The sequence below is a fragment of the Argopecten irradians genome, unplaced genomic scaffold (genome assembly GCF_041381155.1).
Source record: "Argopecten irradians isolate NY unplaced genomic scaffold, Ai_NY scaffold_0290, whole genome shotgun sequence".
NCBI lineage: Eukaryota > Metazoa > Mollusca > Bivalvia > Pectinida > Pectinidae > Argopecten > Argopecten irradians.
Genome location: NW_027187757.1, coordinates 1 through 64,188, shown reverse-complemented (window position 1 = coordinate 64,188; position 64,188 = coordinate 1). Strand labels below are relative to the sequence as shown.

The window sequence follows — 64,188 nt, the reverse complement described above, 5'->3', positions numbered from 1 at the left end:
CTGAAATATATCGGTTAAATCAACATAACAAATTGAACAAATCTTTTTAAATCGTTAACCTGCATCTTATTTAAGGATTGATTGTCAATTTTGTGTTGCTTGCATTGACTGATGAAGAAAGTTAATCTCGTGCAAATGAAGTGAACTGCGAAGCAGTTCATGTAACATTTGCACGAGATTAACTTTCTTCATCAGTCAATGCAAGCAACAAAATTGATAATCAATCCTTATATTTATGTTAACCAATTTAAATATCCCGCTTTTGAAAAAAGTCAAATTATATGTATTCGGTATAAGATTATTATACAATTTGCAACATTGTATCAGTTATCGTACATGTATGTACAGCTACGGAACAGCCGCCAGTCAGTTCTTTTCGTCACCAAGGCAACATAAAATGTAGTTCCGAAAATAACTTCATTCTTTGCGCGTTGTTACAATTAAAAACGGCGATTTTGAAATATTGTTTTTATGTACAGGAATTAATGGCTTAAATTGTATCATAAAAACATGATCATGTAGCTTCAAATAAAAAAATACTGCGCAGTACTAGCAGTGCAGTCAACGTGTAATCCGGTTGCTCGATTTAGCAGGGGTCCGGTTTTGAAGAAAATGACGATTGTGGTGAAAATGCTGAATAGTTGGTATCTAAACATAATCAAATCTTTTAAAAATCAATTGCGATTGTTATGGAATGTACCTGAATGTTGTATTTCCGTCTGGTAATTGTTTGTAGCTGGCAGTTAAATGTTTATTAACTAAACCTGTTGTGAAATCCAACCCCTGTGTCTATGGTATGCGATCGATGCGGTCCAAGAACCATGCTTCAGGGGCTCAATAAAACGTGTTAAAATGTGGGATTTAGTCGCAGATCACTGGAAGACTTGTGTGTTATTCTTGAAATGTGATAACTTCTCTGTCAACTGGAGTTTTAGGATTAAAATTCTGTATAAAGTAAGTAGAGAAACATTTATTTGAAATGTTGGTGGTTTCCAACGACCCTCGAATGCCGTGGGTTTTGACACTCGCAGAATCGTTTCGTTAGGCTTATGTCACTGAAATCAGCCTGTTTGGTATTTGAGCGTATTTTTATGGAATCTATCGTTTCTAATCTTACATGTATGTCACCGTTTCACATATAGATCTATATATTGTACATATTATCCTAACTATTTGCGTTCGATTATGCCTACTTCGATGAGTGATGAACATCGCTGCGCTCAGTAGCCTATGTTCAGCATTTTCCGGGGCTTGAGCTTAAGTCATCGTTTCTTCAAAATACGTGTAAAATATCTGTAATATCATATTACCAACAATTTCTAATATCACTTTATCAAACATTTCTGTCTGTGTTTCTAAATGTACAGCGATAGGCCACATCCCAGAAAGTTCATTCAAAACTGAAGCGGCGTAAAACTAGGTTAAAATGTAAACAATGTCAAAATGTATTCTCACGCCGGTCAGAGGTCAGCGCGTGACCAAGCATCTTCATTGGGAAATGAAGTGATCGGAGTTTACTAGTTTCATTGAGGCGGAGCGAAGTGAAAATGTAAATATTAAAGCTTGAAATCACATGTACTTGTTAACAAACGTATAATCTTACATTTTGAAGCCAAAAAAAAAAAAAAAAAAAGAAAAGAAAAAATCTGCTCTTGTTGTGAAACACCTAGTTATTTCTGGACTCCAGCTTGACATATATGTATATAACAGGGATGAGTTTGACACAAATCAATAATGGTGTGATTTCAGTATAAATGGATGTCTGTGGCCTGTTTATCTATACCTCCCACTGTCTCCAGTAATGCCATGAGTTGCATTGATATATTTGGTGCAGAATATTAACACTGCTGACTGTGCATGCTGTGTACATATTCCATATGTATTACCATAGTCATTCCTTATAGAATGATTATGATTGTGCTAGAGCTATTACATTCATCTAGTTTCATAAGCCCTCTCACTTCAATGTTTGACTTGAACTTATACTGGTACTTTTTTCAGGGATATGCAATCTTTACCGGTACTTAACAATTAGGCTAGGAACTAGCTATAGCTTATATACTATATGGGTTAACATTGGTGTGTGGAGATCTAGAGAGGATGTGTCTTATGATTAGCTATTTGTATCTTGTTAACAGAACTTCATATTGCATGAATCAAGGTAAATAAATTTTGTTGTGTACCAAAATTAAGTCCCTTTTACAGCTGACATATATTGGTATGTTGAAACTGGCCTACAATGGCCATGGAGATAAGGTTGGCTTGGGAACAATCTTTGTCCTACTTTAGATTTCTTCCTTTAGCTTATGATTAATCTGTATGCTTTTTATATAGGATTTTAAGTTTGGGAATGTTAAATCGTGAATCTGGGTCCAGGCCTCCTTTATTTTTGCCCTTTATTAATTAAACATACAAACATTTGATTGTAATTTCACTACATATATATATATATATTATGTATACCGATTTAATATATGTAATATATATATAATTATATATATCTCAAATGCACACTTATTCAGATATCTTGAATTCTACAAAACAAGGAAACATAGATAAATAAAGTAGATATGTGCAACACAAAAACCTGAGGAGCCGTTATATTGCTACTATTTCCTATAGCTAGTATAACACATGTACAGTTATGTACATTACATGTTATTTAATATACATGTAATTGTACATATGAGATCTGTAGCTATAGAAGTATATCTGTCTTCTACTGTGATGGATTTTAAAGACTAAGCATATATGCAGTAAATGTACAAAACAAAGACTTACAGGTGATAGTGGCCATGGTACATTGATAGACATAAAAATGGTACAGTCGGTACTCACACTGTATCCAACCCATCACCACAAAATACATCTTAGCTGATTCTTTATTATAAGTGAATATAAAGGTTTGATTTGATTCAAGTGAACATACTTTTGATTTTCATTTCCTCACTTGTCTCTGATTTGTCTGTGTGTCTAACACTGTTGATGAGTGATCCGTGAACTTGTACCATCTCCAGTTTTATATAACATTCCCCCAGCTCATATATGAAAGTCATATAATTAGATAAATTTCATCCTTGAGTGTTGAATAAGACGACAACCTTGTTGTAACATACATTTCACACCTTTTGTCAGAATGTTGCAGTATTTTATGTTCATACTGACCTGTATTAATATCAGCTACAACTTATACAAACCTTGCCAAAGACAGACTGTTGATAAAACCCATTTGTACCCAAATCTGAGCATGTTGTTATAAAATGCATTGATATAAGAGGTTTGGGATAATGCATCACACCTATTAATTATCTCACTGGAGATCCTTTGTCTTCTTGTACTTTCTATTGCTTTAAATTCTTGATCATGTGACCATGTTAGTTTTATGTGTAGTGATCAAGGATCAGACTGCCTTGAATACAACAATCTATATATGTTGTCTAAGTCTACATGCGGATAATGATTTCCCCATAAATATTACACAAGTCATGCAAATGTTCCAAATTAATATTATTATATATATGTACGCGGTATACTTGTAACTTGGACTTATAATTGAGTCAGTTATATCTGGTACAAGTTTACACTTCTGTATATGTTATGTATAGGTATGTGTATAGATATGAGAGGTGGGAGAAGAACAGTTGCCAAGTTGTTCAGATGGTCAAACATTCTTCTACAAACCCTTCATCTCTAGGTTGTAAGGTGAAATTGGTCAATGGATATGGCCTTGTGTGGAAGTTGCCAGGTACTAGCTGACTGTAGCTTGATGGTTTTTCTCTGGGTAGACATACTTATTTAATTTCCCTCCACCTTCAAAACATAGCAAGTCCATATGTTACTCAAATTACTTTTGCTGTTAATTGAAGTTTAACCAAAATGAATCAAACTGAACAAATGCTTTTAGTAGGTTTTTAGATTCTGTCTTTTTTTGTAGGTCGATCTGACACGAACTTTCACCTTCAGGAACTCTGGTCAGAATTACCATGGCATCCCTGTCATGGTGGCCAACATGGACACGACAGGCACGTTTGAGATGGCCAAGGCTATGGGCAAGGTATCAGGACACTACAATGTATCAGTGTATCTATCATCTCCTAAAATAACCACTACATTTGTGGAGGAATGCTGATTTACATTACATATATCATTTCTATATATGAATTCAAAATATCTTAAGATTATGTTTAATTTATGTTGCAATTAATAAAAATCTGATAAACTATTGTCAATTATAATAATTATTGATAATGTATGATAACAAAATGAGATTTATGATGTTGAATGGTTTATTTGGTATGCAGCACGCCATGTTCACGTGTATACACAAGCATTACTCTGTGGAGGCCTGGAAACAATTTGCTGAGGAAGCCAAAGACATCATTCAGGTATGTATGTGTAGGTGTTTGTATATACCTGTATTGTTACCAGTGTAGGTGTTGGTGTAAACATATAATTACATAGTACACATGTACCTATATTATTACCTGCATGTTAATTACAAAGTACATCAAACTTTATCAATACATACAGCTGTTAGTGTAAACCTATGTTTCCTATAATGATACCTGTATATGTGTTAGGGTAAATTAATACTAACATAATTACATGTTTAATTACCTGTTTTATGTTTTTGTGTACTTCATATTTACCAGTATAATATCTGTGTAATTCATATTTACCAGTATAATATCTGTGTAATTCATATTTACCAGTATAATATCTGTATAATTCATATTTACCAGTATAGTATCTGTGTAATTCATATTTACCAGTATAATATCTGTGTAATTCATATTTACCAGTATAATATCTGTGTAATTCATATTTACCAGTATAATATCTGTAATTCATATTTACCAGTATAATATCTGTGTAATTCATATTTACCAGTATAATATCTGTGTAATTCATATTTACCAGTATAATATATGTATAATTCATATTTACCAGTATAATATCTGTATAATTCATATTTACCAGTATAATATCTGTATAATTCATATTTACCAGTATAATATCTGTGTGATTCATATTTACCAGTATAATATCTGTGTGATTCATATTTACCAGTATAATATCTGTATAATTCATATTTACCAGTATAATATCTGTATAATTCATATTTACCAGTATAATATCTGTATAATACATATTTACCAGTATAATATCTGTGTAATTCATATTTACCAGTATAATATCTGTAATTCATATTTACCAGTATAATATCTGTGTAATTCATATTTACCAGTATAATATCTGTGTAAATTGTAAATATGAATTATACAGATATTATACTGGTAAATATGAATTACACTATGATTCATATTTACCAGTATAATATCTGTTTAATTCATATTTACCAGTATAATATCTGTATAATACATATTTACCAGTATAATATCTGTGTAATTCATATTTACCAGTATAATATCTGTAATTCATATTTACCAGTATAATATCTGTGTAATTCATATTTACCAGTATAATATCTGTGTAAATTGTAAATATGAATTATACAGATATTATACTGGTAAATATGAATTACACTATGATTCATATTTACCAGTATAATATCTGTTTAATTCATATTTACCAGTATAATATCTGTATAATTCATATTTACCGGTATAATATCTGTAATTCATATTTACCAGTATAATATCTGTGTAATTCATATTTACCAGTATAATATCTGTATAATTCATATTTACCAGTATAATATCTGTGTAAATTGTAAATATGAATTATACAGATATTATACTGGTAAATATGAATTACACTATGATTCATATTTACCAGTATAATATCTGTATAATTCATATTTACCAGTATAATATCTGTATAATTCATATTTACCGGTATAATATCTGTAATTCATATTTACCAGTATAATATCTGTATAATTCATATTTACCAGTATAATATCTGTATAATTCATATTTACCAGTATAATATCTGTGTAATTCATATTTACCAGTATAATATCTGTATAATTCATATTTACCAGTATAATATCTGTATAATTCATATTTACCAGTATAATATCTGTATAATTCATATTTACCAGTATAATATCTGTATTAATTCATATTTACCAGTATAATATCTGTAATTCATATTTACCAGTATAATATCTGTGTAATTCATATTTACCAGTATTACTAGACATGTAGGTTTTAGTGTAATTCCTATTTTAATACCTGTGTAATTTACACTTATTATGTTACTACCTGTGTCAGTGTAAGTAAAATTCAGATTTACCTGTGTTACTAAATATCCATTGTGTTACTACCTGTGTCAGTGTAAGTAAAATTCAGATTTACCTGTGTTACTAAATAAACATTATGTTATTTCCTGTGTCAGTGTAAGTAAAATTCAGATTTACCTGTGTTACTAAATATCCATTGTGTTACTACCTGTGTCAGTGTAAGTAAAATTCAGATTTACCTGTGTTACTAAATAAACATTATGTTATTACCTGTGTCAGTGTAAGTAAAATTCAGATTTACCTGTGTTACTAAATATCCATTGTGTTACTACCTCTGTCAGTGTAAAGTAAAATTCAGATTTACCTGTGTTACTAAATAAACATTATGTTATTACTTGTGTCAGTGTAAGTAAAATTCAGATTTACCTGTGTTACTAAATACACATTATGTTACTACCTGTGTCAGTGTAAGTAAAATTCAGATTTACCTGTGTTACTAAATATCCATTATGTTACTACCTGTGTCAGTGTAAGTAAAATTCAGATTTACCTGTGTTACTAAATATGTAGGTGTCAGTTTAATTGATTGTTAACTCTCTTAGCTGAAGAAATCAAAACCTGGTGTTAAAAAGATAGGTTTAAATTATCTGTTGAATATCTTCTCAATTGATTTACCAGTGATTACCTATCTAAATATGTAAAGAAGGGTAAACTGGATTTTTAGTATGTGGTTCAATAGATTTTATTAAATACTCCCAATGGCCAAACGGTCTTTACTTAATATTTGGCCAGGAAGTTCGGTACATGTCATAATATCTAATCCAGCGACTTCTCCATTGATCACATGAAAAATTCTAGAATTTACGTATGAAAGGGGGATCTTCCCCTAAATAACCAACAACAAACATGTAACAATTTAAAAACTTTGGCCAGGAAAGGCAGTTGAAATCTTTGGTGACCTCGCCCGTATCTTCATCAATTTTACGTCTAAATTTAATTTCAGCAATATCAAATACATTTTACAATGTGAAATTAGTCAAACATGTTTTTTCAGAATAATCATTATTAATGTCCTTGTTAGATTCAATTTGACATTTGCTGTAATATAGTTTAAAATGCTATAAAGAAAAACGTGATTTTTTTCAAATACAAATTCATATGGGCTATACTTTTTAATAGTCTGGAAATTCAACATTTACATGATTGAAATTTAATCGTACAATTTCATTCCAAACACTTATTTTAATAGAATTGAAAACTGGCCTTGAAAATATCGTAAACTGCTTGACTGAAAAAAACACTGTTAAAAGTATGCCTTTGTTAATATAGACCATAGATTCTGTTCTTAAATAGATGAAAGCTTTAGGGTGCGAAAACCCATGTCATTGGCAATTTTCTTTAAATCTTGATCTATGAATCCTGAGGCGACAATAGGTTGTTTTTAACAATTAACTATCGCCAATTTAATTGATAGAAAACGTGACGGTGACATTTTAGGCATATATTATAATGCTTCATCAAGCAATTTGATGTTGTATCACCGGAGGTGTTAGGCTTTCATAATTTTAAATCTTAGCTATTTGTTTATACTCATCGTTTATTTCACAATACTGAAATTTTACATGTGATATCACTAGTCCCAACCTTTCTTTCCAATACCCGAATTATTTTTTATTTCATATTAACCAAATGCTGACACATCGGGTGGTAATCAGTTGACTTGTCGAAAGATTGTATACAACTGATTTCATCGTAACTACAAAATTGTCCAATTGATGTATACATGGTTTCAAGAATCAAAATATTCCCAGTCTGAGATCTCTGGTACTCTATGTGAAAAATGTCAAATTTTAAGAATACCTGTCGCTACTTCAGTTTATTGCATATAGTGCTTTGGTGTGTGTGCGGCTATGGTGCGACAAGTGTGTGCGACAAACTTATTTGCATACGAAAAGTATGTATTGCCGCAACTATGTTCAGCTTTATTGCAGCAAGTGTGTGCAGCTTTGGTGCGACAAGTATGTGCAGCTATGGTGCAGCAAGTGTGTGCGGCAAACTCATTTGAATAAGAAAAGTATGTATTGCAGCAATATTGCTGCAACTGTGAGTCCATGGGCCTTATATTCCTGTAAGGGATTTGCACTGAATTTCCCTGATAGCTATACACAGAAGTCAATGGAGAGCACTTAACAACAGAATTTGATATTATTCACCCACAGAAACAGAGTCTTTGATCAGTCTTTGATCAGTTGTAAGGACATTCTAAAAATTATGACGCCTTTTTTGATAATAATTTTAAAACACCATTATGCGTTTTTCTTTTCAATAATTACAGGGGTAACTTAAACTTTTGATTACAGGTAACTGGACTCAAATGGGTAACTGTTAAAAATGCTGGGTGCCCAACCTGTTGAATTCAACAATTTAATCGCTGAAAAAAGGTTTGAAAATTTGATATATTTGGGGACAAAAAGGTTATATTATACTTTATGTGTTTCTATTTCAAAATCCTTCATTTGAGTAACTTATTCATTCCTCAAATGCAGGAGTGTTACTCAAATGCAGGACTCTTCCCAGTGCCAACCCGATTAAACCTACCGCGTAGAAATTCCAACAATCTCATAAAAGGTTGCCGGCTGACGTCTGGATATTTCTCGATAGCTTCCACTCCACATGTTAGAAAACTTTCTATAATAGGTATATTTAAAATGTCCTTCATGAAAACGAGTTTACTCTCTGGACATCCGCTGTGATAGTCTGTTGCATTTGCCTCCTGAATTTCATAGCTAATCTGAAGAGAGACGTATGCATCGCTGAATGATGTTCCATCGGAAGCATTACTTCTATGTATAACAAGATTGATGAATGCAGGAGAAACATTTTCAGCTGTTATAAATTTCAAAATACGTTTGGCGGTTTTCTCCTCTGCAGATCCCCTGAAGTCACTTAGGTCTTTATCAGATCCAGCTCCAGCTTGTGGGACGTCTGCAGCCAATATTTGCATGAGCGCTAATCCCCCATACTAATACGAGACTACATGAGCGCTGTACATGTCTAGCCTAGCGGAGAGAAATGGCACTAACGTTAGCAAGGCAGGTAATCCAGGTGGTGGTGATTTCGTGTACGCTGTACCCGGGCCCGGACTGGATTCCCGTAATCGGAGCATAATGAATCAAGGACTTAAAAATCCTTGAATGAATATGTTAGACATTTTTTAGAAGTGACCTATTCTAATCGCCTTTTGTCCGTCGCCGTGCGTCGTCCGTCCGTAAACAATTTACATCTTCTCGTGGTGGGTTCTCCATTTGCCCACTTTTTGGAGAACAAAGAAATATGTTGATATAGTAAAACAATGGCAAACCAATTATAGTCAGTTTCATATTAATTTTTACCTGTGATCATTTACCCCAGCTACTTGTAGAAAGTGGGGAAACCGAGTATACAAGTGTGGACTGGGGAAAGTGAGGAAACTGATATACTATATCTCCTTGTTTTATGAAATGAAAAATATAATACAAAATTTTATTATCTTTATATTGTTAAAATTGTGCTTTCATGTTTTTTATTTAACACTTGGTGACAGGCATATAGATTCTATCTGGTATAATTTGCAAGTTAATTTTGATACCGCGGACGTCTTTATTAGTTCTTTCAATGTCAACACACAGGATGTAGGACAAAATTTGGTTGAAATGTTGAGGAAAGAGAAAACAATGTGCCTTGGACTACAAATATAAATTTGCATCATTGTATAATTTTTAAGAAAATATATAGAACTTTGTAAAAAACAAAAAACCTGCCCTTATACAAAATTGAATGCCTTCTCGGAATCGATTTGTAGTTGAATATACCTGTCAGAACGATGTCATTTTGTATTGGCCCATATTTTTCTTGCATCTACATTATATGTACCTGACATTTTGGATATTCATGCATCAATTTTTCAAGTGAAAACTTCATTTTATGCATAATGATAAATTTTGTAAGAAAGCCTCCGTGAGTGAGAGGAGTCTCCTGTTGTTAGGGAAATGTCCGTGGCACTATAAATTCCAGATTTACCTTGTATTGGGTCCAACAAGCAGAAGCGTTGTTGATAACACTTATATTTCGTATGATCTTTTTACATGCAGATGTTGCTATTTTAGGGTATCTATTAAATACCATAAAATATCAACATCTGCATGTAAGGAGATTGAGTCCGTCCGTAAACAATTTACATCTTCTTGTGGTGTGTTCTCCATTTGCCCACTCTTTGGAGAACAAAGAAATATGTTGATAATTTTAATGAAATTAAAAAACTTTAAAAATTTATTTATTTATTTACACGGTATTTAACTTGCATATCTTGTACCTATACCTAATGAAAGGTACTACATATACCTGAGATTTCTTAAGCAGCACAGGTAAAAATACAGGCAAAACACAGGTCAGTTTTTTTCTCCTGAACTGCCTTCGATTTTGCTATGAGATTGTCCAGGGGTATAGGGATCGTAAGTGACCGTAACCACTGGATATCGAGGATGCCCAATCAGAGACGTTAACTAATTTCACAGTCTCTGTCCCAATGTATATTGATTCTTGTTAAGTTAAATGGTTAAATGTTCTTAAAGAGTGATCATCATCATCAACTCTGTAACCATCGTTTTCTTTGCACATTACCTTGACTCCTGTAATAATCAATATGATAGTAGGCATTTGGAGTTGTTCAGATAATTAAGATGACTGTCTGTGTGTAAGTACATAAGTTAATAGAGATAGTATTTGACTTTTGGTATTTACGTTTGCGGACCTAAATGTTGCTACATGTACATTGTAGCCGTAGATGGGTTAAATGTGGAGTTTGTTATATAATTAAAAGTTTTACATAAAACTTAAAGGAACCTTGGCAGGGCACGACAAATACTATATATGCTATGGCCATCACGGAATTATTGCATGTTTTAAGCGTCTCATTATAACCAGTTTCACTGTACCGACTATATTCATTGATAATTTGACACAACTTACTTTCGGGTTATCTTTTTAGATAAAACTACAACTTTTCACTCATTTAATTGACAGGGGACATCAGTAACACTTGACCTGTATTCTGTAGACAGGGGACATCAGTAACACTTGACCTGTATTCTGTAGACAGGGGACATCAGTAACACTTGACCTGTATTCTGTTGACAGGGGACATCAGTAACACTTGACCTGTATTCTGTAGACAGGGACATCAGTAACATTTGACCTGTATTCTGTAGACAGGGGACATCAGTAACACTTGACCTGTATACTGTAGACAAGGGACTTCAGTAACACTTGACCTGTATACTGTAGACATGGGACATCAGTAACACTTGACCTGTATACTGTAGATAGGGGACATCAGTAACCACTGGGGTTTTGGGTTCTGTCAGTATGTGTGGGTTTTACCGCATCTATCAGGAATTGAAAAACAATTTTCGATATCGGAAATTGTATTTCTGATATGGGAAATTCTAATTCGGTTAACGGAAATTCTAATTCCGATATCGGGAATTCAATTTCCCATATCGGAAATTATTAGTGATTTCTAATATCAGAAATTCCCTTTTGTACGCTACTATGGCAAGCCAAGTTTCTTTTCTTTCATATTATTTCCGATATCGGAATTAGAATTTCCGTTATCAGAATTAGAATTTCCGATATCGGAATTCATGCTTCAATTTCCGATATCGGGATTTGAATTCCTAATATGGGAAACTTCTAATTCCGATATCGGAAATTCTAATATCAGAAATACAATTTCCCATATCAGGAATTCAAATTCCGATATCGGAAATTCTGAATAAAAAGTAACCAATGCTTGCCATATATATATAGTTAATAGGCTAGCAGACGATAACACTGTAACTGCATGAATCGACTCAAAATAAGATACTATACAAATATATAGCATTTTGATGAGGTCGATACATGGTTATATCGACCAAAGAAAAAATATTGATCGAGGACGTAGTCCGAGGTCGATAATTTTTCTGTGGTCGATATAACCATGTAATGACCGAAATCAAAATGCTATAATTGTTTTTTATTTCTGGATTTTTTACATTTTGAAATTAGTGTGAAACTAAATGAGCATTGCATTGTAAATTCTGCTTCGTGATGACAGTTACAATCCTATGATTTTGTAACAAGTATAATTTTAAAAACAACATATGAAAACAGTATCAATTGATGCACTTCAAGCTTTATTACATGAACCCAGTGCATGCGTGTTTGTAAATTGCATACATGTACATCTACTCCATTTGTACATGTAGCTCCATGTCTTAAGGACACAGTCAAATATTTACATTTTCACTTCGCTCCGCCTCAATGTAACGTAGTAAACTCCGATCACACTTCATTTCCCAATGAAGATGCTTGGTCACGCGCTGACCTCCTGACCGGCGTGAGAATACATTTTGACATTGTTTACATTTTGACCTACATTGTAGTTTTACGCCGCCGCTTCAGTTTTGAACTTTTCTGCGATGTGGCCTATCGTTGTACATTTAGAAACACAGACAGGAATGTTTTGATAAAGTGATATTAGAAATTGTCAGTAATATAATATTATAGCCGCCTAGAGATATTTTACACGTATTTTGATGAAACACTGAATTAGGCTCAAGCCCAGTAAAAAAAAAATGCTGAGCATAGCCTGAACCGGGGATGCTTCAAAGCTCTCTATTTATTAGGCCTAAATATATGCACTGCTGACAAGTAAACAAAGCATGAAATTAAAAACTAAAAGCATCTATTTGTTTAATGTTTAGAGGAATATCTTAATTCAAGCACACGTAAGAAAATTTTAACAATGTTATCTTCAAAAAGTGTAATTTGGGTTAGCGTCACGTTAGGACCGAACGCAGTGAGGTTCACCACTCATCGCATAGCCTAGTAGGCATAATCGAACGCAAATAGTTTAATGTGTACAATATATGTGAAACGGTGTCATACACGAAAGCTTAGAAACGATAGATTCCATGAAAATACGCTCAAACAGCAAACAGGCTAATTTCAGTGACATTAAGCCTAACGAAACGATTCTGTGAGTGTCAAAATCCACGGCATTGGAGGGTCGTTGGAAACCGCCAACATTTCAAATCGATGTTTCTCTACTTACTTTATACCGAATTTTAATCCCCAAACTCCAGTAGACAGAGAAGTTATCACATTTCAAGAATAACACAGAAGTCTTCCAGTGATCTGCGACTAAGTCCCACATTTTAACACGTTTTATTCAGCCCCGGAAGCATGGTTATTGGACTGCATCACATACCATAGACACAGGGGTTGGATTTCACAACAGATATAGTTAATACATATTTAAATGTCAGCTACAAATAATTATCAGACGGGAATACAGCATTCTGTTAATTCCATAACAATTATAATTGAGTTTTAAAAGGTTTGATTATGTTTAGATACCAACTATTCAGCATTTTCACCACAATCGTCATTTTCTTCGAAACCGGACCCCTGCTCAATCGAGCGACCGGATTACACATTGACTGCACTGCTAGTATTGCGCAGCAATTTTTGTATTTGAAGCTACATAATAATGTTTTATGATAAAATTTAAGCCATTAATTCTTGAATATAAAAACAATATTTCAAAAATCGCCGTTTTTTATCGTAACAACGCACAAAGAATGAAGTTATTTTCGAACTACATTTTGTGTTGCCTTGGTGACGAGAAGAAATGACTGGCGGCTGTTCCGTAGCTGTACATACATGTACGATAACTGGTACAAATGTTGCAAAATTGTATAATAATCTTATACCTAACACATATAATTTGATTTTTTTCAACAGCGGAAATTTTAAATTGGTTAATGTAAATATAAGGATTGATTATCAATTTTGTTGCTTGCATTGACTGATGAAGAAAGTTAATCTCGTGCAAATGTTACATGAACTGCTTCGCAGTTCACTTCATTTGCACGAGATTAACTTTCTTCATCAGTCAATGCAAGCAACAAAATTGACAATCAATCCTTAATTAAATGTATAGTTTGTTCTCCGTTGAAATAATACACTTCGACGTCAAACATATATTAACAGATTCAGATTGACATTAAGATACATTATGTTTTGCTTATAGTACTCCATTTCGTAAAATAAAAATCGCTTACACACAGTAGGATTAGCCTAAGCTTAGGCCTAAATGTTGTAAGTAGCCTAGGTGGAATTTAAAAAGAAATATCAAACGTATTCACTATTCAATGGCTCCAGACGCTTAATGAATGTTATTCGATTATTTCCTACTCTCCTAACCGTGTTTATATTGAAACTTTAAAAGCTTAAACTGTAGTCATCAGCTAGAAGTCATCATCATCTTTGTTGAAACCGCGAAGCAATCGTTGCGCTTCAAACTCAGGTCATAAAAGCGTTTGTTTCAAAGCGCCAGGAACATGAAGCGTTTTGATAACGTATACGATAACGTTATCTAAAAATAACCGTGCAATATAATTCGGCAAACCTCGGCCGATTCCGTACCCTACAGTAGGGTACCGGAATCGGCCGAGGTTTGCCAAATGTACTTCCGGAAAAATTTTGCAATATACTTTTTTTATATGTGATCACGTGGCGTGTATTTTGACCAATGAGAAGTGTCAAAAAATCCAGAAAAATAATAAAAAGTCCTCGGTCAATATTTTTTCTTTGGTCGATATAACCATGTATCGACCTCATCAAAATGCTATATTTGTATAATAATATACATTGTAGTGATGGTGGATTCATTAATCGATATCTCCCAATCGAATACTATTTTTATCAGTGTTCACTCCACCCATACACATTTCACCATACCAAATTACAACAATTTCATTCTTCTAGTTTTATGATATATCCTGACCACAAAGTCATAGGCTATAAGTAATATACAAAAAATATGTAAAAGCAGTTAATTCAGTCATCAATAACTATCAATTGAATCAACATCTAATCACTACCCTCAAACTAACCTGATTTAACACATGAGCTTCACATGTGAATTTTAACATGCAAATGAGCTCATATGGATCATGTGAGCTTACAGCTAGTACCAGGTGAGCTGTTGAAAACACATGAGCTACCAAAAACCTCATGAGCTTTTAAAAAGGACATGAATAATAGAAAAGCTCACCAAAGCTCATATGAGCAACCGTTGAAAATAACAAAGATAATACATGTAATAGTTCCAATCCATCAGTATTGAAGTGAGAAATTAACTTACATCAATGGCAATAATCTAGCAAATGAAAGACCAATTTCTTCCGTTGGTTTAATTTTGATTTTTTTTTTGCAATTATTATTATATTCATCATATTAAACATCATATCATTAAACTAGCATACAAACACAGTTTACATAATGAATACCCTTACATAAATAAGAGCTTCTTTCATTCAATTGTTGCAAACTGTAACTGAAAGTGGAAAGATTTGAATCTTTACTTCATTACCGTATTTTCACCGCAAATAAGACCCATCCCGCAAATAAGGCCCCACCTATTTTGACACATTTTCAGACTTAGAGGGGATGTCTGCAAATAAGACCCCCACCTAAGTTCAGCTGAAAGGCACCAGTGGAACTGGAGAAGAAGTTTAAAATAGTTTTTCCCCAAAATAATAACAAGAGGGCCTGTATCGCTCACATGGCCATTTGGAAATTATAGCAAAATTACCATTTAAAAATTTTCATGTTGGCCATAATTTCAAGTGATGTTTTAGAAAATGGTATACAAAACATCTAATGGAAGCAATTCCTTAATGTATTAGTTAATCATGATATAGGGTTTTTGCACAATGCTTTGCTAAATCAAACAAATATTGTAAATAGGTCAAGGTCATTATATAGAAGAAACTTTATATCACTGTGCTCTATGTGCCTGCTGGCAAAAACAGCCTGCTGAGCCTTCCACAGCTTGAGAAGAAGATTCTTGAATGTTTTCACATATTTGAGCCCTGTCAGAACTTCAAAATAGTTCAAGGTTATTTATATGAGTAAACTTTATAGCATTCTGTCCTAGGTACATTCTGGCAAAATATCAGGCCTCTGGATCTTCTGGAACTTGAGAAGATTGTTGAAGTTTTTAACATATTTGAACCTGTGACCTTGAAAAATAGGTCAAGGTCATTTGTATGATGAAACTTTTTAACACTCTGCTCTAGGTACTTGCTAGCAAAATATCAGGCCTCTGGGTCTTCTGGAACTTGAGAAGAAGATTGTTGAAGTTTTTGACGTATTTGAGCCCTGTGACCTTGAAAACAGACCAATGTCATTCATATGAGAAAAAATGTCATAGCACTCCTTAGTAGGTACCTAACTGGTCTAAGATGAGTGCCCAGGGTCCTTTTAGAACTTGAGAAGAAGATTCACAAATGATATTTTATTGAATTTGCCAGTGTGACCTTGAAAAATAGGTCAAGGTTATTTAAATGAGGAAACTTTTAACACTCTGCTCTAGGTACATGCTGGCAAAATATCAGGGCCTTCTGGATCTTGAGAAGAAGAGTTTTGAAGTTTTTAACATATTTGACCCCTGTGACCTTGAAAATAAGTTTCAAATAAGTGTTTTTCAGGAAAACTGTGATAGTGGAATCATGTTACAAAATGGCTGCCTTAGCGGCTATGCCGAAGATTTTTCGAGGCCGAAAAATAACAACATTTCATGGGCTGCCCCTCCTTTACATTCCAACAAATTTCCAGCTCAATTGCACCAGTGGAACTGGATACTGGATTTAGAAGTTTAAAATAAGTTTTTTTAAGATGGCTGCCATGGCGGCCATCTTAGATTTTAGACCGACTCGAAAAATAACAAACACTTGGTTAGGACCATCTCAGGATCATTTCAGGTAAGTTTCAGCTCAGTGCCACTTGTGGAACTGGAGAAGAAGTTCAAATGTGAAAGTTTACGCACGGCGGACGACGAAGGACAAAGCACGATGACTATAGCTCATCCTGACCCTTTGGGTCAGATGACCTAAAAACATATCACATTCCATCAACAATATTTGCAATGTTTCAGACATACTACAGTTTATAGTACATTTTCATTAAAACATTTGTAAGTGAAAAACTACTGGTAAAGTATGAAGCTTATATTTAACAGATATGAACAGGAACAATAGATAAAGGCACATGAGTAATATCATCACACTCTATATATTGCTAAAGTAGATCTCTGGGTTCGGTGTCATTCAGCCACATGTTTGAAGAATAGTCCAGATTTTTGATACCAGGTACAATGTAGCTTAATTGACTGGTTTCTGGTTCTCATAATGCCAAGAACATATATGCTTAACATAAGTCATGTGAGCCAGGTTTTGACTGTGCCTTGTATGAACACTCTACATACAGGACAGTGCCCATTACAGCTTGGGCACACATTTGACAACACACGAGATGGGCGCATGGGAGAAACGTGATGGAGGCATCGTCTTCTTCACATATTCTGCACATTACTTGTCTTTTTAATCTGTGGTTCTCTTCCATCAGCCGTCTTAACTCACGTTCTGTAAAATGCAAAGACAGATTTTTGTTTTACAGAGATGCTTGGAAGAGTATAATTGCAGTTAATTATCAAAATATTGAACAATATTATAAGTTTTTAAAAACCAAATATTATAATACTGTAAATGTACTTATTTCAGCACTAATCTCATTTTAGCACTTTTCGCTCTTCACATGAATTTGTTAAACACTTATTCTTTGAAACCCCTTGATATGCTAATTTATGATTGCGTGAATGTTTTGTGGTTCATGGTTTGTGCTAAAATTTGATTGCGATAAGTATGTTTTACAGTATATAGAACAAGAGGCCAAAGGGCCTTAACAGTCATCTGACAAAATTCATTTTACAAAGAACGAAAAGACAACTTACAGGATTTCATAGCAAACATTTAGCAAAGTTCCTCAATAGGATTTCCGCCCCTCTTTCCTCCAGTAGGATCAGTCTCATTTATTAGAAATCTTATTCTCCTCTCCGACCAAACCACATTTAGTTGTAATTCATGCAAGCATTAAGGAGGAACAGGAATGCAAAGCAAACAAATAAAATATGATTGTCCTCTCCCAATGATGTTTCACACTATATTTGGTTGTAATCCACATATGCATGCAAGCATTTCAAAAGGAGGAGTAGTCTATATGAGGGTTTTAAAACATCAAAGTGCCAAGGCCACTCATAGATGCTGTGATTGAAGGATCCAAACCAAATAAGAAAGAAATTGGTTTTTCATTTAAATATTGAATTAAGTATACTTTAAGTGTGCAGTGTTGAATTTGGGAGTTTAACAAAATATATTTACAGTATACCGTATTTGTATTTATTTTATGATATTCAAAGTTTTTCAAGAATAATAAGTTGAATAACTCATTTTCCTGAAATAACTGTAATAAATTTTGTATCTAAATTATTTCTGAAATAACGATTTCGACACCAATGAAACCGTTCAGAATCTGAGTATCATTTTTTATAATTCTTTTTTTAATTACTAAATTATCAATTTCATCAATGTCTCTTCAAAGACAAAAAATAATAAGTAAACATATCCGTATCTTAATATCCACTTAACATTGAAGAATATTTTCGGAAAAATATAACATTAGAAATATTACCATTTCCGGACAAGTTTTGGTTTCCTTTTTAGAAAATTTACATGGGTTAACGTTGCTTTGACGACTTTTTGACTAATAAATCATGCCCAGATACTTTTGCCGAATAAAAGGTACATTATTTCATCACATATATCACTCGGATTTCTTTTAAATTCACAACATCGCTAGCCTTTAACATCAAGAAAACTTCATGTAATGTACCGGACTTTAGCAAGTCTTCGTAAGCCTAACAGTAACTGGTTGGCGAGATATTTTCGTGCAGAACATTATACCGTGAGTTGTGCTTTGCCGACTTTTGACTCATAATAAAACATGGCCATATACTTTTGCCAAGTAAAAGGTACATTATTTGGTTACTTATAACACTCAAATTTCTTTTGAATTCATAACGCTAACATCAAGAAAATTCCATACAATACATCGGACTTTAGCAAGTCTTCATAAGGCTACCGTACATTACACGGCAATATAAGTTTATTTGTCACTTTAAAATGCTCGTACATATATAGATCTATATCATCATTATATTTTGTAAGTTTATGTTGATAATTTTTTTCCTTTCCCCTTTCAATATGACGCAATTGTCGATAAACAAAAGACACAACTCCCGTTGACAGACACATACTCAAAACTATTAACTTTTACTGCGCAATAATACAGTGTATCATCGGACATAATTCGTCAATGCAGCCAACACAAAAAAACTTTATAAGCGTTATAAGAACTTTCTTTTGTATTAACCTTCCTAACATTTGATTACAAAAATCGATAAGTAGCATGAATTACGTAAAATTTTTAAAAATAAACATACACAATCCAAAATCCACCGAAAGTCTGCCGCGGAGGAAGACAGCGAAGAAGGCGTTGTTCGTGATTTTCGGGAGACTACTATCTCGGAGTAATACCAATATCATAGAGTCCCAACTGAACACTTAAAACACTCCATCCATGGTGTATATGTATGTACAAATTCAATGTCTGTGGTTTTGAATATTGGGGTTTTATTTTTCATACCATCAAGTATTAAGTGAAATGAACAAAACAACTTTTAATTTTCATCGCGGAGTGGTTTCATTGTTTTGATGTGCACAGGCTCGCCGAGCGTACCTAAGAATACTGTTTCACAGCATCAAAAATTTCAGCAATGTTCAACCATGGGGCCCTTCCTTTCTGCCCCAAGAAACCAGACCAGGTTTCATTTATATAAAATATGACTGCCCTCTCCCAATGATGTTTCACACCAAAGCTGGTTGTAATCCTCCCAAGATTTAAGAAGGAGTAGCATTTTAAAAACAAAACTTCAGCAATGTTCCCCCTTTGGGACTTACCCCTCTGCCCCTAGTTGTCTGACCAGGCTCATTCATATAGATATAAAATTGCCTGTCCCAAGGACACTACACACCACATTTGGTAGTGGGGTTAAGGAGCAGTAGGATAATTAATATAAAATATGATTGTCATTATTCATTAATGTTTAACACCAAATCTAGATGTAATCCAGCAAAGGGTTAAGGAGGAGGATTTACAGCAAAATTTAAGCAAAATTTCCTATTTTGGGCCCACCCTCTGCCCTTGTGGTTCCGATTAAGCTCATTTATATAAACAAGAGGCCCCTGATAAATTAAGTAAATATCACAAAACTCAGACTTACAATTTGAATCCCCCACCTCGTAGCATAGGGATGCTACCAGTCAAATAAAAGTGATATCCATTACTTTTAAGTTTCAGAGACAAAACGTGTTACTAAACATGAATTTAAGCAAACTTGTAACCTCTTTTGGCACCTCTCCTTCGGCCTAAGGGGGTTTGAAACAACAATCTGAACTTCTTGAATTTCCAACTCATAGGTTGGCCCCACTCTAAGGCCCTGGAGGGGTCAGCCCAACCACTTGCACAATTTTGAGTCCCTATATATCCCATAGGTATACTACCAATGCCATGAGTGCTATCCAAAGCTTTAGCTTGAGAGAATTTCTTAACATGAATTCAACCAAATTAATTCCTTTGGCTATGCCTCTCAAGCTCCTTGGGGGTCAGTCCAACCATTTGCAGAATTTTGAATCCCCATACATGTAACTGGGAAGGGGGGGGGGGTAATCCATCATGCCACTAATGTCAGTTGAATCCTTGCTTAGTTCCAAACAACTTCACTTTATACAGTCATAAGAAATTAAGCACAAGAAAAATATGGCAAAATTTGACTTTGACCTAAGATTATATGACCGTTCTTAGATCTGAAGTCTGCATGTCGACTCTTTGTCTAATCCTGAACAATTTTATGATAATGTCACATAAATCTCGTCACTTAAGTCTGATTATATATTTTAATTTAAATCATATCTATAAAATGTACGTTACATCAATATCTGGGCTGTATTTTACTAATTAATAAATGTTTTGCTGCTAGTAAAGTATTTTGGGACTTTAAGACCAACAAAAATATGATTTGTTTATGCTAAAATCAAAGATGGTGACCTGTGACCTTGACCTCTGGGATAATGACCATGACCTGTGACCCACTGTTACTGACCTATGGTCATTTGAGTCTTTGCCAAATTCTTCACCTGGCTGTTTCATAAGACAATAAGATAATATACAAATGGAAATATGCAAAAGTTGACCTTGACCTTTGAACATATGACCTTGACCCCATTTCATCCATCTCCTTAGTTAGTTGTTGACAAGTTTCACTTCATAATTAATGTTATCACAAAATGTTCATCAGTTAATTTTTTTTTCTTTTTAGTTAAAATCAAAGATGGCCAGTGAGCAGCCATTTTGAAACTGATTACCCCAAAACGTTACATAGCCAGTCTAGATATCATGGGGTATCATCCTTCCAAATTTAAGAACAATACTCAACTTCCTTCAGTTGTGATTGTCCAAAAGGAACAAAATGGACAGAAGGACGGAGAACCTGATTACCTTATAAAGGGCACCAACATCTCAATATGGGGCCCTAATAAGGATACACACCATACATATCTAGATTGAAGTTAAAGTCACAAATTCCATAATCAGGTGGGGAAAATAGAATCACATGTTACATCATATCATAACAGGAGTATTTCCAGAAATAATCACGATGTTGACCATTAAGCTATCAATACATTAATTCATTTTTTTTTTGATAAAATTATCATACACTGGCATACTAACATGATTTCCGAGGAATAACCAAGTAATATGGTATGCACAAAAATGTATGCATTGAAACATAAATTTCAATGTCATTAAAAAACACAAAAAGTGTACTTCAAATAATATTAACATAGGATCTTCAATGAGTGTTCATTTCATATGATATTTTATGAAGCAAGTAGCCCGGACTTCTGTGGTATCATGGTAGTTAACAATTAATCAACGTTGGTGCAAAGAATGTATCACTACACAAGCTAACTTCCTATGTGTCTACATCTTCAGTTTCTCTTCGTAATATGTACCAAGCAAAAACTTATCAACACTTATCTCATTCATCGTATCGGCTGCTACAAGGCGGCCATGTTATTCTGTCATCTAAGGGAGAGTACTACGATATCGCAGTATTGCAGTACTGAAGCCCAACGTTGGAAACTAGTGTCGAAATTACAAAATACTTTTACCTTTAACAATGCACTGAAGATATGTTCCATTTGTAGTAAAAATAGGGGTTCAAAGCGTAATTATTTCTTTAGAAACAGGATTTTATCCGAAGATAAGGATTTTTATAAAACGTTTTTAGTTCCCTTTTAATAAAACAAGAGATCCCAGAGGGATCTTGGCGCCCACCAAAGAATGATCTATATCTGACAAAGGAAAGATGGATCTTTTCTCTACTTTTTAAACTTTTTTAAACATACTACATATAAAATTTGAGACAGATCGCTTCAGTACCTTTTGAGAAATAGCGGTAACAAACTTCAACTATCAAAATCCAAGATGACTCCTTGGTGGCCATCTTGTTGATCAATCGGTCCCAAATCACAATATGCACAACTAGGGCCCTAGGGGAACCTACATATGAAATTTGAGACAGATCCCTTCAGTACTATCTGAGAAATAGCCATAACAAACTTTAACTATCAAAATCCAAGATGGCGGCCTGGCGGCCATCTTGTTCACTGATTGGTCCAAAAATGCAATATGCAAAACAAGGGCCCTAGGGGAACCTACATATTAAATTTGAGAAAGATCCCTTCAGCACTTTTTGAGAAATAGGGATATCAAACCTTAACTATCAAAATCCAAGATGGCCGCCTGGCGGCCATCTTGTTTTTCCTATCAGCCTCAAAATCTGTATGGCACAAATAGGGACCAAGGGTAACCTCCATGTGAAGTTTGAACAAAATTCCTTCAGTAGTTCTCAAGAAATATCGATAACAAACTTCAACTGCCAAAATCAAAGATGGCTGCCTGGCGGCCATCTTGTTTTTCCGATCAGCCTCAAAATCTGTATGGCACAACTAGGGACCAAGGGTAACCTCCATGTGAAGTTTGAACAAAATCCCTTCAGTAGTTCTTAAGAAATATCGATAACAAACTTCAACTGCCAAAATCAAAGATGGCTGCCTGGCGGCCATCTTGTTTTTCCGATCAGCCTCAAAATCTGTATGGCACAACTAGGGACCAAGGGTAACCTCCATGTGAAGTTTGAACAAAATCCCTTCAGTAGTTCTCAAGAAATATCGATAACAAACTTCAACTGCCAAAATCAAAGATGGCTGCCTGGCGGCCATCTTGTTTTTCCGATCAGCCTCAAAATCTGTATGGCACAACTAGGGACCAAGGGTAACCTCCATGTGAAGTTTGAACAAAATCCATTCAGTAGTTCTCAAGAAATATCGATAACAAACTTCAACTGCCAAAATCAAAGATGGCTGCCTGGCGGCCATCTTGTTTTTCCGATCAGCTTAAAAATCTGTATGGCACAACTTGGGACCAACGGTAACCTCCATGTGAAGTTTGAACAAATTCCTTCAGTAGTTCTCAAGAAATATCGATAACAAACTTCAACTGCCAAAATCAAAGATGGCTGCCTGGCGGCCATCTTGTTTTTCCTTTCACCCTCAAAATCTGTATGGCACAACTAGGGACCAAGGGTATACCTTCATGTGAAGTTTGAACAAAATCCCTTCAGTAGTTCTCAAGAAATATCGATAACAAATTTCAACTGCCAAAATCAAAGATGACTGCCTGGCGGCCATCTTGTTTTTCCGATCAGCCTCAAAATCTGAATGGCACAAATATGGACCAAGGGGACCCTCCATGTGAAGTTTGAACAAAATCCTTGCAGCAGTTTTTAAGAAATAGTGATAACAAGCATTGTTTACGGACGGACGACGGACCACGGACCACGGACCACGGACGCAGGGCGATTTGAATAGCCCACCATCTGATGATGGTGGGCTAAAAATACTAGGCCTAATATTTTAAAGATAAAACACTAATATTTTAAAGATAAAACAATGTATTTGATCAATTATGTGCAAAATGCTGTGAAAACCAAGCGAACTGATTTTTAGTAGATCAATGAGAACATTGGAATTGGCCATTTTGCCCCCAAATCCTCACAGAAACAGACAGGCATTGACTGTATCTTAAATCAAAGTGGCGAGGCCACTCATAGGTGCTGTTCAAGAAGGATCGAAATAAAGGAAAAGAAGCAAATGGTTATATAAATGGGCATTTTTTTCCATGGTTTCATGCTTTTAATCAGGTGCAAGGGAGAGAGGATGAAAGTTCATTTTTGGAGGTTTTGCAGATGCTTAAAAGGCTGTTGAATGAATCACAAATACTTTTCTACAGCTCAATGACTATGGTTAAGTTTATTCTTAGATCGGTGGACATCAAATGATAAGAATTTTTATGTGGTTTCATCATCGTCATGTATATGTTTTATTTTTAGGGGCCAATAATACTGTGCGGCCAAAATATCCATTATTTATTGTAGTTTATTTCCCGATAAACCATGTTCGTGATTTTCTGCAAGATTCACGTAAATCACAGTCCCACATTTTCTTCCATAATTTCAATGTTGTTGAATCAATTTACAGCATATTCCTTCAAATATATTTGTTGACACTGACCCTGACTATATATGTAATCTTTCAATCTTTGATAACTTTCGTTAAGAGAAACTTGTCTTGGACATTCATTGCTTGTTATCGATGAGTCGGCCTACCTTTTGGTTTGGGTGATTTGTTGAACTGCATATTCGTGTGTGACTATTAAACAAGAATCGTCAAGCATCGCACCACTGATGGCTTTAAAACCAATCAAAACCAAGCAACATCTTTATTGCTTCTGGAAATCACCAGCGTAGATTTCACCGTCACTTCGTTCAAACTCACTACAGCGCGCGCCCCCATGATGTGTAAGACGAAACGCCTGAGTACCACATTCAGAATGATTCTACTTTCATCTTAAATAGACAACCACATGTTGTGATGCGAAATGTATAATATGGGTCTTAGGGAATACTATTGACCGACATGTTGGGAGGGTAATTTGTTTTTTTTAATTTTTATTCTCGCTGAATTAGGAAGGTCAATTTTACAATGATGGTCAACGTACGCTAGAAGTTAACTGAGAGTTTGTTGTGCGCTAAGTTTTTATGATAGTGTCGGCAGTATGTAAATTACTTACCGTCACCACTAGTTCTACTCAAAAACGCAGTCAAGGTAAGCATAAGTGATTTGTGCTAGAAGAAAATAGTTTCGGAACATGCAGTGATAATGCAGGCAATTGTCTATAATTTTGATGTTATTTCTAAAACTTTATTTGTCTGATACAGATATTGTTCATCACATTAAAGCTTTAATCATATTACAAAATAGCAAATAGATCATTTTCGCGGAAGGATATGCGTTGCTGGGTCTTTATGTGAAGAAATTATTCGGTCCCATCATGAACTCCTCGGGATTTATCGTAGAAGTAAGCAATAAATTGATTCATAAGTAAGTTCCGAATGTCATGATCTTAGGACCAGTAAAGATGCTGTACAAGTACAGCACCTAAAAATTCTCCTTGATCCTTAAAAATTCCCATACTTTTGACCGCAGAAAAAAGTACTTATTTGGGTAAGTCACACGATTAAGGCTTGACCTCATTTTATCTATTGACAAGCGGACGACAGCTTGACACAAACAAGAGGCCCAGAGGGCCTGTATCGCTCACCTGTTTTTTTAGTAATTATCACAAAGACTCTGACAATTAGAAAAATTAGCAAAATTGACTCTCAAAAGTTAATTTTGAATCACAACCATACAATGATGCTACTGATACCATACAAATATGCTATCCAATATATAGGTTCAAAGACAAAGTAATTTATGACAAATAGTAGCTAATTGACCTATGAATTTGGCAAATCGTCCACTGCCGTATTTGCCGTCTACGGCCCGGGTGGGAGCCCTAATTTGTTTCAATTTTCAAAGCCAATAACACGCTTAAGGAATGCTTCCAATTGCAGTGATGTATATATTGTGTGCTATTCAGGATTAGTAGCAAGAGAAGAACTCGTTTAGTATGGAAAGTAGCGCTTAAAAATTACCCCTTTTGACGTGCCACTTCAGGCCCCCCGGGGGTCAGCCCCATCATTTGCAAACTTTGAATCCCAACCCTATTTAGGATGTACCCGTTGCATTATGAGCGTAATTCCATTGTTAAGGTTGCAGAGAAGAAGTCATTATATGGATTATTGACCACTTTTGGACCATGCCACTCAGGCCCCTGGGGGGGGGGGGGGGGGTCAGCCCTATTATTTTTGCATAATTTTGTATCCCCACCCAATAAGGATGCTACCATTCCATTATGGGTGCTATCCCATGCTTAGTTGCAGAGAAGAAGTCGTTTATATGGAAATAGCCAAATTGACCCCTTTTGACCTTACTCTTCAGGCCCCCGGGGGGTCAGCCCTATCATTTGTACAATTTTGAATCCCCACCCTATAACGATGCTACCATTGCATTGTAAGTGCTATCTCATGCTTTAATGGTAATATTCAGAGAAGAAGGTCGTTGTATATGTAAAAAAAGCCAACGTGACCCCTTTTGACCCACGCCCCTCAGGCCCCTGGCGGGGTCAGGTCCCAAATCATTTGTACGTATTTTGTGAAGTCCCCCTAGTAAGGATGCTTACCATTGCTCATTATGCAGGTGCTCTCCCATGCTTGGTTTCAGGAGAGAAGAGTCGTTCCATATGGATGAAATAGGCCAAAATTGACCCTCTTTGACCACGCCCCTCAGGCCCCTGGGGGGGTTCAGCCCCAATCATTTGGACGCAATTTGTCAGTTGAGTAAGCGTCATCAGGATGCTACTACGAAGTCTAAATGTTGGTTGAAATCTGACCACTGCGGTTATGGATAAGATGAAGTCAATTGATGACGGAGACCAATGGACGCATGACGGCGCGGACGAGGGACGCTGGGTCGCACTGCGGGTATCCCATAAGCTCACCTCGGTCCTTCTGGACCCAGGTGGGTGAGCTCAAAATATGTGCATTGCCGTCGTAACAGTAATCTTGTATTGGTATAATTTAGGCACGGTGTTAGTTGGCTTTTTACAGTTCAGAAACATTTGACGAAGCCTTTTCTGGTATTTTGAGAAAGAAGGCTTCGCCAAGCTTACTGTATGATCAAGGATCATTTACCGATTATTTTTTCGAATCGTCACATTTCTGACATACCTACCAGCTTGCAGTGGGAACACTTTAGAAAATGCCCACCAGGTGGCGCTACGCTTGCCCAAACATCGTAACAAACCTTACCGCGATGCCATAGGGACCGCGACATCATAGGAATTGGAGTATACATAAATCAAGAAGGATTGTTATATATATTGAAACTAAAAAAACAATTTAATATACAGTGGAACTCGGGTTTAACACTCGAACATTGAACGGGCTTTTGACAAGACTTCGATATATCCAAGTGTTCGAATTAAGCGATTTCTCCAGTGCAAGACAAATTTTGCTCTGTTGAAGTTAGATATATGTAAGTTAGTAGCCAAAGTTCCGTGTCCAAAGTCCGTCGGTATATAGTTTGCAAAAAGTTAGCAATAAAACCGAAAATGACAAAGATATAGATTTATTAACATCACAGCAAATTATATGAAACATGCGTACCTAATAATAACGATTGTAACAGAATCATATCAATAACAGACAATTAATTAAATATGATTTCCACTTCAAGATCAAGATTGGTTTAAACGAGTGTATATTGTCACAGGAAGTTATTCTACGCATGTGCAGCTGCAAAGATACTGTGCAATGTTTTACTCACTAGGATGGCTTAGTATACCGTCAAAAATCTATTTCAGAGAATATGATAAAAAAACTACAAGGGCTAGCCTAATATTATTGTTCACACAAAGATAATTGTCACAATGTACGGTAGAATTTAGAAATATGTCATCTTGTGATGGTATGGCATCATACCGAGCTTTGGAAACGATCATGGTTTCAAGTGTACCACCTGTAAAAACAACGATCGGGTTCACTGACTCCAGGATGTGTGATATTGTGACTCAGTGCTGTGTGGTAGAGCTTACTCCGCTTGAATTGATCACACAGATGGCAGAGTGGACACCCTGATTGGGTCACTCTCGCCATGTCGTGTGGGTAATGTTTATGTAAGTACGGCTTCGTTGAAATCGCTGATGATTGTTATGAAGTAATACACAGGGTATTTGCAAAGCATTCAACATTTTTTCAGTGGCACTGTAGTGTAGAAAGGGTAATTGTACCTGCTGGAGTACATTACAGATATTTAATGTGATTCTCACATGTCAGCATTGCCGGTGCGATCTAATAAGGCGGTCCCTGAGAAAAATCACGCTTTCGAGTTTGTACAAGTCATTTCAAAGTATCATTTTCTTGCCTAGTTCGGACCAACATTTACAATTTGTGATCATTAAAAAGTTTTTCGAGTTGTCCGAATTAAGGAATTTCCTAAGCTTTGTTGTTAACCAAATGTAGTGAATTCGGTCGAGATTTTGGCGCAAAAGTTCATCGAAAATATTGATCAGGTGTGTCTGAGAAGAGAAGAATGTCAAAATGATGAATTGCTTACGGCTACGGGACTACGCATGACGATAGGACAAGAGGGGGGGCAAGTAAGAAAAAGCTCACATTGATATTTCATGCTCAGTGTGACTTATTAAAATCTACGTTGAGAAGAATTTTGTTGTGTTGTGGGTAACTGTGTGTGTTGTTTGTCAAGGGCGTCATACAAATCCTGAGGTCACCCGTGCATTGGGTATAGAAGCGACCGTCAAGTACTGACGTCAAAATGAGCGTTCATTCAAAAAAACAACTGCTAAGTTGTATCCAACAAGTTGTCCCAGCTAGCAGAGTTACGTTGGTGGTCCGTCATCATTTTCTAGTCGGCTTGTCCCGTTAGTGCGGGATTTCTTTCGTGGCATCGTCGAGTTTTTCTCTGTGAAGATAAAGATAAATGTCACGACATCAGAGCCACCGGTTAGGCATGTCATACCACTTTTAAATGGTTATATCACAGTTCAAAATGTAATGAATACACGTAAATACGTTGGCGGAAACGATGGAGGCATACGTGTATTATATACTGTCTAAAAACCCATTTTTAACGGCTGCTGTGAATATTAAGTGAGCTATGGAACTCTCTAAGTGTTTTAGGACTTTTAAAAGCTGTAAAACGTAACCTTAATAATTCTTCTGCCAGAACAGCAGTTACAATAAAGACTAGTATCTACTTTCACAGATACCCTGTGTACAAAATACAACAAGATACGGACATACGACGATAGTGCCAGCGTGGGCTCTAAACGTCCAAGGGTTATCGGATTCCTTAGGGCATGGGGCCAGTTTAGTGTTGAGCGGCTATAGTGCAGCTGAGCTGCGGGTATCCGTTATCATATTGTTTTAGAGGGGGTGCCGGGTGTCGAGCCGCAAACATGTAAATTTGCTGACATACAGGAACAAGAATGCCAAGGGCCGCTTTCTGGGGACGGGCGTGAGTTTCCTGTGCGCATGGTGATGGTAGAATAGTTTTAATTTCTATTTGCATGTAAATGAAGTACACCTAATTGTTACAGATATGTTTTAGGAATGTAATTTGATAAATATATTTGGTGGTGTTTTATAGAAAGATGTTTTTATAACCACCTAGTTTACCTGGGTGAGTTTATCAACGTACATATGTAACAAAGTCTACGTCTTTTATATTGACACAGAGGTTTATTTATATATATATATACAGAATTCCAAAATGGAGATGTCATTTATATTTACATGTAATTATGTGTTGCTATACATTTATGTTTTCTAGTTATATATTTGCCGTTATTTAGTTATGTGTCTACGATTTAATTATAATGTGACTCTCAAAATGGCGGTTTCAGACAACTGTTGTATACAGAAATGACACTTTCCTAAGTTATAATTATTATTATTGTACTTTTAAGTAATATCTTTCCATTTACAGTGGCAGAAGCGGATGACAGAAGCATTTCTGTGGGATGAGACAGTGACTCTGAGTACAGCAGTGAATGAAGTTGTGGGTGATATATTAAAAGTGGTGAAACTTTTTTGCTGTGTTTGTTATTATTTTCAATGGCAAATTAGGTCTATACATATCTGATTAACGTTGGAAAGCCGTCGAAAGCAGTTACAACATGACGTTGGAACAATGTCTGGCAACGTTATCAAAGCGTTGGGATCTGACGTCTGGACAACGTAGATCCGTTGGACCAAAATACGTCTGTGCAATGTCATAATCTGACGTAGGGCCCACCTAGTGTCATGCATTGGGCCAACGTCTGTCTGACGTGTTGCTGCTAGCTGGTTGACAGTCACTTAATATCAGGCAAATTATGTGATAATAGAGATAGTATACCTGAGATTAACGCCATACATCAGTCGTGAGGGACCTGTAGCCCTGGAATACATAGGCCTAACACCTTACTCACCTTCTGGATCATCACTGTTTGTGTTAGATATGTCCTCACTGTTTGGTAGTTCACTATCACCGGAAGTATTACAGTCCCCTTCATTAATACGTAGGATTTCTATCAGTATATCTGTACTGAGGATATCACTCTTCCCTAGAAATATATTGAAATGTTGCATAAAAAGTCTGGTTTGGAAGGATTTGTTTTTGTGTTGCATGCTTATGACAGAGAGACTATTGTCTGATCAATGCCAGTCAATGAAAGACTGATCTTTTCTCTGCTTTTCCCTTTTCTTTCAGTGTTATTTATTCAATAAATTATTTGACAACATGACACACCTAGTCTGTAAATAACTAGGGACCAGGATTAACACATATATGAATTTTGAGAAAGATCCCTTCTGTACTTTCTGAGATCTAGCGATAACAAACTTTAATTGTCAAAATCCAAGATGGCCACCTGTCGGCCGTGTTGTTATCTGAATGGTCCCAAAATACAATATTCATAACTAGGGACAGGAGAAATCTACATCTGAAATTTGAGAAAGATCCCTTTGATCGATAAGTACTTTATGAGATCTAACGAGATCACTTCAGTACTTTCTGAGATCTAGCGGTAACAAGAATTGTTTACGGACGGACGTTGAATAGCCCACCATCTTATGATGGTGTGCTAAAAAACAAGAGCTGTTGGAGAACAGCAAAGCTCACCTATTCAGAAGAAGTTGATGTTGTATTATCACGTTCAGCATCTATACACATTAGAAAAATAAAATAAAATCATAAACACTCAAAAACTTAAACAAGGAAATATGACAAATTAACAGACTCAAAAAACCCCTAAAGGGCCCCAAATTGGTTGTATTATCATGTTCACCATCCCTACACATTAGGAAAATAAAATCATAAACATTTATGATGACTTAAGCTTAAACAATTGACGAAACAGAAACTTGCTCAAAAACTTTAACGTAAAATGGGACGCCAACGCTGACGCCGACGCCGGGGTGACAACATTAGCTCCCCCTATTCTTCGAATAGGCGAGCTAACAAGAGCCATGATGGGATTTTTTTAATGCTTGGCAGCAAGGAGCTATATCGAGGCACTCATTACAGTTATATTTGCTATAACAAGAGGCCAAGAGGCCTTGACGGTCACCTGTGTGCTGCTACAGAAAAGCATTGCAAAGTTGGTTCAAATCTGTAAAAAGTATTTACAAATTAGAATAAATTTTAAAGTTGAACCTTTTAGAATTTTTATTTTTTGTTTTTCATTTTGATAGTGTATTATGTTACCAAACCTTATGCTTAAATTCCAACAAAACCAAACAAGAAGTCAGTCATGAAGTGTCAGTGATTTTATAAATTTCACTTTTTAATCTAAGAAGATTATTTGGTTCCATCAAATCTGTGAATTCAGAATAAGATTTTTGAAGTTATAGCCTATTTGACCTCTTTTGGCCCCGCCCCTCTGGCCCATGGGGGTCGGCCAGGCCAGGACAAATATGGATATGGTGTTAAAATGCTATTTCAGGCTAATAATTCTAACCCAGTTTGACTAATTTCCTATGAAAAACAAAGCAAATAATGTTCATAAATGTGTTTTTCTTATATGAACTATAGTAAATATGACGCCCTACCCAGGGGAAAATCTGAGATCCCAGGGCGATGAAATTCACAATTTTTGTAAAGGGCCTTATGGACCTTCCAATCTATGAAGAGTATCAGGTTTTATCAAATCTGTGAATTCAGAAGAAGATTTTTGAAGTTTATCCTATTTGACCCTTTTTTGGCCCCGCCCCAAAGGCCCCTGGGGGTCGGCCAGGACCAATATGGATATGACGATAAAATACTGTCTCAGGCTAAACATTCTAACCCAGTTTGACTAATTTCTTACGAAAAATAAGCAAAAAACATTCATATATGTGTTTTTCCTATATAAACTATAGTTAAACTTGATCCCCTCCCAGGGGGAAACATGAGACCCCAGGGTCATATAATTCACAATTTTTGTAAAGGACCTAAAGACCTTTCCATCTAAGAAGAGTATTTGATTCTACCAGTTCCAGAATTTTAGAAGAAGATTTTTTGAAGTTTTAGCCTATTTGACCCCTTTTTGGCCCCGCCCCTAAGGCCCCTGTGAGTCAGTCATGGAAAATTTGTTAATAGAATTCAATGGCCATTTCATAGGGATAATTCTGACAATATTTGACTAATTTTCTATTATAAATGACCAAGTAATGCTCCAAAATGTGTTTCACTATATAAACTATAGTAAACTTAACCCCCTCCCCAGGGGGAAACCTGAGACCCCAGGGTCATATAATTCACAATTTTTGTAGAGGGACTTGAGACCTTTCTATCTATGAAGAGTATTTGATTCTACCACATCTGTGAATGGAGGAGAAGATTTTTGAAATTTTAGTCAATTTTACCCCTTTTGGCCCCTCCCACAGCCCCCTGGGGGGTGGGGGTCATATAATTCACAATTTTGATCGGCCTTATGCCTTAGAAGGTTTGTGCAAAAATTCATTGAAATTCCTTCAGCGGTTTTTGAGAAGAAGTCGAAAATGTAAATTGTTTACGAACACACGACGGACGACGCACGACGCACGACGACGGACAAAAGGCGATTAGAATAGGTCACTTGAGACTTCGTCTCAGGTGACCTAAAAAGGGCGAAAAATCTGACATCATTTTTTCCTCAGTAATATGGTATAATAATTAATTTTTCGCTGTTATCACGTAGAATGCTGCATTCTGATTCTTCAATGTTTTCTTTTCATTTTTCTGATGAAAGAAAAAAAATTAAGCTCCGCCCACACTTGATAATGATTGGACGAGTCAATGGCAAAGTGTCACATTATGGCGAGTCTGTCGGGGTTACTATTTTTCATGAATGGAATATATCTGTTTACTATTTTTATGTCGTGTGCGACTCGCTGACAATCAACAATGTAAACAACACTTATTTACAATATCGCTTACCATGTAAGAAATTTAAATACTGTTAAGATTGAATCAATAACAGATTTATCAAGAAGACAAAACAAGATTACGGTACTGTACCTGTGGTCTATTTTATATTTCACAATCTTTGAGGCATCGATGATATAATATTAAACTATGGACTGAATGCAAATACTAACATCATTTCACCACTGGTCTACTCATTACCGCTTGTCCAACATGCATGATGTTATAAATGTTACAGGAATACAACACAGATTTTATGCTCTGTAAAAGTTTTTGTTTTTATGCTTTATGTGGGTTAAGATGAAAGCACTTTAAAATTATTGTAACACGTACTATAAAAATGTGAAATGAAATACAAATTAGAATTGATGCACAGTGAAGTTTCCATGTTTTTGATCTAATATGCAGGTTTAGATGAAAACGTATTACCTGCAGAAGTCCATTCACAATACACGTATTACTAATAACACTGTGAAAATGTAAATTGAATTTGTAGACCACATCTACATTAAATTTTTCAATTAGTTTAAAGGGTTTTAATGCATATATATAAGTACTCATTTCACTGTATGATTGTTGTAGTGGTTGATTTACTGCCAAAATTCATTTTGAACTCTCAATTATTATTTGTACACGTAAATTATGATATATGCATTCCATAATTCTCAAAATATTGGTAACTTTTGGTGGTGAAAAACATATTAAAAGCTCTTCTTGATTGGTCAGTATGGAAAATTACAGCACATTTTTTAAGATATTTACTTTATTATCTCCCCTAGGATATTTTATGAGCACCATACATGCATGTACAGTAGTATTTTATTTTAAGAATGATTTGATTGAAAATTGATGATGATTGAATATAATTAATTTTCAAATTCATTTTATACAATAGTAGATAGTCGGATGTTGACGCATCAAACACAAAAAACGCTGAATGATGTTATAAAAAAAATTGTACAGGTAATTTTTCAAACATTCTGGCAGCTGGCACTCTCATGTATGTTCAACCCCATCAAATATCTTCTGTCTGCCTCTGTGTCTGTATCCATAAAATGCTAAAACAACATCAGGTCCCCACCTATTGTATTAAATGTTGTGTAAATGAAGGGTGTGTTCTTGTTTCTCCCACTTTTTTTATAATAACATAGGGGCAGTTATGTTGTGACAGCAGTTAAAGTCTGCTTCACATATCCCTTACCTGGATTTTACCTTTGTTCTCCCACATTACCTGGATTTTACCTTTGTTCTCCCACATTACCTGGATTTTACCTTTGTTTTCCCACATTTACCTGGACTTTACACAATGTTTAAAGTTATCTAATTTCATCATTATTTAAACAATATTTACATATCATATACCATTTTCATCAGCTAAGTCTATCGAAGACAGTTTATAATATATATACGATGATGTTTTAATAGTTTTGATTTAAGATTCTGAGGGAATATAAAGCGATGTTTTAATTAGTTTTGAATTAATACATTTTCAGATAATTTAAATTATAGGACATTATTTTTATTTTGTTGTCAATGATATTTTATTGATCTATTTAATTGGTGTGCTTAATACTAATAATGTGCGATTGATTTAATTACTTTGATTTACTCTGACGCTTAATTTGGCTTGTCCTCCACTAAGTACGTATGTTAATTAATACCTGTGGTTTTGGATCCAGCGATTGCAAGTATTTAATAGATGAGTGAAGAAATCAGTAATCAAATAATTAAGCATACAATGTATGGTTTTCGTAATTTGCCACATAGAAGTGATGTTTTCTTAATAATCTAAGGCTTCTAATGCTTTTGTTTTATGGAAGTGAATACATCTAAGATATGTTGTTTATATGTTTTAAATGTGTTCTGTTCAGCATCCAAGATATATGTTATAAGTATATAAGGACATCAGAGAGGTTTGACTATCACAGTTCTCTATCAACCACTAACATGGGCAAAACGCACAGATTCAGGTGTAATTTCTTAGAAATAAATTTGGAAGACAGAACATTGCTTATAATGGTTATATCTACTGTGTGAAGAACAACAGAGGAGAACGCACCTACTGGAGATGCACCATACCCGACTGCCCCGCCTTACTGAACTGAACCTCCAACTCAACCCGAAAACTGTTTTCCTGGACTTCGAGACCGCTGCCCAGAATGCCATTCACTCCGTATTCCCAGCAGCCATACTGAAGGGATGTTTTTTTTTTAATTTCACGCAGTGTATTGGAGGAAAGCCCAGCAAACCGGACTTCAACAACTCTACGCCGACAACGATGACATCAGACGACTGGTATGACGAACCGCAGCCCTACCCCTAGTCCCTTTAATACCATATAGAAGATGTCTGGTTCCACACACTTAACGATCTTGAAGATGCTGATGTACCACACGACACCACCGCATTCACCGACTACGTCATTACTCGGTGGATAGAGCGCGACCAATTTCCAACCGCTCTGGAACCACTTTGAGACCGAGGGCCCTCGAATAACGAACCACGTAGAAGGATGGCACAACAAACTCAAGAAGAAGGTTGAACACTCCCACCCAAATATCTACAGCATTATCCGTGTGTTTCAGGAAATCCAGGCCAACAACGAGATTACGCGCATCCAAACACGCAGCCGGAGGACAAACCAGACCCAGAACTAATTGTACCGAAACATCGACAGCCTCGCTCCTTACCCAACTGAAGGAACGCTTGGAGACTGGCGCAATGGATGTGATACAGTACACTGACGCACAGCATCCCATCTTCTGCATTTAGAGTGATGATAACAAACTTTCATAAGATGTGCATCTCATTAATGTCCAGTACGTGCTTTAGGTTTCATATGTTGTACATGTGTATATATATGTGTGTGTGTTTTAATTTTAATTAATTATCCCTCATTAATGTTAAGTGTTGTGCTTTAAGTTTCATATGTTGTACATATAAACGTTTTAATTTTAATTAATAATCTCTCATTAATGTTAAAGTGTAGTGCTTTAAGTTTCATATGTTGTATATATTTATTTTTGATTTTAATCAATTATCTCTCATTAATGTTTAAGTGTAGTGCTTTAAGTTTCATATGTTCTATATATTTAATGTTTTAATTTTAATTAATTATCTCTTAACAATTAATGTTTTATTACATTTAACATTTTAAGATAGTGTGATAAAATATGAAAACATTTGAAATGGGAATAAAATGCAGAATATATTAACCGTTAAATTTTCTCCAGTGTTTGTATAATTCCTTTCATCTCGAAAAAGTGGGAGAAAGAGGAACAAATGAAGGTATCATACATCCATTTTTGTATTTATAAACATTAAATGCTTATATAGCTATAGTCCTGAGATAATCCCTGTTATTGATCATGGTATTGTATAATGAATCTGATGTTAATCAATACATGACACTTTAACAAACTAATTGATCATTAAAAAATATCTATACATCACATGTATATACCATTTATTTATTTGAAAATATAAGGTTTCAAATTTGCAATAACATATATATCTGCAGGCATGTTAATAATGCTTCATTATATTAATGATCGAATCATATATATATCAGCAAAATATACCATGATATTAACAATTAAAGTTTCTGATTGTCCATTTAATTTAATTGTTTATTATTTTGTGATCACATAAAATTAATTAAAGAATTTCTTACATTTAGCTTTTAGATATTATCAATTCTCTATATATATAATCATTATTATTTCCATACTATATTACACTTATTTGATAGCTAGTGCATGCAGTTTGTATAAACACCGTCGCTTTATTAGTGTATATATACTTAAAATGCAAGTTTCATAATACATCTGTACACTAAAAATGTATAATCATATTTTCAAAACAAATTTTATCTCATAGTTTGGTTTGGGATTGATGTTTATTCTCACTGTTGTGATTATGTGGTTGATATACACACAGGTAATTTTTATAAGTGCCCTCTACCTGTATCAGTGTCAGGTGTGACCCCCACAGTGCTGTTATGTAATACAGGTAGACCAGGTGTAATTTACTACCTGTACAGTCACCTTGTCACCTGTATAGGCATATATTTACTGCTGATTTTCTGTTAATTTTTTCAACATTACCAATCTTTATTTGGAAAGCATAAACAGACAATGGGGGGATACTTTTTTGATAGGGGGGGATACTTTTTTGATGGGCAGAAAAAGTATCCGGATACTTTTTTGATGGGGGATACTTTTTTGATATGACACCGGAATTCGTTTTGAGCTCTTACTTATTTGACATTGCAAAAGTAAAACCTATGCATTGCAAGTACCCACGGTATTGTAATTCTCAAAATATTGGTTAATTTTGGTGCTTTGTTAGCAATTATGCCCAAATCAGTATTTTACAGCAATATAACTAAGTGTATATTCAGATGAAACACAATTAACAGATATTTTAATGAAAAGTCACATGTACATGTATGAACCAGCACTGAATTATATGCATGTACCTTTTAGACAACAATTTAAATCACCTAAAATCTGTCTGATTGACTACTACATGTATATATCAATGTTTTATTTTTGCTCCTAAATAAATTTTGAAAAAATAGTTGACAGCTTTAGGATTACCTTTTGCCCACAGGTCCTGAACCACTTGTTTGACTTGGTCTGGGGAGTATCCTTGTTGTACCACACTCTGAAAAGCTGCTAGGTCCTCGCAAACAAGGTCTTCTGGACTTTCGCACACTTTTCCCGAAGTTTTACTATTGCATTTCTCGTTGACCTAGATGGATAACAAACATGTTGATAAACATGAAGCCCAGAGGGCCTGTATCGCTCACCTGGTTTTCATTAAAGTCCCAATATACGTAACTACCGTCATTTTGTCAAGATTCAGAAATAATCTGTAAAAAATTCTAGTGAATAACAGTGCATAAATTAAACTAAAACGAAGTAAAGATGGGTGGGTAACTGTAAGGAGACTTTTAACAAAAAATTCCAAAGTCATGTAAAATAGTTTACGTGTGGACCACTGACTAAAACAACAAACCGAAGTTGACGTCGAAGTCTGCACCGGTTGACACAAAGTCTTCATTTTGTGTTTTCGACATTTGCGTTAGATTGGTTGTTATTTGTAGATTATATAATGGAAAAAATTACATAAAATAATAACACTGTTAGGAACATAATTTTTATGAAAAAGCTAGAAGTCTATAGCTACTTTCACCAGAATTACTTTCAACTTTATTATCCAAACAACACAGAAGAGTTCCAACATAGCGAGCGAGTTTTCAGATGCTGCTATATCAATAAACACGTAAAATATCATCATAAATGTAGATTACTTACCTTAATCTAGGGAATATCTATATAAAAGTTATCAATATCTGGGCTGTATTTTACTGAAAAATTTGCAACTAGTTACGTATATTGCGACTTAAGTGTAAATTATATTTCTTTCATATGAGCCCCCATGAATGCCCTAGCCTATGACCACTGGATACAGTTTGCACCTGTGAACCCATTTTTGGCAGTACAGGATCTAAAATTATAACCATCAAGTAAATGAAGGGGAAGCATTCAGAGTATCACCATTTAAGCAAAATCTGTTCTTTTTCCCCAAAGCATATATATATTTCTGGCAAAATTTGGTTATAACCTTTAAAGCACAGACCGGTAATGAATAGTAGTGATTTAGGGTAATTGTCTTTAATTCCTCTTTTGGGCCCAACCCCTCGGTGATCTGGGCTAAGCCCAAAGATTTAAACATTTTGAGTTTCCACCTCATAGGAATGCTACATATGAAATATGAGATTTATATATCCAATAATTAGTTTCAGAGAAGAAGTCGTTTATATGAATATAGCCAAATTGACTCCTTTTGGCCCGCCCCTAGGCCCCTGGGGGGTCAGCCCAATGATCTGTACAATGTTGAGTCCCCACCCTGTATAGATGCTACCTATGAAATATGAGCCATATCCAATGGTTAGTTTCAAAAAAGAGGTCGACCGTCATTTATATGAATATTGCCAAATTGACCACTTTTGGCCCAGCCCCTCAGGCCCTTGGCGAGTCAGCCCAACGATTTGTACAGTTTGGAGTCCCTAACCCATAGTGATGCTACCAGTAAAATTTCATTGAATTCCTTTCAGCGGTTATGAAGAAGAAGTTGATTGTTGACAGACGGACAGACGACAGATGCCACTGTATGGCATAAGCTCACCTTGGTCCTTCGGACTAGGTAAGCTAATAATGAAGTGGTCACATATGTCAACCGAGTTCAATGAAAGAAATCTGATGTTGACTAGTTCTAAAGTTCAATATCATTAAATTGCCTCATAAATTCATCATTTTTTGCATTTATATTTTAGAATTTTATTAAAACTCCCTACAGATAAGTACTACAGATCTAGTAGAATTTTATCAGATAAACATGCAAAACCTACCACTCTACGGAAATCTTCATACTTCATCTTCAATCTGTTCATACCTGATCATCTGAGGTCATTCTTTCATACACCAGACGAATAAAGTCAGGTCCTTTGCTCTGACGTATATATCCACACCTTGGAAACCATCGTGCATGCTCAATCCAGGGGTCATCACCATCCTCCCAGTTCCTCAGTCCTCCCCCACAAAAGAAGCACCTCGTATAATCTGCATATCCAGCATATACCAGTCCTGCCTCCGCCATAAGGCAGGGAGCCTGTGATCCTGACCATCCCCTAAATGAACTGATCCTCACAGTTAGAACAGCATACGCTGGGTATTTGGGCTTGTCAAATATTACTCCAAGAGGTGCTAACTTTTTGAACCACTGAAACACTAACTGAACCGGAAGTGGAACTGAAGACACCATGACTGCGCTCGCTTTGGACCGACGACCTATGCGGTATACCTGAAGCTTCAACATTCACATGTGGTCTGGTATAACGCTGCCCGTTCCTAACACTATCATGCTTACCTTCAGTTGATTGTCCATTTTGAAAACCTGCATTAAGGCTTCTTTCCATGTGCTGTGTCATAGGGTGGGTTTCAGATGCATTGTTATAGGAAACCCTTATCGGTACATGTCTGACCGTTGGAGGATAAGTCGGTATCGGTTCCCTTTCATACATACAATATTCACCCGAAGGATTCTCCTGTTGTGTTTCATTATCCCTAGTTGGTGTATTGATAAGATGAGTGTTACGTCCACCTTGGCCACTGTTATTATCCGATACACCCACTGGTGTTCCATTTTGTAGATTTCTATCTGATGCAGAATGATGCTTATTATGAAGAATAGGCGGTCCGTTATTTGTCGCCAATGCTTGAGAAGTCGCTAAGGAAATTTGAGAAAATTTTGCATCATTGTTGTCTCGGGGTATCGGAATGTTTGCATTGTCTGCATCATTCACATGCCTGCACATAGGAGATATCCGTCTGCGGATTTCAAATGGATCTTCTCCCGCAATCCAGTTTGCCCGGCATTTTCCACATGAATAACATCTCACCTTGTCCAAAAAACCTGTATGGTAAAATCCAGCTCTCGCCATTCTGATTGGCTGCATGTTCATATCGCAATGAGCAGATAATGACTGTAACCGTAACCATTCAATGTTCATCGATTGTGAAATATCGCCATTCGCAGAACTTTGGAAGAACAGATTCAGACTTGATGGGAAAACATCTAGATGTATTTTTTGATGTGAAAGTTGCCATAACAATGAAAAGTCCTGTTCGAATCTGAAAGACGGACACAGCCTATAGCTATCCGCGACACTATTTACATCTTCTGTAGTCACTAAACATTTGCTGAAACATGATTTATCTATTTTTGATACAACATCATTATTTTGCATAACATTCATAAGTCCTATGATTATCAATATATGCATAATAATGTAGAATATCCTGATGTCATGAATAAAACACCCGATGGTAGAAAATATGGTTATAAATATGATGATTCTATCAATAACCAATGCAAGTTTTCTAAAGCATAAATCTAAGGTTTTCTATAGATGATTCAGAAAACACTTTAAAATGTCCAGATTAAGGAACTTATCACATTGTACACTGGAGTTTATTTGGCTTTCGTAAGACTTATTTCTTTTTTTCAGGTTTCAGTGGCCCGTTAGATTTACATGAACGTGTGCATGACTTAGATTTGTTTCCAATTACAACTTTTTGGGCGGATTTTGGCTGCTGATGTGGTTTACACACGGGTATTTGATTGCTCCATCTGACTGTGACCGTTTGTGTTTGGGATGGAGAATCGGATATTTGTCACTTGTGTGCTCAGAACGCCGACGACATTCGTCTGCATCGTGGTGACCATAGCTTGATCCTTGGATAGAACTCATACTTTCTTCTGAAATGATATATAATATACAAAGTGATAATTGGGATGAAATAAAATTACATGAAAAGAAAACAGAGGGGCAAATTTAAAATAAACTGAAACATTGAGAAAAACTTCCTTGAGCAGGTCAGAGAAAAAAAATCAACACTTTATTGGTACAGTCGATATCTTTGATAATGCCTTGGCAGTTTGAAGACACTTCATTTTTACAATCTCATGAAATTGTTTCACTAATGCTATAAGTTTATAACATTTTGCAACATACCTGCGGTATCTATAGATATTTCAAGAAGTCTTTTAAGATTTGAGCTTGTCTCATCCCTGTGAACCTTGAATGAAGGTCAAGTTCAGACTTCAATCTTATAAATTATAAATGTCCATTTATATAGAGGATATTCCTTGTTCATTCCATAGATGTAGAGGAAACACCATCCAATGGGTAGATATATATCTAGAGCTGCCTTTAGGACTACATATGTAGGTGGTCCTACACGCAGAGACAACAAAGACCTGTACATTATATATCATACAAAATGTGAGGTAAGGTACCTGTAAGAAGTAGGCATAATTTCCATCTCGAGATCACGATAGTCTATAGGCGTGTATAGCTACCGAGATCGGAATAAACATTTAATTCCAGGCGTGGATTCAAGGGGGGGGGGCGGACCTGGCCTACGCCCCCCTAAACTCAGACAGAAAGGGAAAAAGAGAGGGAGAGAGAAAGGGACAGAAAGGGAAGAGAAAGAGAGAGAGGAGAGAGAGAGAAAGGGAAGAAAAGAGAAAGGGAAGAGAAAAGACTATATTGCTCGTCTCTAAATAGACAATGTCAATGAAAAAAGATACCCATAGCTCTATCCTACACATGGACATGTCAAGTTTCGTTTTTCTCCATTTTCACATCAAAGAGAAATAGCGTGTTAAAGCAAATATTCAGCTGTTTATCTGGCGGATCTCATGATCGAGACCACATCCTGTCTCCTTTGCAAATGTACATCTTATTCAATGCATCACTCTCCGAAACAAAGCGTTGTGTAAAGAAAAAATGTATGCATTTTAGCACTATACAATTCCAGCATATAACCACCGTTAAATTTCCAATCATGTCCTGTCATTTCTCTATTCTGACATTGAAAAAAATCTCCAATTCGGAGAACTTCTGTCGGGACAGCGCTATGTGCAATAGCCTACAAAGAAGAAGTGAAATTGAATATCTACATTATATCAGGACTTAGATATATAGTTTATGTATATCTCGATCTGTGATTGATTGTTTTCTCCGGTCCACTTAAGTCACATGCAATCGAACTTGCATTTTAAGGTATAAAGTTACAATCTAGGAATGTTACCGTTTTGTTGAAAGCTTCTCTTGGGGTCTAGGTGGCCACCAGAACCCTCGCCTTATTTTCTATGTCCCCTTACAAGAAATCCTGGATTTTCGGAAACTATATTTTTTTCATTTTTTCCTCCAACGTTTTAATGTCTTTAAAATACAAGTTGTTCGTTAGAATTTTGGTTATTTTTTGTGTGGGAAATGTGGCCCCTAAACAGGCAAAATATCTTCATATCAATTCAGGTCAAATTCAGGTCAATTTCATGTGAAAATTTTCAGGTCAAATTGAACATATGTACGAACGGAACACTATATCCCCTCTGTGGTCACCGCGAGGAGATAATAAAGGGCAATAACTTTTCGGAAAAATTGTAAATTCAAAGTAATTTTCAGGGATAGTCACAAGGTCATACCTTGATCATAATGTATACCAAGTTTGAGAGAGGTTGGTCAAAAAACGTAGGAGAAGATTGTCGGACAAACGAAAGTTTATGATAGATAGACAGACAACCCCATACCATAATACCCGACGAACATATAAAAATTATACTAATAACAAATTTTTGTGTGAACCAACTATACACTCTGGCAAAATGGCTTCATGTCAATTTGACCTCAAAAACTTTTGATCAGAAATGGACCTGAAAATGACGTCAATTTGACATAAAGGAATATTCAGGTCCAATTCAGGTCAATTTCTTGACGTAAATTGACTACTCTGTTCTTTCCTGAACACATAAAGTATTCATTTAACATAAATTTTACATAAAAAAAACAATTTCCAGGATGGATTCTTATCCTTATTTTAAACTAAAATGAAACTATCAACGGTAATGATTCAAAAACCATTGACAATGCAATTTTGGTACCCGAGGTATTATGTAAATTGTATGGTCAAGATTAAATCCACAGAGTTACACGTATAAGAGTACACGGCTGTGTGTATCGTGACCTCTTTATATATTTTTGTCTCTCAATTCAAAACATCTAAACAAACATATCATAAACAAATCAACATCACACATCCCAATATTACCAAAAAGAAATTAATCATAAAAGGTCACAATTAACTGAATAAAAAGAGAACCTTACATCAATTAAATGAGCGAAAGGACTTTGTATGGTTTGGACATTTTTTGGCCCCTAAATTCATCAGTTTAAAAAAATAAAATGTTGTATTTGAAATACTGGGTACACACCTTATTCGATTTTATTGTAAGTTTTCTAATGTTGTAGTATCAGCTAGTTGCTATGGTGACCATCCGAAAATATACATAATTAAACGAATTCAAAAATTTGGTCTTTTTTTAGCCTATTTTTTGATAGTTTTTGTCTCAGAAACAAACTTGATATTTTGATACTGAGAAAATGTAGGCACCTAATATACATCTTAAGGAAAAATATAAAGTTTGCTCAAGGATGCGCTCTATGGTTTCTAGATGAAAAATTTAGCAAATAAGAGTACCGCATGACGGAAAAATATACGCCCCTCGAATGCCATCTGTCATTTTATATATATATATATATATATACTCCCAATGAAAATTATTCTTAAAATTTAATTAGCATCACCTAAAGACTTAGCTATAAATCATTTCAATACACAATTATCTCATATTAATTTTTCTAACAGTTTGAGGAAAATAAATAAAATCAAAGTACTGTAAGTACCGCAGTCCTTAAGCCTTTGTGTTCATGATTTTATAAGTTGAAGAGCTTTACAATTTGGTCTGAGTAATATAATGACATGTTTTGTCATACAGGGTGGCCTAGCTCCATATCAAAGTGTTTTTTTATCAATATTACCTAGATAAGTTTGTTATCAATAATTTTCGCACATCTTTACCATGCAAATAAATATAGTCTTCGCATATAATGCTTGTAAATGTGAAAGTAGTAAATCAATATATGTTTATTGTTTTTTTTTATCTGCTTTCATTTTGTGTCAAGACATGAAACAAATTGATACAACTTCTACAATATCAAAAATGAAAACCAAAAAGTGGGAGGGCTTTTATATGTACCAATGAGATGACGAATAAGAATACGTGTATTACATAATAATACAAAGATTCTTACAATTGTAAGGGGTAGATAAAACGTCATTGGTAATCACCACTGAAGTATTGGGGATCCAGGTAACTCAGTAGTAGCGCATTACATCCAGTCAGCTTTGGCCACTGAACCCCTTATATAGTGAAAAGTTTCAAGGTCATCTGATCCAAAATGGCAGAGATACGGCCGTTTGAAGAATGGCGATTTTGTCGTTTTCTCCCGCCAAAAATGTACAAGGTTTCATAGGCTACATAGACATAACATGGAGAGATGTCTACCAAAGTTATACTTTTCATCGACATTGACTTATTATTCACGGTCACAGGTATTAATTATCAAAACAAGTCTATTTTCCCATCCCAATTTTATGACTCTTACACCCCATATAGATTCTATATTTCAAAAACTTATGACATACATGTGTTCCTGCAAATGCCTTCTTGTTTACTTTAAATTATATTCAATTAGGTCACATATACTACAACAGTACAATTGTTGTAGAACACCTTTACATCAAAGATCTATTACGGAATAGACATCTCGAGTATGTCCCTTTAACCATAGCTGCATAAGAACAAACAAGAGTCGCCGACATGACGACGAAAGTTCTCACAATATACAAGTTAAGTGCACGGGCATGTACAGAGGTGAAACCATAATGAAGATGATACCTTTACAGAGGACAATCATCTTTGAGTGTAAACAATTTGAAACTCAAAGTCTTGTTTTATTTCATAGTTTACAAGTACTCTTATTTGGAAGTCCTAAACCTTCTGTAGACCAAAATATAATTATTTTCAACTATGTACATAGATTTATAAGGTCTAGTGATAGATTTTGATTTTATGTAAACTAAACTAGACGTAACTCGTGCTAAAAATTATAATCTCACATTCTTTCTCTATATATACATCTCTTTTCACAGCGCTCTATCTCTCTCCCCTCCCTCTCTGTCTCACACACTCTCTCTCCTAAAAACATTTCATTATACATTTCCTTTTTTTTCCGTATTTTTTTGTCATCATATGATGTTTGTATATTATATTATTTTGTATTATTAAGGAAGGACTGAATGAGGTGATAAAACTCGTGTTCAACCCTTCTGTTATCAATGAAATATGTTTCAATTAAAAAAATCTGGTACAGTATTTCTATGTACATGTATCTACACTTACATCTGTATAATAAAAAATAACCAGGATTAAATCAATTAGAAACTATAAATGGGACAATTTTACTATAGATGTTTTACAGAGTCAAAATTATTCTAAATCTGAAAACTAAAGCAAATTGTATTATTTCTTTTAAATACATGTATTTACACTTAAAAATAGCACAAAAAATTATTCTGCAGCAGCTTGGAAATGATTAGCAGTTACTGATTTGCTGATCACCTACTACACTAATGTAGTTGAGTTGATCCAACGAAAACAATTTAGAGACAGACTATAATTCTATCAACAGAACCCCTATGAAAACACCCCACCCTACCCAGAGTTGGTGTTCGGGGAACACCCCATGGGCAGTACATTTTGTTGTAACAGCTAAATGTACATGTAGCCCTCACCAGAGTGTGTGAATAGTTTTAATATCTAATAGTATTTTGTTAACAAAACGTCATGTCGATAGCTTTACTTAATTAAAAAAGGTGTCCTGTTTTAAAGAAAAAATAAATTAGATGAATGAATGTTTTAGAATATGATACGAAAGATTAATTTTGTTTTGATATACAGTTAAAATTATAGAACTATTGATAATTGAACTGGTAAATAACCCGTGGTAGTTTAATAAAAAAAAAATACCAAAGAAAGTTTAAGGATGTTTATCAAATACATGAATGTATGTACATAAAGCAACTTTGTAAAGACTACAATTATATGAATGTAACAGGTATAACATTTTGTTAAAAAATCTATTTATTACAAGATATAAGTTAAACATTAAAAAAAAATAAATACGAGTTGTATAAGTTATATGAAAAATTAACGTTTCGTTACAATAAATAAATTAACAACAAAAAATATAAACAAAAAAACATTGCAGGGCAGCGGGTATCGAACCCCAGCCGCTTGCACAGAAAGTTTGCATGTTTTTTTTCAAGGATAAAAATAATTTAATTTTTCCCGTCAATAGGGCCCTTGACACCACATTTCCGTCTTACAGATCCAAGGTGAAAATTTATGCTATGTACATGTAGATCACTTTTGTTTACTGTTTGTTTTCGTTTTTGTGACTTTTTGATGTATAATGTTTCAAGACTAACTTACACAATTACTCTAAACAATGTTATTTTACAAGTGAGTGCAAATTACAACCATAAATACCACTAATGAATGCTTATTCCTTCAAAACGTCAGCCGGGGGGGGGGGGGGGGGTAAAAAGCTAGTACAAGCGTACTTCGGCAAAAGCGCTGACAATAGTCCCTGAAGCTTTGCTTTGCAAGTCTTAAGGACTAAAAATACAGTGTAGCTCAGGACAATTGAAAATAAGGATCTTTATTCCATATATCCTTGTTGATGTCTCCTTAATTCTGCATATTAATCAATAGGTTTAATGTTTTTATTATGAATTCAATCATCAAAAAAAATTCAAATATAAATATGTGACATCATCATTACCTCATATGGCTGCTGTTGAAAACAACGCAAAATCGGCTATATGAAAATGACGTCTTAGCGCGACTATTAGATATTGTTTTGTATGATATTCTTGATCAATAAAAAATCAGCAACGAATGGATCTTTATGTTCAGGAATCCGTTCTGAAGTGTTCATGATTCTTTTTGAAGACTGGTTCGTAGCTTATGTCATCTTTTCCTAGTAAGGGTGTATTAGGATACTAATCGAGATTTCATAGTTTCGCCCTAAGTGCGATGTTTAGCCTGAAATGTATTATTGAACTGATCAATAATTTTACTAAGACTGTATGCAATATAATGTTTACTCCATTAAGTAGCGCATCATTAAGTACTCCAAGTACAACATTATGATAAGACCTGGGACCTAACTGAACAAAAATGATCTTTATTACATTTATCCTGGTTGATGTCTCCTTAAGTCTGCATATTTATGAATATGTTTAATGTTTTTATTCTGAATTCAATCATCTAAAAAACACATTAATGCATTTGATAAAAAATGTTTTTTTTTCAAATATAAATATGTGTCCTCATCATTACCTCATGTGGCTGCTGTTCAAAACAACGCAAAATAGGCAATATGAAAATGACGTCCTAGCGCGACTATTAGATATAATTAAGTATGATATTCTAGATAACTAAAATCAGCAACATCGAAATCACATTTTCGTGAAACGAATAGATCTTAATGTTCAGGAATCCGTTATGATGTGTTCATGACTAAATTACTTCTTCACGAAGACTGGGTCGTAACCTATGTTATCTTTTTCTGGTAAGCTTGTATTAGGATACTAATCGAGATTTCATAGTTTCGCCCACAGTGCGGTGTTTAGCCTGAAATGAATTATTGAACTGATCAATAATTTTACTTAGACTGTATGCAATATAATGTTTACTCCATTAATTAGCGCATCATTAAATATTCTAAATACAACATAATGATAAGAATTGGAACCTAATTGAACAATAGGAATCTTAAGATTGCATACATCCTTGCTGATGTCTCCCTAAGTCTGCATTTTTATCAATATGTTTGATGTTTTTATTCTGAATTCAGTCATCAAAAAATACCTTTAATATTTTTTTTAAAATTTAGATATGTGACATCATCATTACCTTATGTGGTTCAAAACGACGCATAATTTGCAATATGAAAATGACATCCTAGTGCGACTATTGGATATTATTTTGTATCGTATTCTTGATTACTAAAATCAGCAACTTCATAATCACATTTTAGTGAAACGAATGGATATTTATGTTCAGGAATCCGTTCTGATGTGTTCATGATTAAATTACTTCTTCACGAAGACTGGGTCGTGAGTTATGTCATCTTTTCCTGGTAAGGGTGTATTAGGATACCAATCGAGATTTCATAGTTTCGCCCTAAGTGCGGTGTTTTAACCTGAAATGTATTATTGAACTGGTCAATAAATATAATGTTTTTTTTTTCTCTTTCAAATTTTTTATTCTCCAAAAACATCATTAGAAACAATACACAAATTTAACAGTGAAGAAAACATATGAATTGATGGAATGTACAAACAGTCATTCATAAAAGATATTATAATTATATATTTCTTTATGAAAAAAAAACAAATTGTTGAGTTATAAAGGAGAAAATATAAAATCTGAATGTACAACATTCACTCACACTTCCACACATGAGCTGCATCGAATTAAAGTGCTATGATAGTCATGAAATAAGTAATTTTAAGTGTTCCCACCTTTTATTGAAAACATTTAGAGTTAGATTTTTTTTATTGGTATACTCATCTAACCTGAAATAATATTCAAGATCTCTTTTAAAACTTATGACAGATGGGGGATCATTAGTATATTTGAGCTTATATATATGAAATTTGGCTAAAAGAACTAAAAAATTTACATTTGTAAATTTGTGACTTTGAAAACCCAATATTATTCCGATATTGGTAAGTCCTAAAGCAATTCCTGTCTTGGTCTCAACCCACAAGGAAAAATCTTCCCAAAAATTTGAGACAATACGGCATTCACAAAAAAGATGCATTAAAGTTTCAGAAATTCCTTTGCAGAAGGAACAAAGAGGAGAGTTTATTATTTTTATTGTATATAAATATTTATTTGTAGATATTATTCTATGTACAATTCGGTATTGAAACCACCGAAGTTTAGAATCAGAGGAAGATTTAAGTAAAATGGAGCATGCCTTCTTCCACCAGGAATGATCCGCCTGAAGATCAAGATCATATGACCATTTTTCTTGATAATTCTTTTTAACAGCTAACTTTTTAATAAAAATGTCATACACTGAAATACCACGTGTTTTATTTGTTAAAACCTTATGCATATGAGGGGGACAGTGTGGAAGAGTTATATCAGTTCTATGATTCTTAAGAAAAAACCATTTTGACAAAATAGCATTTCTTACACCATAGAAATTGGTGATCATTGGTTAAAAAGAGAATTTTATCACAAAATTCCTCGTAATTTTGTATCAACTCTCCTTGCTCATTACACATGTCATAAACAAAATTTATTCCATTTTTTGACCATTGATCGAAAAAAACTGACTTGTTCTGAATTTTTATATTTGGATTGAACCACAAGGGCTCATAAAAAGGATTTTCTTCTCTATTTAGATTATAGAATGAAAGAAGGTCAGCCAATATACTTTCCAAAACAAATTATTTATATTATTTGATTTAATTTTTAGAAAATCAGAACCAAATATGAATAGTGATGTTTTACTTTTATCCAGAATTGTTTCAAAAATAATATTGCAAGTGTTATTGTTGGTTATCAATCTCTTTATCCAGGCTATTTTCATAGACTTGATAAATATATCAACATTTATCATCTTAAGACCACCTTCACTATAGTTTTGAACAATTTGGTTTCTAGAGACTCTGTCTCTTTTACCATTCCATATAAAATTGTACAAAAGCTGTTCTAAGGACTTTACAATTTCCTTGTTTGGTTTAGGAAGACTGATAAATAAATGAGTTAGCTTTGATAGTATAATTGTTTTGACAACAGTAATTCTACCAATAGTACTAAGATGTCTTCTTGACCAACAATGAATAAATGCTTTGATTTCTTTCATTTTACTCTCAAAGTTAATTTTAGTAATATCACTTATGTTGAGACTGAATTTAACTCCAGGAAAGTAAAAGGTTTATCAGTCCAATTAAGTGACCTCTCAATGCACAACCTCTCAACACTATGCCTCTTACTACCAAACCATATACATTTAGTTTTTTCGATATTGGGTTTTAGTCCAGAGTACTTGGCATATTGATCAAGAAGATCAAGCGTCTTCTTTAAACTCTTTTCTGAACCATCAAGGGTAAGACTTGTATCATCTGCATATTGAGATAATTTTAATTCCTTCGACCCGATTGAAAAGCCCTTGATCTCATTATTATTTCTAATCAGTATCCCCAAAATTTCAACACAGATTATGAAAAGATAGGGCGATATTTGATCTCCCTGTCTGCAGCCTCGGCCGATATGGAAAAATTCAGAAAAAAAAGCCATGTTGAGTAACAGTCAGAGAGGCATTGTTTGTTAGTGTAAATATTGCTTTTTTTGATAAAATCACCAAAATTAAAAAAAGTAAGGACCTTGTCAAGGAAGCTCCAAGATATAGAATCGAAGGCCTTTTCAAAGTCAACCAGCAGAAGAAGACCAGTAGTATTTTTCTCCTCTGCAAATTGCAACAAGTCATACAGCTGTCTGATATTTTCGCCGATAAAACGGTCTTTTAAAAAACCCTTTTGATTTTCGTGAATTATGTTGTCAAGAACAGATTTAATACGTTTTGCAAGCACATTAGATAATATTTTATAATAGACATTCAAAAGTGAAATTGGTCTCCAGTTTTTGATAAATTCTCTAGGTCTGTCACCTTTAGGAAGAATGGATATGACACCTTGTTTCTGAGTGTGAGACAATTCACCTCTTTGTATTCCTAATAACAAGGATTTTGTTATAAAAAAAGCGAAAGTCTGGCCAGAAAAATTTGAAGAATTCAACAGTGTAGCCGTCAGGACCTGGACTTTTTCCATTTTTTAGACTTTTAACAGATTTTGCAATTTCATCAAGTGTAATTTCCTGATCCAATATATTTTTACAATTATTACTTAGTTTAGGGACATCGTAAGTTTTTAGTAATTCACCTAGATCAACATCTTCAATAACATCATCTTTATTCTGATAAAGATTCTGATAAAAGACCTTTATTTCATTTAATATCTCTTTTTGATCATCAATGAGCGAACCGTCCGCTTTAACAATCTTAGTAACATTCTTGTTAATATAATTTCTTTTTTCTAAGTTACAAAAATACTTTGTTGGTTTTTCGCCTAACTCTACCCATTGGGCCCTAGATCGAGTTATTAAACCATTCATGTATTCACTTCTAAGTTCCTCTAACTCGGACTTCAAATCAGACAGAACTTCTTCAAATACATTATTGGACTCGGAGCAATCCATAGCTACCTCACTTGCAGCTTTTATAAGATTTTCAAGTTCGACATACCTGTCTTTTTTCCTTCTTTTTCTATCTGCACAGTAGGATATTGTCACAGATCGTATTTTTAAAAGTATCATTTCCAAAAATAACTGGTCATCAATTATTGGTTGAAACATATCAAAATCAATGGTATAGATAGTATCAAGATTATAAACAGGGACAGCATATTCCTTCATAGTTGTAATAATAGCATCTTTAACCTTTTCAACATATGATTTATCTTTAAGTAGTGAGTTATTGAACTTCCAAAAGCCTCTACCCTGCTTAAAATCTGATAAGGCAATCTCTAATGATATCATTGAATGATCAGTCTTGTACCCAGGTGAGATTTCCACTTTGTTTAATATGGACATCATTTCATTTGAAATAAGGAAAAAATCTAGTCTAGATTTTTTGGTAGGGTTTCTTTTGAACCAAGTATATGTTCTTTTGTTAGGATTTTTAACTCGCCAAGGGTCTACAAGACCCAGCTCATTCACAATATTCCGAAGTTCTTCACTGGCTTTTACATTATTTCTAGAAACATAGTTTAGACAATCAAGTTCGAAATCTTGAACCATGTTAAAATCACCACATAAGATAGTGAACTCCTCTTCTTTTTCACTAATTTTTTCTTTTTAAATTTTTATAAAAGTCAGGGTTGTCCCTGTTTGGACCGTGAATATTTACTATGGTAATTTTAAACTTGCTTGGAATCTCTAAGTTAACAATAATATAATTACCATCATCATCTATACATACTGATAATAGTTTGAAATCAAAATTATTGTTAAAAAAGTATACATACACCTCTAGAGTCGCGATTCCCATTACTAAAAACACAGTCATAACACCATTGTGCTCTAATCACGTTAATATCATTGTTAACAAAATGAGTGTCCTGCAAACAGTAAATAGAGCATTTCTTTTGCCTGAGGTAATTAAAAACGTCCTTACGTTTGTCAGAATCTCTGAGACCTCTACAGTTTAGGCTTAAAATCTTTAAGTTTTCAGCCATAATGAAAGCAATATGATATGCAACATTTTGCTTAAAATCTTTAAGTTTTCAGCCATAATGAAAGCAATATGATATGCAACATTTTTAGTAGGAAGCAGCAGCAATTTTCACACATCTCACACACTAATAAACAAACAAACATATAAATTGATAGTCCTATTCCGTTCATGGACAGATCATGAAAGAAACCCTGGAAAAAGCCCGTTAAAAATACAGGTAAGCATTTAATATTTATAGGGGTAAATATATATGGTCATTTCAAAGTAGGTGATTATCTTCTAAGGGAAATATCAGACACTATATATTAAACTCCAAGTGGCAAAGGTAACTTGACCTGAAATTATGGTATATTAGTATCATATCAACATGATTTCAAAACAAAAAATATTGATCGACATAGCAAGAGTACAAGTCTGTCTAAACAATACATTGTACACCAATAGTCAGGGGAGACTACTGAGAATGTACGTAACCTGGGCGGAATGCAGACATGTTGCCTGGTATGCAATTTAAACAAATTAAAATAAACATGACTAGAAAAACTTATATTTCTAAATTGCTATCTGCAATAAAGATTTAAGATTCACAAACGCATCCATTAACTTATAAAGAGATATTGCATCTTTATAAACGATACACCAACTTTTTCGACCAAAAGCTAAAAAACTAAGGTATTTGCTCCCTCAAGCAGAATGCTTGATACATAAATAATTAATATAAATCAAATTCAATGTGTGAAAAAGTCTGATATTTGTATCATAGAAATTGAAGTAAAAATTGTATTTGGCGAATGTCTAGCGAGATTTGAACACTTCCCATCTAGAGTTTTTGTCCTTTCGAAATTCAAGTCGAACACCCTTTGGAGATTCCCTTATCGCTGTTTGGAGACCATCATCCTTTCTCATCTTGTATGCGACTTTGGCAAGCTCAGAGCGCTCCTTCTTCAAGGTGGCGGGTAGATCAGTGCGTACTGACATTCTGGAGGATCTATCGATATTTTTCGCAGCAGCCAAAACCAAGTTCCTGATTTTTATCCGAGTGAATTTGACAATTAATGCATTGGGTCGTGATTTGTCAGCCTCGTTAGTATCATCATGGATGAGTTTTGGAATTCTATGCGCGTTAGCGACCGACAGTAAAATAGATTTAACTAGATCAGCGTCAAGTTTAAGAGACGATTTCATGAAATCACACAGGGTATCTTCAACCACTTCATTACTTGGCTCATTGACACCGTAGATTAACAAATTATATTTCCTGCTACGGAATTCCTGGTAGATTAGTTCGTTTTCAAGAAGAGATATACGCTCTTCGAGCTCACTGATATGTGTTTTCTTCACGCTTACTGTTTTGAGTGATTCGATTTCTTGATTTACGAAACTCAGACCCGACTCAAGTTCTTTCACCTTTCCTTCGATTGTAGCGACTTTTTCAAAAACACAATCAATTCTACTGGTGAGTTTATTTGTAGATGAGACAATGAGTTCTTTCAAATCTTTGTTTGTTACCTCAGTGTTGTGTACATTTGTGCCTTTCTCCTTTTCTCGGCTACTGTTGCCTCTCGCACACGTGTTTTGCCTGGAGTCCGCCATTTTGTTTTCTGTCAGAGTACTATCCTCTCCAGGAGTGCTCTCGGGAGTAGTGTCTTCGCTTCTTAGAAAGTATTTTGCGATCTGATGATTCGGTCTTCCCTTAGAATTACCCTTTGACCCCTTTCCGTGTCCATGGGGCATCTCCCGGGTTTAAGTTTCTCAGCCCATGTGAAGGCACGCCATTTTGCCTCAAACCGGAAACCGGAAGTCCAATAAATATAATGTTAATTCCATGGCGTAACGCATCTTTAAATATTCTAAATACAACATAAAGATAAGACCTGGAACCTAATTGAACAATAAGGATCTTTATTCCATATATCCTTGCTGATGTCTCCCTAAGTCTGCATTTTTATCAATATGTTTGATGTTTTGATTCTAAATTCAATCATCAAAAATACTTTAATGCATTTGATCAACGGAGTTTTTCCTTTCAAATTGAAATATGTGACATTATCATTACCTCATGTGGCTGCTGTTCTAAACAATGCAACATTGGCAATATGAAAATGACGTCCTAAAGAGACAATTAGATATAATTAGGTATGGTATACTTGATCACTAATCAGCAACATCAAAATCACATTTTAGTGGAACGAATGGATCTTTATGTTCAGGAATCCGTTCTGATGTGTTCATGAATAAATTACTTTCTTACCAAGACTATTTCGTAACTTATGTCATATTTTCCTGGAGGGTGTATTAGGATACAAATCGAGATTTCATAGTTTCGCCCTAAGTGCGGTGTTTAGCCTGAAATGTATATATTGAACTGATCAATAATTTTACTAAGACTGTATGCAATATAATGTTTACTCCATTACGTAACACATCTTTAAATATTCTAAATACAACATAATGATAAGACCTGGACCTAACTCAACAAAAATGATCTTTATTGCATTTTTCATTGCTGATGTCTCCTTAAGTCTGCATTTTTGTCAATATGTTTGATGTTTTTATTCTGAATTCAATCATCAAAAAATACTTTCAAGCATTCGATAAAAGAATGGGTTTTTTTTCCATTTTTTTTCCCAAAAAGGAAATATGTGACATCATCATAACTTCATGTGGCTGATGTTCAAAACAACGCAAAATTTTCAATATGAAAATGACATCCTAGCGCGACTATTAGATATTATTTTGTATCGTATTCTTCATCACTAAAACCAGCAACTTCAAAATCACATTTTTTGTGAAACGAACGGATTTTTAAGTACAGGAATCCGTTATGATGTGTTCATGATTAAATTACTTCTTTACGGAGACTGGTTTTTAACTTATGTCATCTTTTCCTGGTAAGGGTGTATTAGGATACACGTCGAGATTTCATAGTTTCGCCCTAAGTGCGGTGTTTAGCCTGAAATGTTTTATTGAACTGGTCAATAAATATAATGTTAACTCCATGGCGTAACGCATCTTTAAATATTCTTAATACAACATAATGAAAAGACCTGGAACCTAATTAAACAATAAGGATCTTTATTCCATATATCCTTGTTGATGTCTCCCTAAGTCTGCATTTTTATCAATATGTTTGATGTTTTGATTCTAAATTCAATCATCAAAAAATACTTTCATGCATTTGATCAACGGAGTTTTTCCTTTCAAATTGAAATATGTGACATTATCATTACCTCATGTGGCTGCTGTTCTAAACAATGCAACATTGGCAATATGAAATTGACGTCCTAAAGAGACAATTAGATATAATTAGGTATGGTATACTTGATCACTAATCAGCAACATCAAAATCACATTTTAGTGGAACGAATGGATCTTTATGTTCAGGAATCCGTTCTGATGTGTTCATGAATAAATTACTTTCTTACCAAGACTATTTCGTAACTTATGTCATATTTTCCTTGAGGGTGTATTAGGATACAAATCGAGATTTCATAGTTTCGCCCTAAGTGCGGTGTTTAGCCTGAAATGTATTATTGAACTTATCAATAATTTTACTAAGACTGTATGCAATATAATGTTAACTCCATGACGTAACACATCTTTGAATATTCTAAATACAACATAATGATAAGACCTGGCACGTAACTCAACAAAAATGATCTTTATTGCATTTTTCATTTTTGATGTCTCCTTAAGTCTGCATTTTTGTCAATAGGTTTGATGTTTTTATTCTGAATTCAATCATCAAAAAATACTTTCAAGCATTCGATAAAAGAATGGGTTTTTTTCATTTTTTTTTCAAAATTTAAATATGTGACATCATCATAACCTCATGTGACTGATGTTCAAAACAACGCAAAATTTTCAATATGAAAATGACATCCTAGCGCGACTATTAGATATTATTTTGTATTCGTATTCTTCATCACTAAAATCAGCAACTTCAAAATCACATTTTAGTAAAAAGGATTTTAGGATTTTATGATGTGTTCATGATTAAATTACTTCTTTACGGAGACTGGTTTTTAACTTATGTCATCTTTTCCTGGTAAGGGTGTATTAGGATACACGTCGAGATTTCATAGTTTCGCCCTAAGTGCGGTGTTTAGCCTGAAATGTTTTATTGAACTGGTCAATAAATATAATGTTAATCAATGGCGTAACGCATCTTTAAATATTCTTAATACAACATAATGAAAAGACCTGGAACCTAATTAAACAATAAGGATCTTTATTCCATATATCCTTGTTGATGTCTCCCTAAGTCTGCATTTTTATCAATATGTTTGATGTTTTGATTCTAAATTCAATCATCAAAAATACTTTAATGCATTTCATCAACGGAGTTTTTCCTTTCAAATTGAAATATGTGACATTATCATTACCTCATGTGGCTGCTGTTCTAAACAATGCAACATTGGCAATATGAAATTGACGTCCTAAAGAGACAATTAGATATAATTAGGTATGGTATACTTGATCACTAATCAGCAACATCAAAATCACATTTTAGTGGAACGAATGGATCTTTATGTTCAGGAATCCGTTCTGATGTGTTCATGATTAAATTACTTTCTTACCAAGACTATTTCGTAACTTATGTCATATTTTCCTGGTAAGGGTGTATTAGGATACAAATCGAGATTTAATAGTTTCGCCCTAAGTGCGGTGTTTAGCCTAAAATGTATTTTTAAACTTATCAATAATTTTACTAAGACTGTATGCAATATAATGTTATCTCCATGACGTAACCTTTCTTTAAATAGACTCAATACAACATAATGATAAGACCTGGAACCTAATTGACAATAAGGATCTTTATTGCATATATTCTTGTTGATGTCTCCCTAAGTCTGCAATTTTATTAATATGTTTGATGTTTTTATTCTGAATTCTATCATCAAAAAATACTTTCAAGCATTTGATAAAAGATTTTTTTTTCAAATTTAGATATGTTACGTCATCATAACCTCATATGGCTGATGTTCAAAACAACGCAAAACTTTCAATATGAAAATGACATCCCAACGCAACTATTAGATATGATTTTGTGTTGTATTCTTGATCACTAAATCAGCAACTTCAAAATCAAATCTTAGTGAAACGAATGGATCTTTATGTTCAGGAATCCGTTCTGATGTGTTCAGGATTAAATTACTTTCTTACCAAGACTATTTCGTAACTTATGTCATATTTTCCTGGAGGATGTAATAGGATACAAATCGATATTTCATAGTTTCGCCCTAAGTGCGGTGTTTAGCCTGAAATATATTATTGAATTGATCAATAATTTTACTAAGACTGTATGCAATATAATGTTTACTCCATTACGTGACGCATCTTTAAATACTCTAAATACAACATAATGATAAGACCTGGATCCTTACTGAACAAAAATGATCTTTATTGCATTTTTCATTGCTGATGTCTCCTTAAGTCTGCATTTTTGTCAATATGTTTGATGTTTTTATTCTGAATTCAATCATCAAAAAATACTTTCAAGCATTCGATAAAAGAATGGGTTTTTTTTCCATTTTTTTTCCAAAAAGGAAATATGTGACATCATCATAACTTCATGTGGCTGATGTTCAAAACAACGCAAAATTTTCAATATGAAAATGACATCCTAGCGCGACTATTAGATATTATTTTGTATCGTATTCTTCATCACTAAAACCAGCAACTTCAAAATCACATTTTTTGTGAAACGAACGGATTTTTAAGTACAGGAATCCGTTATGATGTGTTCATGATTAAATTACTTCTTTACGGAGACTGGTTTTTAACTTATGTCATCTTTTCCTGGTAAGGGTGTATTAGGATACACGTCGAGATTTCATAGTTTCGCCCTAAGTGCGGTGTTTAGCCTGAAATGTTTTATTTAACTGGTCAATAAATATAATGTTAACTCCATGGCGTAACGCATCTTTAAATATTCTTAATACAACATAATGAAAAGACCTGGAACCTAATTAAACAATAAGGATCTTTATTCCATATATCCTTGTTGATGTCTCCCTAAGTCTGCATTTTTATCAATATGTTTGATGTTTTGATTCTAATTTCAATCATCAAAAAATACTTTCATGCATTTGATCAACGGAGTTTTTCCTTTCAAATTGAAATATGTGACATTATCATTACCTCATGTGGCTGCTGTTCTAAACAATGCAACATTGGCAATATGAAATTGACGTCCTAAAGAGACAATTAGATATAATTAGGTATGGTATACTTGATCAGCAACATCAAAATCACATTTTAGTGGAACGAATGGATCTTTATGTTCAGGAATCCGTTCTGATGTGTTCATGAATAAATTACTTTCTTACCAAGACTATTTCGTAACTTATGTCATATTTTCCTTGAGGGTGTATTAGGATACAGATCGAGATTTCATAATTTCGCCCTAAGTGCGGTGTTTAGCCTGAAATGTATTATTGAACTTATCAATAATTTTACTAAGACTGTATGCAATATAATGTTAACTCCATGACGTAACACATCTTTGAATATTCTAAATACAACATAATGATAAGACCTGGCACGTAACTCAACAAAAATGATCTTTATTGCATTTTTCATTTTTGATGTCTCCCTAAGTCTGCATTTTTGTCAATATGTTTGATGTTTTTATTCTGAATTCAATCATCAAAAATACTTTCAAGCATTCGATAAAAGAATGGGTTTTTTTTTCAATTTTTTTTTCAAAATTTAAATATGTGACATCATCATAACCTCATGTGGCTGATGTTCAAAACAACGCAAAATTTTCAATATGAAAATGACATCCTAGCGCGACTATTAGATATTATTTTGTATCGTATTCTTCATCACTAAAATCAGCAACTTCAAAATCACATTTTTGTGAAACGAATGGATTTTGAAGTACAGGAATCCGTTATGATGTGTTCATGATTAAATTACTTCTTTACGGAGACTGGTTTTAAACTTATGTCATCTTTTCCTGGTAAGGGTGTATTAGGATACACGTCGAGATTTCATAGTTTCGCCCTAAGTGCGGTGTTTTAGCCTGAAATGTATTATTGAACTGGTCAATAATTTTACTAAGACTGTATGCAATATAATGTTACTCCATTAACGCATCTTTAAATATTCTAAATACAACATAATGAAAGACCTGGAACCTAATTGAACAATAAGGATCTTTATTCCATATTTCCTTGTTGATGTCTCCCTAAGTCTGCATTTTTGATCAATATGTTTGATGTTTTGATTCTGAATTCAATCATCAAAAAATACTTTAATGCATTTGATAAAACGGAGTTTTTTTTCCTTTTTTCCAAATTGAAATATGTGACATTATCATTACCTCATGTGGCTGCTGTTCTAAAACAATGCAACATTGGCAATATGAAAATGACGTCCTAAAGAGACAATTAGATATAATTAGGTATCGTATACTTGATCACTAAAACAGCAACATCAAAATCACATTTTAGTGGAACGAATGGATCTTTATGTTCAGGAATCCGTTCTGATGTGTTCATGAATAAATTACTTTCTTACCAAGACTATTTCGTAACTTATGTCATATTTTCCTTGAGGGTGTATTAGGATTCAAATCGAGATTTCATAGTTTCGCCCTAAGTGCGGTGTTTAGCCTGAAATGTATTATTGAACTTATCAATAATTTTACTAAGACTGTATGCAATATAATGTTAACTCCATGACGTAACACATCTTTGAATATTCTAAATACAACATAATGATAAGACCTGGCACGTAACTCAACAAAAATGATCTTTATTGCATTTTTCATTGCTGATGTCTCCTTAAGTCTGCATTTTTGTCAATATGTTTGATGTTTTTATTCTGAATTCAATCATCAAAAAATACTTTCAAGCATTTGATAAAAGAATGTTTTTTTTTCATTTTTTTTTTCCAAAAAGGAAATCTATGACATCATCATAACTTCATGTGGCTGATGTTCAAAACAACGCAAAATTTTCAATATGAAAATGACATCCTAGCGCGACTATTAGATATTATTTTGTATCGTATTCTTCATCACTAAAACCAGCAACTTCAAAATCACATTTTTTTTGAAACGAACGGATTTTTAAGTACAGGAATCCGTTATGATGTGTTCATGATTAAATTACTTCTTTACGGAGACTGGTTTTTAACTTATGTCATCTTTTCCTGGTAAGGGTGTATTAGGATACACGTCGAGATTTCATAGTTTCGCCCTAAGTGCGGTGTTTAGCCTGAAATGTTTTATTGAACTGGTCAATAAATATATTGTTAACTCCATGGCGTAACGCATCTTTAAATATTCTTAATACAACATAATGAAAAGACCTGGAACCTAATTAAACAATAAGGATCTTTATTCCATATATCCTTGTTGATGTCTCCCTAAGTCTGCATTTTTATCAATATGTTTGATGTTTTGATTCTAAATTCAATCATCAAAAATACTTTAATGCATTTGATCAACGGAGTTTTTCCTTTCAAATTGAAATATGTGACATTATCATTACCTCATGTGGCTACTGTTCTAAACAATGCAACATTGGCAATATGAAATTGGCGTCCTAAAGAGAACAATTAGATATAATTAGGTATGGTATACTTGATCACTAATCAGCAACATCAAAATCACATTTTAGTGGAACGAATGGATCTTTATGTTCAGGAATCCGTTCTGATGTGTTCATGAATAAATTACTTTCTTACCAAGACTATTTCGTAACTTATGTCATATTTTCCTTGAGGGTGTATTAGGATACAAATCGAGATTTCATAGTTTCGCCCTAAGTGCGGTGTTTAGCCTGAAATGTATTATTGAACTTATCAATAATTTTACTAAGACTGTATGCAATATAATGTTAACTCCATGACGTGACACATCTTTGAATATTTTAAATACAACATAATGATAAGACGTGGCACGTAACTCAACAAAAATGATCTTTATTGCATTTTTCATTTTTGATGTCTCCTTAAGTCTGCATTTTTGTCAATAGTTAATTTATTGTTTTTCATTAAAATGTTGATGTCTTCCTATAAGTCATCAACAACAACGCAGCAATTTCAAAACGAATTTTTGTGATTCTTTGATCGTTATACAGTTTTCATGTTCTTATATGATACAATTCAATCATTTATTGTTAATTCGTGACTTATATACTTTCCTGAACCTAAGGGTTATTAGATAAAAGAGAAAATTTTTTTCGCCCTAAGTTTTTTAGCCTGAAATATATCATTGAACAATCATATTTCAACTAAGGCTGTATGCATATAACGTTAACTGATTCTCACATGACTAGTTCACCGTTCATCTTTTAAATTCAAATGCGCAAATGAAAATACCTTGAACCTAATTGCACAATATCTTTATGATATATCCTTGTTGATGTCTCCCTAAGTCTGCGACTTTTCAATATGGTATTTCTTGAATATCAATTATGTTTTATACAAAGTCTCAATGATTTTTTATTTTTTTCAATTTTGAAATTTTATTGAAATTACCCTTTTATGGGGCCTCTATTTAATTTTCTCCCTAAGTAGCAAATTACAGTTCGTATCGAGGAAAAAGTTTATATAAAATTAAGGCGAAATTTTTTTGTCGCCCTAACTCCATTTCGTATATATCATCGTACCTGACACGATTCCTGTAATTTCGTAAAATTCAGTTTCACAGGTTACTATGTCACTTTACAGTGTCAGCTTTTAAATAACTATTAGGTACACGACAGTATAATTGAAAATTACAGATCGTAGTTACTGTATATGCCGACCAAGATACATTGCGCACTGTGCTTCAGAGGAATCCCTAAAATACTAAAATTTTTCTGTTAAAAGATATGATAAAAAGTAACTATAAACTGGACAACATTTGTATGTTAACAAAACCTAAGGATCCCAGAATTCTCTGACGATTTTTTTTAAGAATAAAAGGTAAAGGTCGAGGACAAGCCCTGGGAACCCTGACATTACTGGGCACCTACGTATAGGAAGACACCATCGCGCGATCACTACTCGTTTGATATGCGGTTGTTCATGTACGCGGAGATCCTTTTAAGGTGGAGGACTGGATCCATCAAATCCAGGTTTTATAGAGGCGACGATGTGGCACCATTATCGAACGCACCCCTTTCAAAAACCCAAAATGATGACAGATCAGTTTGGCTATACCCTTTGTTTGCTGTTGGTACGCAAGATGGCGGATGAAATCAACCAGCTTGGGACTCGCATGATCGAGATTTGCAGAATCCCATGCTGATAGATTGTTGATGGATATTTGTTCGATTCAAGATGTTCTCATGAAGTTACTAGTAATGGTATCTCATGAACGTACAACTATGCTGGTTAGGTGAGTATAGAGTCTAGTAAGTTACCCGGGGTGTGTACTTATCACACCTTTTTTATAAAACTGCTCATATATAGTTTCCAGTAGACTTTCTCACTGTTTCTCTTTGTATTTATATGTTTTATTCTCTTGTACCTGTACATGACAATGTCTGTACATCGTTTGTATAACTGGTATTTTATTCTGTATTGATGACTCTTCTTATGGTGTATTGCGACTCAGGGCGTTTGTGTTTGTATGTAAATAATTAGCTATCCGTCGGACTCGTTTTTTTATCTATGGA

At 34.3% G+C, this 64,188-nt stretch overlaps 1 protein-coding gene and 1 pseudogene across 1 annotated transcript; both read right to left on the bottom strand.

Moving 5' to 3' along the window:
* Positions 1–17,516: 17,516 nt before the first annotated feature.
* LOC138312360 (E3 ubiquitin-protein ligase XIAP-like) lies at positions 17,517–42,031 on the bottom strand (annotated as a pseudogene).
* Positions 42,032–54,257: 12,226 nt separating this feature from the next.
* Positions 54,258–55,370, bottom strand: LOC138312359 (uncharacterized; the record flags this gene model as incomplete). The annotated part of the gene is given in 1 exon segment (XM_069253266.1): positions 54,258–55,370. A coding segment is annotated over 1 exon segment (939 nt). The 3' UTR covers positions 54,258–54,361.
* Between the last annotated feature and the right edge of the window lie 8,818 nt (positions 55,371–64,188).